General features: G+C 45.2%; 3 protein-coding genes across 7 annotated transcripts in view; 2 read left to right on the top strand and 1 right to left on the bottom strand.

The window, feature by feature from the left end:
• Nucleotides 1–15,751: 15,751 nt before the first annotated feature.
• Lig4 (DNA ligase 4) lies at nt 15,752–30,857 on the bottom strand. Of its 3 annotated transcripts, XM_048456162.3 has the most exons (4): nt 30,716–30,855; nt 27,838–27,931; nt 22,971–24,227; nt 15,752–20,542 (listed from the first exon to the last, which is right to left on the bottom strand). In XM_048456162.3, the coding sequence occupies exon 4, from the start codon at nt 20,511–20,513 to the stop codon at nt 17,778–17,780; it is 2,736 nt and encodes a 911-aa protein (XP_048312119.3). In that variant the 5' UTR covers nt 20,514–20,542; nt 22,971–24,227; nt 27,838–27,931; nt 30,716–30,855; the 3' UTR covers nt 15,752–17,777. The 3 variants fall into 3 exon arrangements, with proteins under 3 accessions (XP_048312119.3, XP_048312117.3, XP_048312118.3); XM_048456160.3 differs by lacking the exon at nt 27,838–27,931 and having other exon boundaries at nt 30,716–30,857; XM_048456161.3 differs by lacking the exon at nt 27,838–27,931 and having other exon boundaries at nt 23,034–24,227; nt 30,716–30,857.
• Nucleotides 30,858–30,902: 45 nt separating this feature from the next.
• On the top strand, nt 30,903–44,307 carry Abhd13 (abhydrolase domain containing 13). Of its 2 annotated transcripts, none has more exons than XM_085680616.2 (2): nt 30,903–31,039; nt 41,664–44,307. In XM_085680616.2, the coding sequence occupies exon 2, from the start codon at nt 41,684–41,686 to the stop codon at nt 42,695–42,697; it is 1,014 nt and encodes a 337-aa protein (XP_085536742.1). In that variant the 5' UTR covers nt 30,903–31,039; nt 41,664–41,683; the 3' UTR covers nt 42,698–44,307. The 2 variants fall into 2 exon arrangements, with proteins under 2 accessions (XP_085536742.1, XP_048312120.2); XM_048456163.3 differs by lacking the exon at nt 30,903–31,039 and adding an exon at nt 31,664–31,896.
• A 12,941-nt stretch (nt 44,308–57,248) lies between these two features.
• The window catches only part of Tnfsf13b (TNF superfamily member 13b), a 27,029-nt gene continuing 13,086 nt past the window's right edge, over nt 57,249–71,191 (top strand). The window contains exons 1-3 of one of the 2 annotated variants that reach the window (XM_048456379.3): nt 57,252–57,797; nt 57,893–57,977; nt 69,602–69,658. In XM_048456379.3, the coding sequence (XP_048312336.1) occupies nt 57,486–57,797; nt 57,893–57,977; nt 69,602–69,658 (454 nt within the window). In that variant the 5' untranslated portion in view covers nt 57,252–57,485. Of the gene's footprint in view, nt 57,798–57,892; nt 57,978–69,601; nt 69,659–71,191 lie in introns of both variants that reach the window. The other variant, XM_048456380.3, reaches the window with a different exon arrangement.

Genomic DNA, 71,191 nt, shown 5'->3' with positions numbered 1-71,191 from the left:
CTTTCAACAGAGGAATCTAAAATAGCTGAAAGACACATAAGGAAATGCTCAACACCCTTAGTCATCAGAGAAATGCAAATCAAAACAACTCTGAGATTCCATCTTACATCTGAAAGAATGGCTAAGACCAAAAATACTGATGACAACCCTTGCTGGAGAGGTTGTGGGGAAAAGGGAACACTCCTGCATTGCTGGTGGGAAGGCAAGTACAACCCCTTTGGATATCAGTATAGTGATTCAGAAAATTAGGGAACAGCCTTCCTCAAGACCCAGCAATATCACTTTTGGGTATATACCCAAAGGATGCTCAATCGTGCCACAGGGACATGTGCTCAGCTATGTTCATAGCAGCATTGTTTGTCATAGCCAGAACCTGGAAACAACCTAAATGCCCCTCGACCAAAGAATAGATAAGGAAAATGTGGTACATTCACACAATGGAGTACTACACAGCAGAAAACAATAATGACATCTTGAAATTTACAGGCAAATGGATGGATCTAGAAAACATCATTTTGAATGAGGTAACCCAGACCCAGAAAGACAATCATATCATATGTGCTAACTCATAAGTGGTTTTTAAACATAAAGAAAAGAAAACCAGCCCACAAATCACAATCCCAGAGAACCTAGACAACAATGAGGACTCTAAGAGAGACATACATGGATCTAATCTACATGGGAAGTAGAAAAATACAAGATCTCCGGAGTAAATTGGAAGCGAGCATGGGATCTTGGGAGAGGGTTGAAGAGGAGGGGAGCAGCAGGGAGGGGAGCAGAGAAAATGTTTAGCTCAATAAAATCAATTAAAGAGAGAATAGTTTTTAATTATCTCCTATTGAATAATAAGTGGTGTCAAACTCAGTGGCTTTAAGCGATAATAATTTAATTCTATTTCACACTTTCATGGGCCAGGAATTCAAGAAGGTGTTGACTGAGGGCAGCCGGCTGTCCCCCTGTGGCTGTTAGTCTGTCTGGAGTCTCTGTGGCTTCCTGTGCTCACACAAGGAGCAGCAGCTTGAAGATCCTGTCACATGGGCCTCTCTTCTAAATCCCACTAGGCCAGGGCCACCCTAGACACTCTGCACCAGACCACCAGATGTCTTACTCCATGGTTTAGATTCCAAGACCCAAGCGGAAGCTGCCGATCCTCTTACAGCATAGGTCTATGGAGCTGCTGCCTATGCAACTCCCACCATATTCTATAGTAAAGGCATGAAAGAGAGAGAGAGAGAGAGAGAGAGAGAGAGAGAGAGAGAGAAGAGAGAGAGAGAGAGAGAGAGAGAGAGAGAGAGAGAGAAAGAGAGAGAGAGAGAGAGAGAGAGAGAGAGAGAGAGAGTCTATCTTTCCATGGTTAACCAGAGTCAAAGAGCAGCACTCACACCATGGTATAGTGTGTCTCTATGCACAAGAGAGGTCAGAGCTCATCAATCTATTTCCATTTTCACTGTAGCAAAGTGTGTGCAGTGTCAGTAATTGTTAACTTTGTTACTGAATTAAGAATAAGAATTTGTGTGCCGGTCTCCCCTAGAAAACCCTATGATTCAAAATCAGTTCATCTACTATGTTGTCCCTCTGCAAAATACTTACAGTTGGTTTTTCAGTCTTCAGTATATGTAATGTTCCCAAAGCAGACCCCGTTACACAAAAGGGCACACGTGTGTATCTGTGCGTGTACACACAGACATGGCATTTACATGGGCACCCATGCATGGGGAGACACATGTGGAACTATTTACATGTTTGCATTCTGCCTTAGCTCTCTTACCACATTTTCAGAAGACTTCCTCAAAATTTAACTGCCACTTATTTAAAGACGGAGCACGTTAATTAGAGACATTCTCCCTCTCTGAAAATCTTTCAGATGTTCAGAGAAATGTCTGAGTCCACTCGATAGCCCACACTTAACTACACAACATATGGTTATAGACTCCCAGCTTAAACATTTCCAAGTTCGAAGTGCTATTGTCTGTTTAATTTCTGACCTTTATAGTTATTTTATACTTTTATATTTCCTCTTAAGGTTTGGCTAGAATTTCAAAGTATTACAGCAACAGCCAATGACACCTCTCCTATCTCTGGCCTACTCCAGAATCAAATGACGGATAAATCCGTGATAGCTGGAAGACCAGGGATAAAGGGAGACATGGAGGGTTTACATTATCATCAAGAACCATCAACAAGGAAGGCATGGGTTGCAAATGGGGATCAAACAAGCTGAGAGACAAGGGAAGACGGATCGCTTGTATGTAGAAGGAAATGGGGGAGGATGTGAGGTGTGGAGCTGGAAACCACCCAAGGGCAGAGGCGCCAGCACTTCGGAGGATGTGCAGAGGCCAGTGAGACCTGCGGCCCTGCTGGGTTTCTGCAGAGTGAAGCCACATGAGCTTTGTAAAGTGTGTGACTGGTTCACAACCAAGAGGAGTCCTGAATGAACGTGATTTCCTGTGCAGTGTGCCAAGTGGTTGCATTAGCTACTTTCCTAATTACTGAAATAAAATACCAGCTGGAAGTCACTTAATGGCAGGTTTGCTTGGCTGGGGTTTCAGAGGATGGAGTCCATCTTGATGAGGAGGTATGGAAGTTGGGAGAGCTGCGTCATGGTAGCAGAGCTACAGCTCCTTCCGTCTTGGGGGATCAGGAAGCCATGTCAGGGTCACCTTTTGCGGGGCGCATCCTGACCAGCAGGAATGAACACCACCAAAAACGAGAATTCCTTCTCTGGTCACATCTTTATTTGGAGCATTCCCTTGAGGAAAATTGGGGGAAGGGAAGATAGAGCAGGGACGAGAGAAAGCTTAGAGAGAGAGGGTTGGGCCCAGAGGCAGCTGCTTTTAAGCGGTGGAGAGGCTTGAACGCTGTCCTGATTGGTTAATGCCATTCTGCTGTTCTGAGCATGTGCAAGCAAGGGTGCAGGCAAGGGTGCTCAGCCCCACGTGGCTACCTCCAAACTGCAGGACCACCTGTGCCTCCAGGTGGCTCCCAACAACCTTTGATCCTCCTTTGCCTGTAAGTGTCCATCTCTGGTTTCACATACGCTCAAAATGGATGCCTTCTTTAATGTCCCGCCCATTATTGCCAGCTAGGACCACCAAGCCCAAAGTTTCTACAACCTCCCCCAAACAGCAGCACCAACTAGGACCGGGTATTCAAACACACAAGTTGTGTGGACGTTTTTTGTGTCACAACACATGTTAAGGACTGACTATACTTCCCTAGGATACATCGGCAGCCCCAACCCCAGAGCTAGGCAATGGTGCTTGAAAAACAGGATGAGGTCTCGGACTCCCACACGCTGAAGTCTTGACTGCACTTCACATCAGTTACGGTCATTGAGCAGACTTTGGAAAGAAAATCATTACGGTCTTTATACTTGTTTTAGACTTACAGAAAATAGGTAGTTTTCCTTTACAATTTTCAGCAATGGCACCTAGTCTTCCATAGCGTTAGTATCTTACAGGCATGTGGTGGCTGTCTTCGTCATTTTCCTCTTGCTGAATTAAACACCATGACCAAGGCCACTTCTGAAAGGAAGAGCTAACCAGGCTTGTGATTCCAGAATGTTACAATCCGCGATGGTGGGGTGAAGGCAGGGTGAAGACACGCTAACAGGGACGGCCGAGAGAGCTCACATTTGAGCCACAAACAAGAGGCAAAGAGCACACTGGGAAATGGCACTAGACTTCTCAACCCTCGGAGCCAGCACCCAGAGATACAGATTTTCCTTCCTAAACACCCCTACCAACAGTTCAACAGCAAGAATTTATAGAAAGCCAACATAAGTCATAGCTGAGGAAGAGGGGTCATACACAGGTAAGCAGGAGGCTAACATTCCCTGACAGAACCATTGAGATTGTTTAGTTAAAACAGAGGAGCATTAGATATCAAATTACGACTCAGGCCCCAGACACAGGAAGAGCTCAGAGAAGGGAATAATTAGATTGGGGTGTGTGGAGCAAGGGGGACCAGGAATGGACACCCCCTGGTATAGCCAATCCTGGTCCCACCTCTGTCAACACAGGCAGGGGATTAAGTATTAAAGCATTAAAGCATACGTGCCCACTTTTTTTTTTTTTGTATAAATGAGAGCATAAGCAAGCAGGAAACCTCATGAATGGAAAAAGAGATCTCATACTGAGAGGCTGGAGCACACCCTGAGCCTTGAAGGGAGGCGATGGTTCAGAAGGAATGGGGCAGCTTTTTTGGATCGTCCTGAACCTACAATCCTCACAGGCCTCAGGGGTGGGTATCCTGCACCATAAGACATGATCTACTTTATGACGTTGGGGAGCTTCCTGGTTTTTTCACTATGACAGAAATCACTGTGGTAAATATCATAGCATATGCTTCTGTTTATAGGGAATTTCCCTTCGGAGAGTGGTGCTGCCTGGGAAGATCATGAACACCGGAACTTCCCATTCTCGCAGCGATCGGAAAGGTGAATTTGATTAAAATCTACGTGTCATCTCCACCTCTCCCACCAGGCATTTGATGGTAACCGATACTAGCAATTGCCCATGCTGTGTTCTCATTTGTACTGATTGACAGAGTCAGGTAAGTCTGAAACACATTGTCCTGTCCAGGGAATCTTGAGTCTGGCAGCTGTCAGGACCAAGGCCGGCATTTGTGCTTGGCTCTGAATGCATTGTCTGGAGAGGTACTTGGATGATTCCCTCTGATGAACAATATAATAAAGGCCATGCCACTAAATTTCTCTGTTGAAAAGAACTTAAACTGTCTTCACGTCAGGGTTTCCCACGTTGAAGAGAATTCTTGAATGAATAAATTCATGGAAGCAGAAACAAGGACACCATGGGTAACAACTGTCTTAGGCCCTGTGGAGCAGAGGTAGCCTATGTACCTGTGTGACACTAGAGGTATCCTATGTACCTGTGTGTTCTGGTGACACTGGGCAGAGAACAGGGACACTGAGGATGGAACCGTGCCCTGTAGTGCCCTGTAGTGCTCACCGTTCATGCAGACCAGCGCCTGTGTTAGACACAGCAGAACTCACCTTTTAATTTATATTGAGAGCAGGAGGTGGATAATGGGGTATTCAGTTGTGTTTGGTGTCCCTACAACAATACAAAGGGAGAAAGCCGTGGCTCTGTTTCTATATGCTACTGATGAGATTATTTATAACATGATCTTGAAAACAAAGCCATGCCAAATACAAATGTCTGACATTGTGAGTCACCGGAAATACAAATGCCAGGCCACAGGAGCCACTGAAAACGTGATTGCCGGGCCACATGGGTCACTGGCAACACAAATGCCAGACCAAATGAGTCAATGAAAACATGGACACCAAGCCATATAAGTCACCCGAGAAACAAATGATAGGCCATAGAAAACTCCGGGAATATGAAGCTAGACCACAAGAGACGCTGGAAACACAACGACCAAACCATGTTAGTATTTATACACAGGTACCTACAATAGAGTTGGGGCAGTCCAATCTAGGCTGTTTCAACTTGATGGCATCCTTCAGTGACAACAGAATTTCACTATAAATAAATTAGCTTTTCGTGCTGTTTTCGTATAGTCAGTTTGTTTTACAGGTTTTACAATACTGAATAGCCAAATTTGACATAGTTTCTCAATAATAAGATCAATATACATGTAAAATTTTTATACCAGGTAGATAGCCACCACAGTCACCTATCCAGAAGCCATACTATTTCCTGTGTGACATTAGGCAAGCTCCAAGGGCTCTGGGGAAATGTGCTGCATGTAGTTTCCAGGCCCAGAAAAATCAGAAGCTTCGTGTCTCCCTTGTGTGTGGGTCCCAGCTCCAAAGGCTTCTGATATAGAGACAGGGAAAGAGAAGGACCTCCAGAGAGAGGAGCAGAAGTGTACTGTAGTAAAGAAAAAGAAATAGGGAAACGGGAGGAGGGAACTTTGACTCTAGAATCCCACTGCATGGTTGGCAAGGCCTCCCTCCCCCAAGAGCCAGAGTCTATCTAATGAAAATCCCAGTGCCAGACACACAGGATCTCCCTTCAACGTATTGTTCAGGGTTGTTCAAGGGACTCCCAAAACGATACAGACCATTGATGTCGTCCTTAGCTGCCTCCTAGAACTTAAGACTCTATGCTGAGGACAAGACACTGTGTACAGAGGCCTGGGGAAATAGACTATAACTGACCTGGAAGCCTCTTCCCTGAGGACAAGCCTCCATAGGATCTGAAGGTGCTATGTAAGTTTTTTAGAGAGGGAAGCCATCAATAACCCTACCCAGATGGAACAGTATGAACCACCATGACCAGCTTGGCAAAATACCCCAGCTGGTGCAAGAGCCACACTTATGTCTTATGGGTAACCAACAGCCATCACGTAGACTTACAGCCGGTTCAATAGGAGGTAATGTGTGCTTAGTGCTGTAAACCTGGCTAATGACCGGTTGCTGGGAGGCTCCAGAGGGAAATCTAGTATATCCATTCATGTGTTTTTATTTTCTAACTCTCTCCTAAATACTTATCTTCTACCAACAGCTAAGTGTAGCTTTCGCTCCTTGTTGAAGAAGTTTGGAAAGAGAACGTGAGCAAAGAAGGAAAGATCAGAGGAAACCTTCATCCCACGATGGATGGCGATACAGACGGAGACCCACATTGGAACACCGGACTGAGCCCCCCAAGGTCCAAATGAGGAGCAGAAGGAGGAAGAAAACGAAAAAGGAAATAAGGACTGCGAGGGATGCGATCACCCACTGATACAAGGGGACGGATCTAATGAGAGTTCACCAAGGCCAGTTGGACTGGGACTGAACGAGGACGCAATCCAACCAGATTCTCTGAATGTGGCCAGATTCTCTGAATGTGGCTGGCCCGGAGTCTTTCTGAAAAGCCATTGACAATGGCACTGGGACTTGTTTCCTCTGCATATACTGGATTTTGCGGATCCAGTCTGTCTGGACACTCACCTTTCTGGACCTGGAGGGAGGCGGGAGGAACTTGAACTTCCCACTGGGCAGGAAACCCTGACAGCTCTTAGGGATGGAGAGGGAAGAGGAGAGGGAGTGGGGGGAGTGGGAGGGTGTTGGGAGGAGGGGCGGAAATGGAAACTTTTATAAATTAATAAAATTACTAAAAAAAATAAAAAAATAAAAAAAGAAGTTTCTTTTTGCAGCAGATGGAAACCATTACAGAGATTCACAAGTGGTCAAAAGCAGAAAGTAAGTGATTGTAGGGATAACCAGCCTCTGCTGACACATCCAAAACACAATTCCTACACCCAAGGCTCACGGAAAATCATAAAAGATGAGGCAGAAAGACTGTAGAAGCCAGAGGTCCAAGTATTGCTGTCAGGCGGGGTCTTGTAAACATGATAAGGAAGAGGCACCTGTGAAATCTCAACAATATGGTTGCAAAACACCTTCATAATGGCACTAGTTGGTGCAGATGGGGAAATAGCACAAGTCTGCACACAGACAAGAGCTACAGGCAATTATTGGTTGCTAAGAGAGGGAGATTGTGGAGGGCCGCAACCACATTCTCCATTGCTTCAAGGGACAAAGGTAGAGATTGACCTCTGTGACCTCAAGGTGTGGTGGTACACGCCTTTAGTCCTGATGCCTAGGAGGCAGAGGCAGATTGACCTCTGTGACCTCAAGGTGTGGTAGTACACGCCTTTGGTCCCAATGCCTGGGAGGCAGAGACAGGCAGATCTCTGTGAGTTCAAGGTGTTGTAGCACACGCCTTTAATCCCAGCACATGTGCTTGGTAACTTACTACTGCTGTGTCCCTGCCTACTTCCGAGGCATCATCTGGGATAATGGGCAGTGGACCAATCCAAGAGTGACACGTCAGAAGCGAGGACTGTTTCCTTTATAAGGGCTGGGTTCCCCTCATTCTGGGTCTCCACAATGTAAGCTTATGCTCTCCCTCTCAAGACGCATTAAAGCTTTTCTGCAGAAGGATCCTAAGTGTCCCGCATCGTTCTTGCGGGCGAGATGATAGCGCAGGGCAGGAGATCAGTGTTCTCCAGGGATAAGCCCCCTAATGATGAGCCAATCCCTAGTGGTTAACCTTAAACATATACACATATGAGCAACCATAAATGGACTTATCAGATTGTGTGTGTGTGTGCACATATATGTAACAGTGCACATACACATATATATATATATATATATAAAACAGTTATAATGAAAGAAGAGGTCGTGAATTTGAGAGGGAGTCTGCGGCCACCATGGGAAGAGTTGGAGACGGAGAGGAGAGGGTGAAAATGGTGTAAGGCTGCTTTGTTTGTTTTTTTTAACATGGACAGTTATATTTGAGATAGCTGTCTATAGGTGAAACAAATCAGTCAGTGGAATACGGTCTACTGCAATGGGCCATGCATACAGATTCAGTATACAAATAGTGTCAGCACTGAGGTCACAGGTCCAGGACGCCATTCTCTGCAGGTACAGCTTGTTTTGCTCTGGGTGCAGTTCCTACCTTCTTAGTTCTCTGTTTGTCTCCCTCAGGCTTTCTGTTCCTCTGACTTACCGTGTGTGTGTGTGTGTGTGAGTGTGTGTGAGTGTGTGTGTGTGGTGTGTGTGAGTGTGTGTGTGAGTGTGTGTGTGGTGTGTGTGAGTGTGTGTGAGTGTGTGGTGTGTGTGTGTGGTGTGTGTGAGTGTGTGTGAGTGTGTGAGTGTGCGTGTGTGTGAGTGTGTGTGAGTGTGTGGTGTGTGTGAGTGTGTGTGAGTGAGTGTGTGTGAGTGTGTGAGTGTGCGTGTGTGCTATTACGTAGTTAAGTGCTCTTATTATAGAAGTTCTCCACTTAACAAAAAAAAAATCACTTCTGATATTTTATTGTAAATATCTTTCTTGTTGTCAATTTTGTACATTAAATTCACCAACCATTTTTCCTCTGTTCTGGGTTTAGTCTATTAAGGCATAAAATGCTCCCCACTGAGTGTTTATTGTCTGCATGGTTTTGAGTGCTTCTCCTTTACTTTTATTAGAAATTTATTTGCTTTGTGCTGTTAAAGAGTGTTTCTGATTCACAGTTTTCCAGATGGCCATGTCATTGTAAATGACCTGTCTCCCAACAGCAATTCTGCGGAGACCTTGTGTGAACCACTCCATCTTAGTGACTAATTTTTTTGCTGCTTTTTCCTACTCCATAATGTTTTCAAAGCTGATATGCAGTTTTTATAGTCTGAATATAATTGTCTCCCTCATTTCTCTTCCTTCTATGATAAGTATTTATACTCTTTCATAAAATGTTTACAAGAAATGTTTGATGTCTATTTTCTGTATTAAAAAAAATGACAGTTCTTAGGGTTCTCAGCCTTGTCTGGGATCACACTCCCTGTTGTGCTTGGAGAGATATAAAGCTCCGACTCCATCCATCTAGGACCTCCAGTCTAGTGTAACAAACTTAGATCAATGTAAACATATTCAGGAGACTCAATAATAAGTTTACAACCAATATGCTATATCTTTAGCAAGACCTTGGCCAAATAGCCTGCATCTGTCCATTAAGGAGAGAATGCTTCTTCTCCAATAAGTCCTTTAGGATTTGAAAACTCGCCTGGTCAGAACCCAGTGTCCCTGCTTTCTCTCCCGTAACTATTCTGTTTCTGAATTTCACAGTCAAAATAAATTACCCAGAAATAAATGTCATCATCTTACAGTCTGATAAACCAAACCATAGAGCACTGATTGTGTCTCAGTAGAGATCCCTAACCAGTTACTCCTGTGCTTACCTACACTCTGCATCCAGACCGACACTGAGTCAGAGAGCATGAGCAGAGAACTCTGGGAATTTCAGGAGGACTCCGTGTAACTGACATGTATTTCTAGGGAGTACGGCTGTGCCCTAACAGGATAATGGCAAGGTAGGATCAAGGCAAACGCCCTCTTGAAAAGTGAAATACACAGTCTTGTACAAACCCAGCTCTCCCTCGCAGAGCAAGGGTGACTACTGAGGGACCAAATACAAGGGGCCATGGGTTGCTCGAATTCGGGTTACCCCCAAATTTCAAGCTCCATTGTGGAAACAGTTTCATGAAGTTTTTCTAATAGCAGAACAGAGACTTAGACATCAAGACTTGTTTTAAATACATTGGTGGAAACATGGACATAAAGGTTAGAGCAAAGTAGACATGTGTGACTCAGTTGTCACCAGTTTTTATTCTTAGCCTTTGGGCAGGTGGCAGTTAGGGGTCTGTACATTCCAAAAGGATTTATCCAGTAGTGCCAGGGCAGATGTTAGGTGTGACTCAGAAGTGGGCAATGGATGGGTATCGATTATCCCCCAGATATCTATGTCTGCAGCATTGCAACCTCCCCATACCCATGTGTTTCTACGCTGATCAACCTTGTGGAATATTTAAAAATCGGTATGGCTTCTTTACTTGATACTTTTTTTCTGAGAACTTCAGTTCACAGCATCAGAAAAGAAAAGGAAATCTATAGGAGATGGTTTACATACAGTATCAAAAAAGAGAACAGCCCATTACTCCCAGTATCTTGGAGTTTGCTTTTGAGTTTTTACCAAGTTCTTAGTTATGTTCTTATCAAAACAGTCGGAAACACACTGTGAGCTGTGAAGCAGACAGAGGCTCTTCAGGAGAGGACGGCCGCAGTTCCAGGTGCTTCTTGTTCCATTCCCGAGCGACTGGCTTTGTGTCAGATACTAGCTGCAGCTTCCCACAATCTCAGTATTGCATTGTTGCATCACTGCAAGAAGTCTGCTCCAATGCAGGATACCACAAGCAAACCTATGGTTTTCCTTGAATCGATTTACACACATTTATGCCCTGGGGCCTAAAATTATCTTAGGCCCTAATGTTTGCCTCCCTCAATGTAAGTGTCCCAGCTTAGCAGAAATAATTCAGCATGGCCTCAGTCTCTAAGGTTGCGCTCGGGCCCAGCTAAGCTTTTCCAAACAGTGACTAATAGTGAGTGCCATTTACATAGTACTTTAGAACTTCCAAGAACACTGCATGCAGTAATTAGCAAGTACACGAAGCCTTCTAAACCGAGTAAGCAAGGATTAGCATTTCCTTTATGAATGAGAGTTGGACTAGAAACAGCACTGAATGATGTGTGGTCAGGGCTTAGTCACAGTCATGAAAGGTCTTTTCTCATTGAATTATAGAAGCTTTGGGAACAGGTGTTCTTAACCTATGGGCCACGAGCATCTGAGTTTTGACCACTACTTTTTGTGCTTGGCTGCTCTGTTCCTCATGAGATACTTAGCGGAAGTCCTCTCTCTCCTCATCACCATGCCAACAGCATCTCCATCTGCAGGAGGAGGGTGGGATTTTTCCCAGGTGTGGACATTTCCAGAGGATAAAGGGATCCCTGGCATCATGCAAGGTGCTCCTCTGTACTGTGTTTCTCTGCCCCTGCTCACCCTCCCCTGCTGTGCAGCAGCTGTGCGTGTGCCATGTGTGGAGCATCGGTTGCACGTGTGCTTTCCTTCCTTAAAGCAACTTAATAGGGTGAATGCCATAATTACATTATTTTATAAAAGACAGAATTGAGGTACATAACCAGTCTACACTGTTTCAATGCTGGGCTTTTCCCTTTCAGAGCCATGCTCTTGGACCCTGGACAGCAACACACTCTTATAATAAGGTAAACTGCTCTTGTTTTCAGAGAAAAATTTTCATCAATGTACATGATTAATTTTACAGACACTAATAAAAAGACTTCACATCACAACAGTGTGATTGTAATGCAAAGATACTTATGAAAGTTGAATAAACCTAAGGCATAGTGAGCCGTAAAAGACTCAGATGGTTAGCTCTGTACTCAAACAGACCATGAGGCAGAAAAGGACAAGGAACACAAGCATTCTAAGCCCTCGGGACACCGAGAGAAGGGATGAGGTTATCCCCTGGAAAACAGAGCGTACAACCTTCAGCTCTAGAGATGAGATTTGAAAATTTGAGGGATGCATTACAAGTGCTGAGGGAGTAACTCTTTCGGGAGAACAGAATACACACGGAGCTAGAATGGGTGACGTGTAGTGCGTACGTCCAACTGGGAGCTGGCCGAGCAGAGACTGGAGGGAAGCGTAGTCACAACAGGGTGCTCATGAATCTGTGAAGCTGAGGAGACGTGGCCTTGATCTCTAAATAATCAACATGCAACAGCAGCGGCACAGACACAAGGACTTTCCCCGCAAAGAGACAAGAACAAGGGGGAGAACTGAGGCTTTTGTCCACAGCAATTCTGACATCCGTCCAACAAATATTCAGAATGTCTCACCTGTACCCCGGAAACACTGATAAAATCCATGTGGGTCGCCAAGTTGGACTTGGTGGTCTCCTTATTTTTGTCTGTTGTTGGTTCCCAATCTCAGAGGAGTAGATGTCCGTTCACATCTTCCCTAGAAACCTGTCACATGGCTGGTCATCAGTGTAAATTTTCTTCCCTTCGACATTGCTCTGGGAACTCAGAGGCAGCTTTATCTGCTACTTTGCCTATCTGAAGACAGTACTGATGTGCTGTGTGTGAGCTCTATGTCATGGACAGTGTAGCTTCTTTTCTTTTATTAAAGTATGTTAAGACAAATTAATTTATATGTGATAAACAGTAGCTTCTCATCTGAGTAATGAGCCTGACCCTTACATCAGCAAAGGCTGTGGGGCAGAGTGATACTGTGATTCAGGGGCTGAGTCAAGAGGCCTCCTCTCAGACCTGACATTTGCAAGAATCTGTTCAGTTCAACCCAGAGGCTTTCATATTGTTCCATTTAAGGGAACATTAATTATCTGATTTATAATTGATATAAAAAGCCAATGATATTAAAAATGATTACTAACTTTAGATGAAAACATCTTTGTAAATTCTCAAGGTCCCCAAACAATCAGGGAAAAAAAATGATGCTCTTCCATAAAACCATTCACACGATTGTCTTTTTTTCACTTAAAACTCAATTGTGCGGCTCACTTCTAAAGTCCCTATAGTCTATAACAGTCTCAAGCTCATTTCAAAGTCCGAAGTCTCTTCGAAGATTCATGCAATCTCTTAACTCTAATCCACTGTAAAATCAAAACCAAAGAGCAGATTACACGCTTTCAGCATATAATGGCACAGAATCTACATTGCCATTCCAATAGCGAGGAAATCCTGCACCAAAGCAAGACTGAAAACCAGCTGGGCAAACTCCAAACTCTGCATCTCCATGTCTGATGTCAAAATGCTCTTCAGATCTCCAACTCCATTCAGCTTTGTTGACTGCAACACATTTCTTTCTCCTGGGCTGGTTCCACTCCCTGTTGGCAACTTTCCTCGGCAGGTACCCCATGACTCTGGCATCTCCAACATCTTGGGGTCTCCAAGGCAATCCAGTCTTCAACTTCACAGCTGCACACAATGGCCTCTCTGGGCGTCCATTCAGGGACACCCCTCACATATGCCAAGCCTCAGTGGCTTTCCTTAGTTGCAGAGGAATATAAACCAGAACCGCACGGCTGAAACGGCCAAGTTCTGCTGCTTACTGGGGCTGGAACAGCCCCCCCCCCCTTGTTCAATCACATCTTCACCAACTTTCTGTTTTCAATGATTAGAGCAGGGTGGCCTCAAACTCAAAGATCCTTCAGCCTCTGCCTTCTAAGTGCTGGGATTAAACATATTCGCTACCATACCCAGCTCTAAAGTTTTCTTTAATTCCTTTCCACAAATTGGAAAGATAGCTGGGTGTGATCTTGCCCTGAGGTCACCACTCCCTTTATTGCATTTCTTAATCCGTTTATTTCCTTGAATACAGAATTTAGTTTTATCTCATTTCCTGGTGCTACTTTTCCTCTCAAATATTTTTCCTTGTTCAGTTTGCTCCTTTTCATTATAAATCTTCATTAGAGCCAACACTAGTAACCATAAAACACTATACTAGGCTGTCTGGAGATCTCCTCTGCCAAAGGAGTTAATCCAAACTCTTCACATTCGCCTCAGGCAAGACTTTTCAGACAAGGGCAAAAAGCAGTCATATTTTTCACCAAACTATCCTGAGACCATCTCTGACCCACACAGTTCATCACATCAGTCAGAACCACTGTCTTCCATGCTCCTACTCATATGGCTCATTAAGCAGCTCTCAAACTGCTCAACTGTTTTCCTAATCCACAGTTCCCAGGTCCATATTCCTTCAGACAGAAACAAGGTCAGGCCTGTCACAGCAATATCCCACTCGGGGGTATGAATTGTGTCTCAGTTAGGGTTTCCATTGCTGTGAAGAGACACCATGACCGCAGCAACTCTTACAAAGGGAAACATTTCACTGAGGTGGTGGCTTACAGTTCAGGAGTCTAGTCCATTATCACCATGGCAACCTACAGGCAGACAGGGTGCTGAAGAAGGAGCTGCTACATATTGATATGTGGGCAACAGCAAGTAGACTCGGTGTCATCCCACTGAGACAAGCTTAAGCAAAAGAGACCTCAAAGCCTGCTCCCACAGTTATACGTGCTCTCCAACAAGGCCACACCTACTTCAACAAGGCCACACCTCCTAATAGTGCCACTCCTTTTGGGGGCCATTCTCTTTCAAACCACCACACAAGGAGTGACAAAATCTCATTTGCATCTTAAATAAATTCTGCGCTCTGGAGAAGGAAACACAAAGGATTAAGAGTACAAGATGGTAGCGAAGTCATGGAAGCAACCACCTTAAGTAAGGCACAGGCATCAGGTAATGGCATGGGTGGTAGAGTCACTGTCTTCCCTTTGTGGAGCCCCGTCAAGACTAGCTGTGTGCTGTAGCTAAGCAGAGGACTGCCAGTTTGACCGCTATGGTTTGAGCTTGAGACTCAGTGAGCATGGGAAAACCTAAACAAACTGGCTTGAGAAAGTAAGATTTCTAGGAGAAAGCTTGTGCAGGAGGCCTCTTGGGAGCTAGGACTGCTTTCGTATCATCTGGAGTTCTGCCATATGCAAGGCTGCCTTTGGCGGCTATTGAAACAGGGCGGTGGAGGTTTGTTACTTTTTAGATATCTATTTTCTCTTTTAAAAGGAACAGTAAGTTTGAAGAGTCCATCAGCCCGTGACCTAGAGCAGCAGAACTGAAGGATGGATACAGTAAAGGGGATTTATTGGGTTGACTTATCTGCTATGGTCTGGGGAGCCCAACAGTGGTTCTTTATTCTCCAAGACTGAAGACCAGGTAGCTGCTGTCGAGACTTGGGGCCTCCGAGGCCTCAGGATGGCACGGGAAGTCAGGAGTGTTCACAGAGAGCCATTGGTCTTTATGCTGGCTTGGAAGGATGAGGAAGGCAGGTTCTGGTGTCAGGAAAGATGGAGGAGGTGGTGGTGACGGTGGTGGGCAGCAGCCATCAAGTACTTCACCAAGAAGAGAAGGCAAGCAGGCACAGAGCAAGCACTTTTCCCTCAGACCCCCCCCCCCATAGCAGGGGTTGCCATATCTAGGGTGGATCTTCTGACTTCTAATTAACAAATCAAGGAAATCTCTCACAGGCATGCCCAGAAGCTAGGCTAATCTACACAGCCCGCCATAGGGTTTCCTAGAAGTGTGCTTCAAGACGATTCTAGATCCTGCCAAGTTGGCTATCTATGAGCTATCACAAGAGGCTGTCAGACATCATACTGGACCTGTTGTGATACTTAAAGTCAGGATACAGAGTACCCCGAGTCAATAAAATCAGAGTAGGCCTTGCTGGGAGCAACCAAGCAGCAAACACTGGGACTTGGTCAAGAAAGCATTTCACTAAGGGTTTTTCAACACTTAGAAAGTCTAGGACTCAGGGCACCACTTAGGGTTCTCTAAAGGAACAGAACAGACGAGAGAAATCCACGTATTAAAAAGAGATTTACTGGGCTGAAGTACAGGACATTTTTCAGGTTGGCAAAGGATGGCCACCTCGTACAGGAGGCTGTGAATCTAGAAGTTACTTGGTCTATGAAGCTGGATGTCTCGGCAGTCCCTGTTTGGCCCTGGGGGATTCCTGGAATGCTGGTCTTCAGCCTCCGCGAGGATCCTGAAGAAGCAGGTTCCAACACAGGCAAGGGACAGATGAGCTTGTCAGCGACAGTGAGGGAAGAACTGTGTCCACCTTCCGTGTCCTGTCATCTGGACTGCCACCAGGTGTCACCCACACTCAGGGGGAGTCTTCCTGTTTAACCCCTCACACCCCTCACAGGAGTGCCCAGCAGCCTGTGTTTCAGTTGGTCCCAGAGACAGTCAAACTGACAACCAAACTTAGAGCCATCACACAAGCACGCTGACCTCGTAACAGATCCACCGCACCGCTTGACGGGATGAGGAAAAGTGGATGGAATGAGAGGAGCTCACTCAGTGCTGGCCCAGGTTAAGACGTCCAGGAGGTGCGTCCCTTCCAGTGCTAGCCTGCAGTGAGGCGGTGAGGCAACTTTTACGGCCTGCAAATATTCTCACAACTTACTGAGGAAATAAATAAGCATAGTAAGTTTCAGCATTGCTACCTGAACAGTGGCTTCATGGCTCCTTGCCATGGACACCATAAACAAACATTACCTTTGGTAGGAAAACTATAAACCTTCAACTATACTTGCACTTTGGAATATGCCTCTATAAACATGAAGAAGTACACTCTTAAATTGTCAAAGTTCATTTGGTATGTGAAACCCAACGATTCCAGAAGGAACATGACGAAGCTAGTCTGAAAGTAAACAGACAGAGCGATGGCTCACATCTGTAATTTCAATACTTGGGAGCTTACAGTCACATTACTGTAAGTGCAAGGTCACCCTGGATACCCACCTCACACAAAGACACAAAGTATAATAGCACTATAAAATCTGAATAAAAGAACTATGAGGAAATGCTTTAAAATAAGTGAACATTAATTATTTTGGTATTACATTAAATATTTAATAATTTTATTTAAATTACCATAACCACAAACATTTATTCAATTGCTTCAAAAAGAAGTCTAATTGCTTCAGATAGCTGATACCCATTGCCTCAGGTTCCACACTTCTCCCTTGCAGGGCTGCCATGGAAGTACATTTCTGAATACAGATATAATATACAACATTGTGACTTCAATTAACTATAAAAGCCATCTCTAAAAGTCAAAGCTTTCTCTAGTGACGTCACAGCTTGCTCTCTGTATGGGCAGCTCCTCAGAGGGTCACCAACAGGAGGCAAGCTCTGTGAACTCTGTTAATGCTGGAGTGTACATTCATGAAAAGCCTTTCTCTACGAAACATGTCCCACTTCAGAAAGATTAAATCTAAGATAACTTAAAACTGCAAAGGTTTTTATTTTGTAATCAAGTCAATCAACGTCTCATGTCCGGGGTTTAGATGATTCTTCTTTTAACTTCCCCCACATTATCAAGAAATCTTATTAATTCATTTGACCATAATCATAAAAAACTGCTTATTAAAATAGTTCATGCTTCCAGGAGGCATTTGAGCTCTTGAATAAAAAGACTTACTTTCATAAGTCTAACTGTAGTAACTCGGATTTTTTGAATAATTCTTTTACTAGCTAAAAACAAGTACAATTTTTAACTCTGGAAAATTCTGTTTAGAAAGCCAGAGTCTGTGATAGTCCTAAAAGCTTCCAAACAAACTTTACTAATATCGAATCAAATTCTAGCTTCTGCATGGCTGCGGCACAAGGGCCTCCTGAAACTGTCATTGTGCTTGTGCGTCATGGCTATCAGCCAAGTTAGGAACTTTGTTTTTAGCGGTGGTCCTTTTCTTTCGTCTTTTCTACCTAAAAATTACTGTCTTCGGGTAACGAACGCGTTTGAAGTATTTGAGAGGTAAAATGAATGTCGCTGGCTGTTTCACCGTGAGTGCCAATGCGCTCCCTGGAGAGCTAGCGCTAGAGCAAATACTGACTTTCATCCTGAAGCTCGCACTTGTCTACTGAATCGGTCACCCAACGTTCTTGCAGGATCTTAAACTTTTTCTTAAGAGTCCTTCTGAAAGCTTTGAAGTCTGCAACTCGGCTCCGATCTTCCCCAACGATCACATGAGACACCCCCTCAGATAAGCAGGACACTACCCTGGCTCCATGAAACCGCAGCTCGAGCGCAGTCACACCTAATCTCGTTGCTTCGATTTTGGAGCTCAAGTCGTTGAGAACGGCGTACAAGTCCAGATACACGGTGCAGTGCCGAAACATACTGAGAGGAGAGCGATCCCAGGAATAGCGGTATTCTAGGTCGGCGATCACGGGGGCCATTTCTTCAGGAGTCTGCTGCTCCCTGGGTTTAATTCCTGAAAACACTTCTTTCAGTTGATCTAAATCTGTATCAACAAAATAGCTGTCGCCATAGCAATCATATTCACGGGCAAAGTGCTGCTTCGTTGACGGGCACATGTGAACCATGAAGCGGGGCTGCCACGGCACACACGTCTTTGTTTTCAAACACTCCAGCAGCCACTCGGGCTTGACGACATCGTGCTCGCCGGAGGAGATAATGTTCCTCACTCTGATGTTCTTGCACCCTGCGATCACACAGTACGTTTCTGGGCCTGGATTCTGCACGACGCAGCCCCCAAGTTCTGCGATTCTGTTCTCCAGGTCAGGCTTGGGGTAGCCCTCCACCCCAGTCATAACACAAAACTCAACGTCCTCAAATACGTTAGAAACCTTGCTCACGTTAGAGAGGTTAGGCGCTTTGAAGTGTTCGATGATTCCGATGGTTTTTTTCATTTTGGAGACGGGTTTCCGTCTCTTTTCTCTAGGTTCGTCATCGTCGCCCACATGAAGGTGCTTTGTGGCAAGCTTCCCAGATGCTCTCCCCCTCAGCTCTTCCAGGTCACCCAGGGTCATACACTCATGCCACTCCTTGTCATCTCTGATCTTCTCGATGCGGGGGAAGCGCAGCGTGGTGCCAGTCTTGTACATGTCACTGGGGACGATCTCTGCCGCCTTGATCTGGACAATCACGGAGTGATGAGGCTCGATGTACACTTCCGGCTTCTCGGTGCCGCATAAAATGCTACTCGGTGGAGATTTCTTATGGAAAGGCTTCCAAAATTTGGCCAATTTCAGGCCAAGATCATAGAGCTCCTTCATGGTGTATCCTGACCCAACACGGCACAGAGTATGGAACACAGACGGCCTCTCACCGTGAGGCGGCGCCTCTGCCACCGCACACAAAAAGTGAGACATCATGCCACCTCGAGAACCTTTCCCCCAGTAGCCCCCCACAATTAAGAGGTCTAATTCATCCATTAACCCAGTGACATACTCTGGTTTAATTTTCAGCCACCCTTCACCTCTCTTGTCTGGCTTGTAAATTGACAGAGGGTGTTTAACCATGATGCCCTCCTCTCTGTTATCGATGGCTTCATTTAAGGCGTCCACCACCTCATTCTTCGTGTGAGCTAGCTTCTTCTGCACGATCTCTATTCGACCCTGGATGGGTGTCAGAGTACTGCTGAGGATCTCATATCTCTTCCTCAGGGTCTCACGCCCTAGCTTCTTATTATTAACCATCAACACGTCGAAGACACAGTAACACGTCTGCAGGTCGGAATCCTCCACCATCCTTTTGATGTCAAACTTGACCCCCTTCTGCATGAACGTCTGCGTGGTCGGGTTGTAGGCCATCATCTCGCCGTCGAGAATGCACTCTTGCACATCTGTCCGGAAGGCGTCGTGGATGAAGGGGGTGAGGGAGCCCTCCTGTGGGGATGCGCCAAACTGGTCGGTGTAGTTATAGCCGTTTCTGGAGAAGTACCGATACACTTCCCCGTCTTTGTGCATCTGCATGCGCTCGCCGTCCAGCTTGGTCTCGATGTAGAAACTCTGCTGCTTCATGTCCTTTTCCACGCGCTCCACATCGGCGACGGCGGCTAGCATCGGCTTAAAGGCAGAAAAGAGGCTGATAGAGATATCACTGAGCCCTATGGAGGGGTCATGGAGTTGCTGGCAGACCTTCTCCAGATCCGTGGTGACGTTGTGCAACTCAACTGCGTCGTTATGAAAAACGTTCAGTATCGTTTGCTGGCTGACGCCAAGTTTTAAGTCTTTAATGATCATGCGAATCAGCCACTTCTGCTCTAGGGCTGAACTCTGGGATATCAACTGGAGAAGGCTCTTTTTGACTAGGTCTTTTCTTTTGCCCGAATTATTGCTGGCAACTAAGTCCAAGAGTTCATTCACCTGCTGTATGGTTAAGCTCCCTTTCTGTAAGCACCGCGGCTTCAACACGAAGTACGCAATCATCGCAAAGTCCCCAGCATCCGAGCGGGCGCCACTCGGTGTTCGGTAATTCAGGAGCTTCAGGGCGTCCTTGCCTTCTCTTGGTAAATTCAGTAATTCAATGTAAAGCTTAGCCAGCATGGTTTCTTTGATACCATACGCCATCCTCTCTCTCTCTAACTGAGGGAGAATAAGTCTCATGGCCGGGTAAAAGGAGTCCGGAACGTCCTTCTTGTTCTTATGAAGGGCATCGTGAAATTTCCTCCAAGAATCTAAAAATTCCTTGAAGTGCCTGATCTTCTCTGCACGGTCTTTACTTTTATGTATCCGTTCCAACGTGGAACATAAATCTGCAAAGGGGACGTGAGCTGCGACGGTCTGTGAAGCTTGTGAGGTGGCCATCGAAGGGGCAGCAAGTCCTCTGGTTTGAACTGATAAAGCAAAGGGAGAGTAACTTTAAGTGGCAGTTGCAATTTATAAATATTTAAAACAATGGGCTTAGAGGGGCGATTTGGATCCCAATAAACTATTCATAGTTCACTCAAGGAAAGCAGGTCAATGCAATAAATGACAGACGCACGTGCAGCGGCGTTTCCTGCTGCCCTGACCGGCATTTCCCATCCGGTCTCAACAGCTTCAAGTCCTGTAACTGAGCACCATTTATCTTACATGCTAACAACACTGGCATTCTATCGCCTAAGTAGCACAGAACACAAAAATACAATTTCTAATAATGAGATGAGGTAAACTTTATTTCCCGGTCTCTGGTCATCTTTCTTGGATAATCATACAGCACTCAAAACAAACGACTTGCTGCCAGTGTTTTTAAGGAATTACTTGCTCGTTGAACCGGAACCTGATTTCTCAGGCATTCTGAAATCCAAATCATTGCTGACAAGACAAACCAATGTCTGCATCTGTCTTCATTCCTTCACTGATGCTAAGACAGATCCTCTGCCACTCAAAACCAGCTGGAAGTCCTGTCCCCATAACAACCTCATTTTTACCTGTTTCTATCACAGTTACACAAATATCAATTCATTATTATAGTTCTTTTTGATTCTATCTTTGTGCTTGCTATTTCTCAAATGTTTGCTGATGACATACAAGCCAGACAGTATGCTATGGCCAGTACAATTCTGCTTTGAGACAGCATATGTTCTATAAGGAATAAAGGGTAAAACGAGAGAAAGCTAGTAACACCTTAAATGCTTAACCAAAAAGAAAATTAAAACCCTAACAATCACCGCTCTTTCACCAAAGACATCTAAAATCAAGGAAGTAACTGAGTAGGGTCTAGAATGATTCTTAACATGGTTACACACGTATGGAATTTGTCTGACATTTTAAATATCTCTGAAAGTTCTCTAGGGATCTATGTCGGTCACTTTAACATACTTTTTTAGTTTTTGCTTTGGGGCCTGTCCTGGAACTAGCTCTTGTAGACCAGGCTGACTTCAAACTCACAAAGATCTGCCTCCCTCTACCTCCCGAGTGCTGGCTTTAAAGGAGTGTGCCACCACCACCCGGCTTTAACATGGTTTAAATTGCATAACAGTCTAGCAAGTTTTCTAAAAGTGATTTCAAACAAAAGGTATATTCCAGGAATCACAATCATGCCTCATCACATGACTTCAGACAACAGCATCTGAGTGGGCAGTGGTGATTATGAAAGTTCCCACCCTCCACTTCTCCGCCCCACAAAGAAAAGTCTCGCATCAAGTGCTAATTTGTGCAATCCATGACGAGTATAATGCAGATTTGCTTGCGAAACTAATTCCTAAATGCTTACAAGCGATTTGTGGGAAAGCACACGGGGCGGGGACTGGGCTGGTTAAACACCGACACCAGCAAAACGGGCTGCCAGTTCGGGTCTGCCCGCACTGGCAATAATTCACAGCCAGTACTTGTGGTCCATGAAGGAAAACAACAAACCTCCCTTCTTGGTCTTATTTTTGACAGAGAAAACCCAGTTACCCAGTAGGTGAGATCAAGAGAAGCCCACTTGGGGCTGTAGCTCCTGACGTTTCTAACTGCATTTTCCTTTCATCCCCTGCTGCAGCTGGCTCACATAACTGACTGCACCACCTGCTTCTGTCAAAGGGGAGCACGATGGTGCACAATCCCAGATGCCATTCTAACTCTAACTTTTGCACAACGCACATAAAACGAAGCATATTAAGAAATACGTTCTGAATGCTCAAGTATAGGAACATTGTCTGTAGGTCTATCTGTAGAATGCATGTCATCTCAAACGTTTTCTCACCAAAACGGAGCAAGCGATTCAGGTGAGTTTATACTCACGGTGTGCTGCAGGAAACGGTGAATACACGCGCATCTTAAAATAACTATAATCGCAGATAATAGGTTGCCTATTGCTCTAAAAACACACAACTTTTACTCAATACAACTGCAAGGGAAGTTATATATTTGAATCTCTGCTTTTACCCGATCTCCAATTTTATTTTACCCCCCTTTTTTTTTGCATCCTGAGGTTTGAGATAATGCTTTCCATTTGCAATAAGAAAAAATTATGATTGTTGTAGGTAGGCTTCAGGCGCTGAAGTTCAAACGCACTCTTACACTTTCTAACACTTGATAAAATCGACTACCACAAGCTCTCGAAGGTGCTCAAACCGGACTTCAGAAAGAATGACACTTGTTACTTCAACGTCTGCTAACCTAAGCAACCTGTGCGGCTGGGGCGGGGCGGGAAAGTTGTGTGCAGAGGATCATCTATGTGCAGAAGGAAGGCAAGCAATTAGAACGAACAGGATGCCATCCCTCGGTGGCTGCCAAGTTCAGGAAGGATGCCAGCCTCAGGACCTCACCCGCCCTCCCCCTCCCAGCCAGCCATACCTCCAGCCTCTCAACGTCCCTCTCAGTACGCCCAGCTTCGCTCCGACCGGAAGCGGCCCTCACCATAGGTCTGTCCTGCGTTTCCGCCAGCTGCTTGCCGCGCAGGCGCACTGCGCCTGGCACTGCTTAAGACCGCGGGCCAGTGGGGTGCGCAGGCGCAGTGATGAGCGGGCGCGGTGCCTCAGTGACTCAGAGCGCCTGCGCAGCAGGGCCGCCAGGGCCTCGGGCTGTAGCCGAGCAAGTTCTTTTCCATGCCGCTGGGTGTCGACGTTGAGCCGAATTTTGAGCCACGGGGTTGCTGCCCGGACATGCTCGGTTCACAGCCTTCTAAGGGACGAGAGCATCCTCCCTCCCCTCCAGGGCTGCGGAAAGACTTTTGCAAAGTCATCTCTGGTTCTGTTTGTAGCGTTTTCACTGTGCAGAAACGACACACAACTGATATTCATAATTCATGGCACAGAAACATACCTTTAAGGACCACGAAATAGTCGATAGTTTTGTTGAACTCATTAACTCAATAACTACTAGATACTCAAAATAGAATATAGACTCAGTGCCCTATGTCCAAGCAACTCTTGTCTTCCACTGGAAATGTGGCTGTGACCTAACCTATTCACCAATCAGAATTCAGAAATTACGGGCAAAAGGTGAGAAAGCCTGGGATCATTGCCTTTGAAAGTGAAGCTTTGCTGCAAGGCTGAAACGCTAGAGGGTTAGGGGTTTTAGGGGTGGTCTAAGTGCAGAAACCGAATTAGACACTAATATTCTGCAGAGACGAAGGACGACACAGGACACGACAAACGAACCCACGTGGATGAGTTTATTAAGGGTGGGGGGACGTGACAGTGAGGGGAAAACAGTAAAGAAGTGGCCGGGAATGGTGCTCTCAGATTTTAAAAGAATCCCAGCGCATGCGCGTGAAAGAGGCATATCTACGTCAGACACTGGTGAGATAGATATCTATCAGCCAGCCCATAGGCTGCTGGGAAATGTAGTTCCCCGGGAGAATAACATTTCCATGCTTTTTGATTTGTTAAAAATTTGGGTGTGGGGGGTTAAGGGTCTTAATGGGTAGGGAATGGGGGCGTAGCCCGGTCTCTCATAACTGTTTCCTGCTGACTTTGTGGGCATCGAGGGGTTTGGAGTGTCTGATGCATTTTTGTCTGGTCCCATCGCTAGGGTCAATGGCTGATTGAAACTGCATCTCTTCGGGTCCTGAAGAACTGGGTCATCTGATGGCTTGAACCTCGTAAGATGCTGAAAAGACAAAAGTCATATTTAGGAGAGGAAAAAATTAAAATGGGGGGCTTAAGGATTTCTGAGAGCAAGAATGACAGAGTAAGAATTAAGTGGTGGACGGGGGTGGTGATGACAGAGAGAATTAGATGGTGGATGGGGGGGGAGGTTAGGGATCCTCAACACCAGGAATGATAAAAAAAATTTAAATGATACTTATTCCGTTCAAGTCTGGTCCGTTTAGGTGGATCAAGCTGGCCCCTGGAGCTTAAAAAGATGTCTTAAAAGAAATAAATTTTAGATATTTTAACCCTGTGTTCATGATCAGGATAATGGAGTGTATCCTGGGTATTACCTTAACGTCCAGGAGACCCTGCTGCAGTCAGTGGCGAACCTGTTATGTCAAGAAACTTGTTAAGATTTTGCTTCCCACCTGGACCTTTGGCTCCGTGTCTGATGACAATTCCTGTAACAACAGCTGAGTGGTTATTTAGAAATTTAAACATGACATGGGAGGTATTTGGATATGACAGTTTTGTACCCTTGACTCTGTGTCTGATGACGATTCCTGTAACGGCTGAGTGGTTATTTGGACATTTAAACATGACATTGGAGGTATCTGGACATAACACACATAGGGAAAGGAGAAGGGAGAGTATGTTGGCACAAGAGAGTTAAATGAAGGATGGGACCTCTATTTCCCTTGGACTGGAGTAAGGGGAGCTGAACTTGGTGTCCTCTGGAACCTAAGGGAGCAAGGTCCTGTCTGAGTCACCGCGTATGAGGAATTATCTTGAGCTGGAGGAGTAAATGGTTTAAGATGTGACAGGTGAGTCCAGTGAGAATTCCCTCGAGCTTGGCAGCTGTAGGAGTTAAAGAATTACTCTGAGGGGACCCTGCCATTTAAGGGAAAAGGGGGAGGGACGTTGACCTGGGGGAGAAAATAATACCTGATCTCCTATTTTAATCGGCGGTGGGCATGGGTTAGCACATGGTTGAGGTAATGAGTGGTCAGCGAAATACCATAGTAAAGTGCGTAAATGAGTTAGTAGTGGAGTAAGCAGGTGATCGGGAAGGGGAGAGGTTTTAGGTGAGAGGCCGGGAGTTAGAACTGGACATGAGTTCAAAGGGTGAGATGAAAAGGGGGCTTCTTGGGAGGGCCCTAAGCCTCAGGAGGGCCAGAGGTAAGAGTTTTACCCAGTCAAGGTGAAGTTCCTGCGACATTTTAACAAGGGCATCTTTTAAAGTGTGGTTACTTCGTTCTACCTTCCCTGAAGACTGAGGGTGGTATGGGATATGGAAATGCTATGGAATTTTAAGAGCCTTAGATAAGTTTTGAGAAATCTGGGAAGTGAACTCAGGGCCATTATCTGACTGAAGAGAGGTTGGAATTCCAAACCGGGGAATGATCTCTTGGAGAAGTACATCAGAGACTGTCTGGGCTCTCTTATTAGTGGTGGGAAATGCTTCAACCCACCCAGACATTGTATCCGCCAAAACCAGGAGATATTTAACTCTTTTGACTGCGGGCATATGAGTAAAATCCAGCTGCCAGTTAGTTCCTGGAAGGGAGCCCCTGGCCTGGTGGGTAGGAAAAGGGAAGTTACAGTATTTGGTCTTGGGATCTGACCTTTGACAGATCTGACAGGAGGTAGTGATAGCCTTTAGGAACCTTATGTCCTCAGCGGTGGGTTGGAGCTTTGTTATTAGGATGAAAGAGCTGATGTAGGTATGACAGGATCTGTTGGGTGTCAGGAGGTGTCTGTGAGAGTGTGGGCTGCACTGTAAGGACCCCCTGTGATGACTGAAGTAGATCTGGGCTCTGGAATGCTGCTGTCTTAGCTGCTCTCTCAGCCCGATTATTTCCCTTGGAAATAATGGAACTGTCGGACTGGTGAGACCGACAGTGAATAATTCCTATAGCTTTGGGGAGATGGGAGGCTTTTAACAGGTCCATAATATAACCTGAGTTAGTTATGGATCCTCCTTTTGTCGTAAGAAGCCCACGCTCCTTCCAGATAGCTGCGTGGGACCGGAGGATATGAAAGGCATATTTAGAGTCTGTGTAAACATTTAAAGATTGTCCCTCTGTTAACTGAAAGCACGGGTGAGAGCTATCAGCTTAGCCTGCTGGTTAGTGGTATGGGCAGGGAGTACCCATGCCTCCACTATCTCAGTATCTGATACTATGACATAGCCTGTTCTACGGTTCCCATCACATAAAAAGGAGCTGCCATCTGTGTACCAGGTATAAGTGGCCTGGGACAGTTTGCCCCCCTGTATATGTGAGGGGTGGGGCAGTAGATCCTCTAGGATCTCAATGCAAGAGTGAGATGGGGAATCATTACCATTAGGTTTAGGTAGGAGATTTGAGATGGGGGCGGGCAGCACTGGAAAGTGAGTGTGGCATCTTCTACCAGTGCCACCTGGAGGGAAAGAACTTGAGAAGGGGGTAGGGTTTGTAAGCCTTTGTGAGTTAAGAGGTTAGACAGATTATGGTGGGAGAAGACTGTGGTAGGTGCCCCCAAGGTTAGTTTCTTTGATTCACGAATAAGAAGCTCAGCAGTCGCCAGAGCACATGTGCAGGGTGCCCAGCCCCGAGTGGCGAGGTCCATCTTCTTTGACAGGTATGCTACAGGCACAAAAGAAGGTCCCAGGTGATGTCCTAAGACCCCAAGGGCATATCCCTCCTTCTCTGCTACATAAAGAGAAAAAGGGCGAGTTAGATCCGGAAGATGAAGAGCTGGAGCCTGGAGAAGGGCCCGTTGGAGTCTCTGGAAGGGTTTGGTAACCGGATGGAGAAGGGGCTCATACAGAGAGCAGAGAGCTGCTTCATATAGGGGGCGGGCGAGGAGAGAAAAGGAGGGGATCCAGGAACGCAGGAAGCCGGCCACTCCCAGGAACGATAAAACCTCTTCTTTGGTGGAAGAAAGTGCAAGATATCGAATTAGTTTTTTTCTGTCTAGAGTGATGGCCTTTTGAGTTGAGGTTATAGTTAATCCCAAGTAAGTTACCTGAGTGGTAGATAATTGAGCCTTAGAAGGTGAGACTCTAAAGCCCCTTTTGGATAAGACATTTAAAAGAGCAACAGTATCCGTCTTGCTGATCTCCAATGATGGGCTGCAAAGTAAAATGTCATCCACAAATTATATGAGCTTGGATTTAGGGAGAGACAGTGAGAGCAGATCAGAGGCCAAGGCCTGGCCGAAGAGATGTGGGCTGTCTCGGAAGCCCTGTGGGAGAACAGTCCAGGTGAGCTGTGTGGAAAATTTAGTGTCAGGGTCCGTCCAGGTGAAAGCGAAGATGTTTTGAGATTGAGGGCTGAGAGGAATGGAGAAAAAGGCATCCCTTGAGGTCTAGAACCGAGAAGTGGGAGGTTCCTGGAGGAATATTAGACAACAGGATGAGGGGGTTAGGGACGACTGGGTGAAGAGGAACAACAGCAGAGCTAATGAGCCGGAGGTCCTGGACCAGACGATAAGTCCCATTAGGTTTTTTAACAGCAAGGATAGGGGTATTGAAAGGAGAAGAGGTGGGGCGGAGCAGCTTTTTCCTTAAAAGGTCAGAAATAATAGGCTTGAGTCCCTTGAGACTCTGGGAAGAGAGAGGGTACTGAGCTTGGGTCACATACCTGTTGGGATCCTGTAACTGAATAACAACGGGGGAATGGTGTTTAGCGACGGAGGGATTTTGGGTGTCCCAGATTTGGCGGTCTACCTGGGAGGCTGGTAGGAGAAAAGACGCATTAATGTCAGAAGGTTGGGAGGCTAGGAGAAGTGGCGTCACCGGAAAATCTGGAATCAAGTGAATGGGGGGAGCGAAAGAAATGGAGGCTCCGACCTTAGTTAAAGGTCCCTCCCCATGAGAGGTACTGGACAAGTTGGCATAACTAAAAATGAATGAGTGAGATAAATGCCTCTAAACACACAATTGAGTGGTGGAGTCTGTAGAGGTAGATAAGGCTGCCCCCTACCCCGACAATAGGGGAGCTGGAAGAAGAGGTAGGTCCCAGAATTCCCTCAGAACCGATTACATTGCTCTGGTGTCCAAGAGGAAGGAAATGAGCCGTCCTGACACAGTGATAAATACCCGTGGCTCCTGATCACAGATGACAGTGGCAGTCGGGTCATTAAGGGAGCCCGGGGAACCTTCAATCATCCAAGACCAGGCCCAGTAGGTCAACTTGGGAACTGTCTGGGCCCGATGCCTCCATGCCACCATGCATACGAGGACAATCTACAGACCAGTGACCTTCCCTGTGACACCTTGGACAAGGTCCCCTGGGACTACGATGAGGATTAGGGCATCCTCGGGCCCAGTGACCCGTCTCACCACATTTGAAACACGGACCAGGCGGTTCACGCCCCCCGGGAGTCGGGGGAGCAGCACGGACAGCGCGGATGGGGTAGTCTGTCACCTGAGCTGGTCGGGCAGCCCTGGTAGCCACGCGGCAATGATTGCGGGCTTTGTCATTTCCCGCATGGTACACTTCAAAAGCGGTCTCCAGGACTTCTGCCTGTGGAGTTAAGGGGCCTTTTTCCAAACGCCTGAGCTTGGCTTTGATGTCTGAATGACACTGATTAAAAAAGTGAGCCATTAATAGCAGTCTGCCCTCGGGGGATTCTGGGTCCAGGTTTGTGAACTGTAACAGAGTCTTTGTGAGGCGTTCCAGAAATGCAGAAAGATTTTCCTTTGTATCCTGAATAATCTCTGAGAGTTTGGAATAATTTACTGGCTTGAGGGCAGCCTTACGGAGGCCTGCCAGGAGACAAGTTAAAAATCGGTCTCTGGCCAAAATCCCACCTGGACTGTTATAATCCCAGTGTGGTTCCTGGTCTGGGACTGCCTCTGCCCCTGGAGGGTGGGAGGCAATAGTCTGGTGAACCTCCTCGGCATGCTGTCTGGCCTGGTCCCAAACCCGCCTGCGCTTCTCAGGAAGCTCCTCAGGAAGTAGGTTATTAGACAGAATCATAAAAGTGTCATGGAAAGTGAGATTATAGGATTGAGTAATATATTGGAATTCCTTTATGAAAGTGGTAGGATTAGATGTATAGGACCCAAGCAATTTTGCTATACGGGAGAGTTCTGATAGGGAAAACGGAACATGAACCCTAACCAATCCGTCTGCGCCAGCCACTTCCCCCAACGGCTGGATGGCAGCAGGCTTGGCTTGGTTAGGATAAGCCTCCATGGCGGCACGTGAACGCATAAGCGGAGGAGTAAAGGTAGTTGCCAGCGTAGGCAGCCGGGTTTTGGAAGACCGGAGGGGTGGAGTAGGACGGGAGGGGGATGAATCCGGGGAACTTTTTGGGGACCTGCGGGGAGAAGAGGAGTCAGAATCTGTTGAGTGGTTTGTAGACCGCTGGGAGCGGGTGGATTTAGGTGAGCTTCGTGAAGACCTGCAGGGAGAAGTTTTAGGTGAGATATTTTTAGTCCTGGAACAAGATTTGGGGGAGATTTTTTTCGACTTGGAAGAAGCTTTAGGTGAGACTTCTGTAGACTTGAAGTGGATTTACATGGGGATTCCGGAGACCTAGAATTAGAAGGTTTAGGTGAAGTTTTGCTTGACCGGGTAGAGCGGGAGGAGGTAGATCTCCGAGGCCGGAAAGGTGGAGGTTCGTCGGCTGGAACCATAACAGGAGCGGAGGGTTCCATAGGAGGAGCAGATGGCATAGCTAGAAACATGTGCGCAGGTGAACAGTGAGCCGGGGCAGAGGGGTTGATCTTAGTGGTCATATAGAAAAAGGCCTGGATATAGGGGAGTTCTTTCCATTTGCCTGTACTCTGGCAGTATGTTGATAATTCCCGTAAAATGTCGGGATCAAAGGTGCCGTTAGGAGGCCATTTACAATTTCCCTCTAAGGTATATCGGGGCCATTTTTTTGAACAGAGACGGGTAAGTGTGGAGAGTTGTAAGGAAGGCATTAAAGCGTGGGGCTGGAGGGTGTCCAGGAGACGCCCTAGCAGGGAGGCGGGAGGGATTGGCTTAGCGGGTTTGCTTCCCATGGTTACGGCCGTGAAAAAAACCCGCAAAAAAAAAAAAAAGTGGCAGCTCAAGCCTATAACGAGAACGGCTCCCTGTTTAGGTGAGTTGCAGATGGTAGCGTCCCCGAGCCACGTGTAGGCTGTTAAGGACCTAGCTGGATCTGGGCAGATTGCTCAGAAAGCAGAGGCCGTGCTGCACCGTAGCAGTCACTGCACCGTAGCAGCCGTGAGGACGAAAAGAAGGAAAGAAAGGAATGAAAAAATAAAAGAGTAAGAACTGGAGACCCCGGGGCCCCCAGGTGTGGGTGTGCTGGGGGCTGGCCACGGCCAACCGTCCCTGGCACGGGCTTAACAGAGGAAGAAAGCCGGAATTGAATGCCAGCGAAGGGAGCAACCAAGGCCTTGAAGACCCAAGGTTGGAGTGTCTCCCCCCACACCCCCAAACACCGGGGTTTCCGCGAGCTCGACAGTCAATACCCGGGTCAAAAAGGGGCGGTTAAGCTGGCCGAAATGGGGACACTCACGATTAGAAGCTGGTATTGTTCGGAAGAGCCGCGAGAAGCAGATGGAACACGTGGGTCGCTGTCGGTCCCCAGTCCCGAGTCAGTCCCAGAAGTCGGAGCTCAGCGTCCCGGAAGGAGCCTGAAGCCGAGACCCCCGCCCGGGGTGGGCGAATCTCTCGAGTCCACGGCACTAAATCAACCAGCGCATATGCTGCTGGGAAATGTAGTTTCCCGGGAGAATAACAGACACCAACAACAGTTCAGGGCTAGTCCAAAGTGGACAGGTCAATTTCCTGTTTAGTTCATCCTGATCTCCCGCCTGTTCCCGGTGATGTAGAGCCACAGGTAGGAGGCCCCACTTGCTGGTCCAGGGAAACAGCTCTTGTGCCTGATTCCACCGCTCCTGGGCTCCAACGTCAGACACAGGCAGAACTCAGCCTGACGAGGAAAACTGGAAATCGACTCAGAGCCCTGACAATGATGTATTGTTTTAGCCACCCGGTTCATGGAAAAAAACAAATTTGATTTCTTTTGTTTTCACCCATAGAATAAAAAAGAGAGAGAGAGAGAGAGAGAAAGAGAGAGAGAGAGAGAGAGAGAGAGAGAAGGACAGGGGCTCTTCTGGGTATGGTGTAAAAGTAAGTGTAGTGTAGATAAAAGGGAGGGCCTAACCAGAGGCAGAGACGTCTGGGAGAGTTCGAAGAGACTGTAAGAGTAAGACGTCATCTGCCTTGACAGGTTCGCCTCAGTGACGGTAAAAAAAAAAAATTAAAAATGAAGTAAAATAAACAAACAAACAAAAAAAACAGGGCAGCGTTTGGCCTCTGGAATTCGAGTCCTGGCTCCCTGCAGCGGGTGCAGACGGCACGAACTGCAAACGTAGAGTCGTTATCTTGCCCCGAACAGGCCACCGTAGCGCGAGGGCAGAGCCTGGCGCCCGGCGCATGCCCAGAAGCACAGCCCGGCTTCCGACTCCGGGGAGGAAGCCGGAGAGCAGGTTATGTGGGGGGCCGGCGGGGGCATTTGCCAGCGACCCCGAGCGCGAGCCGGAAGTGCGGGAGCCCCGGGCTAGACCGTGGCGACGGCGGCCCTTAGGCGGGAGGAGGATGATGAGGAGCGGCGGGGGCGGCGCGGGGCCTCGCTGCTGCGCGGATCCGGGTTCCGAGCCCGCGGCCGACTGCGCAGTCCGCCCGCGAGCCTGAGTGAGTGCGGCGGGGACGGGCGGGCGGACGGGATGGCGGGCGGCCTCCCCGACCTTCGCACCCCGGCTCCTCGGAGCCCGAGTCCGTGTCGCCCTCGGTCCCGTCCCCTCCTTCCGGAGCAGTCGGTCACCAAAAGCCCCGGTTTGGGATTTTCTGTAACAGGTGCAGACCTGCGAACCCCGCGGCTGCAAGCCACGGGGCCTTCAGATCAAGAGTTTCTGCACGTTTGAAGTCACTTGGCCAGGGCTAGACTTGTGCCACCGTCAGTGTGAAGCTAGAAGGCGTCAGGGAGTGTGCTTGTCTGAGCTGTCAACCTTAAATTGACCCCCTTTATCTGTTTTGCACTTTTTACTAGGCAGAGTGGCCCACTGGCTTAAAGTTTGACGTTTGGTTTTGGAGGGTTTTGTTGTTGGTTTGTTTGTCGATCCACCTTGTCTTCTGGCTTGAGTTAGTACTTGCGTGTATGTGTGCGCGCGTGTGTTTGTGTTTAGACGTGTTCTTTTCTAAAGCACTGTTCTGTCTCCCTGAGAATTAGTGACGGTCCGTGTAGAGTTAATGCCTGAGACTCACCCAGCTGAGCTGTGACTGAGTTGGACTTATTCGCAGCACACCTTGGGTCTCGCTGTGCATTGAAAGTGTTCAGTGGAGTAACATAAGGTCACTGCCACCCAGGAACTCTCAGCCTGTGTCAGCAGGCTCGTCACCACATGGGTAAATACCGGCACCTAAGTTGGCACAGACTACAGCGTGGAACTGGTGGCAGGAAGGAGGAAGGTCCAAGGGAAGTGTTCTGGAGGCTCTGTAATCTGAGCTGGATTCTCACAGAAAAATGAAGCCTTACCCCAATAACTTCACCACATGCAAATGTCTAACGACCAGTGAGTCATTGCTGTGACTTAGCTGGGATTCGACATGTTTACTGAGACTTCCTTGGCTATGGCTTGTAATAAAACGCTTGAGTGGCAGCGCTTATCACCGCGTCTTAGCCGCATTTCAAGTAAATGCTTCACCCGGCCGTTGTATATTAGGAAATAGTCAAAAAGACCAAGCAAGTTGAAGACAGGCTGAGCCTACAGGTAGTGCTTGGCTTGCTGCCTTTCCCCAGAACACTGGTGGCAGCTTATCTTCTGAATGATTTCCTGGTCAGACTCTGCTGGACCGACTGCGGTGCATAGTGCAGAAACCCAGGCGCTATTGGGCTCTGCTACCTCAGGGAGATTGTTTATGTTCTCTGGTTTGTTCGTCCAGTGAGCTCCAGATACCTTTCTAATGGCTGTTGCTCTGCCTCAGGAAATCCTCAGGCCCTTAAACACCCACTTTCGAATAGATCTAGGACAAGCCCTGGTTCTTGTAATTATGATGTTTGGCAAGTGGCAAAGCTTCCGAACACCTTATACATTTTATGCCACTGAGTCTCATAAGTCTTAGATCCCAAAGCAGTGCATCCTGCTAAGTTTGTTTGTTTGGGGTGCAGGTTTTCCACAGTTTGGAGTGACCCCAGGAGCCTAGAGCCTAGGTACTTCTAGGAAGCCTGCTTCATATAAGAAAATAAATGTCAGCTTAATACCTAAAATTTGGCCTGTTTACAATAGCTTGCCATTCTACAATGTATCGTCAGTGTTTACATTTCAGGCTTGAGAGTTTCTTTTTGTTGTTTACCATTTTCTTACTTGCAGATAAAATCTCAGAACAAATTGTTACTGGCTTTCATGGTGACAATAATGTATCATCCAAGTTTTTTTCTAAGATGACTGCTTTTGCTCATCCTTGGTGTTTTCCAGGGGAAAAGCACAAAGATGATTCTAAATTCCTACCTGGTGTAATGTGGAAGTGTCTGCTTCAGGTTTGAATGCTCTCTGGACCCGACAGTCCGTCCAGCGTCTGTGTAGGCAGATCTGCTCATCTGTCCCCTAGGACTATTAGAACACACTTTCTCATTATGATGGCATGTGGGCAGCCATCAGGGACACAGCTAGCTCGTGCCGTGGTGTCTTCAGCACACCGAGAGTAGCTATTTGTGTTTGCGTGTCAGCTGTGCAGCTGGCACAGTGTCAGAACTTCCCAGCGCTTACCAGCAGACGAGAAACGTTGATACGAGAATGGAGTTCTGTGTTCCTTGAAAGGTGACTGGGATCTGTGAATTCCCCCGGAGTACTAATGAACATCTTGAGGTTGTTCCCTGGTGATGCGGTTATCAGCAGGGACCTGTGCTCACCGCTCTTAATGGTTTACAGCCAGCTAAACATTGTGATTCACAGAGGTGGTTTTCAAAGATCTCTTGATGTCGGTAGCATCAGTTAACAAGTATAAACTACACTCTTTTCCACTTTAAAATAATTAGAGTAAGTAGAGAAAGATTATATCTGTGAGGTACTTACGACCTTTATTAAAAAATATACTTGTCCGTGATAAAGAAATAGATTTGACCAGTCTAATTTATTACCACAGTGACAATTAAAACACTTTTACTCCTATAGCTGCATTTCAATTATTCTTACACTTGTTACTCTTTCAGGTGTGATGTTAGGGGTGAAGAACCTATTGCATGAAGGATTTAAATAGTATGCTGCTCCGAATTTCAGGACTCATGGGGAAGGCCATAGAGTGACTTGTCTTAAAGAGTGGCGCTCAGACTTTGATTTCAGGACCGTGCTATTTTTTAAAAATTGGTTTTTATTTTTTAACATACATGCACTCTCGTGTTTGTATGTGTGTGTACATGTACACCTAAAGCAAGTGCCCTCACAGTTCAGAGGAGAGTGTTGGATCTCCTGAGCTGTGGAGAGGTGTTCAGGTGTCCAGCCTGGGCTCCAAGAGCTGAACTCTGGTTCTCTCTAAGAGTAGTATTTCCTCTTAACCACAGAACCATCTCTCCAACCTTCAGGACCTCTTACAAATTTTGAGAAATTATTGAGGACTCAAGAAGTTTGGGTTGTATAGTATTTTATTGTGTTATAAATTAAAAGTGAGAGTTTGTGAATTAGTAATAAATCCATGACAAAATAGCAAGCGACATTTCTTGTAAACCTCCTGTACTTGCAGAAGTAGGACTATGGTACTGATTAACATTTTCAACTTCACTTTAGTATCTGCTTAGTGAGACTTCTGCATCCGAGCTCCTGTAGGTAAAGCATGCATAAGATGACACACACATGGCTGTGACTGTAGGTGAAGGAATAAAGTGTTTGCTGCTGCTGCTGCTGCTGCTGCTGCTGCTACACATTTAGGGGCAGTTTACTTAAAGGTAACTTACACTGTAGTGTTGGGAACCTGTGAAGGAAGTCTTGATGCTCAGGCAGTGAGGCCCACTGTATCTGTCTTAGGTCTGAAATGAGTGTGTCACATTACCCTCCTGACAACCTAAACTCCTGCATAGTGTCTGACCACTTAGAGTGTGTTCACTGAATTCAGCATTTCCTGCAGATGGTAACACATCTAATCACTTGCCAGAAATCACCCTTGCTAGTATCACCACCACGCAGAGTTGTCAAGTATTAGAAATTTGAACTTCATTCATTTCCCCCAAAAAAGGCCTTGTAAACACATATGTCTGCATAAATGTAATACTGACCTTGGTTTGTAAGTTGCCTATTAAAGCAAAACTGTCACTATGAGACAGCAACCAGTGTAACCTGCACTTCATGTGCGCTTCTGATACCATGCATCCCATGCAAGCTTTAAAGGTATTAGCATACAGGCGTCAGTTTTTACTGCATCTTTAGTACTGTCACATGACTCCTGCCTTTCCCCTTCCTCACCAAGCTCATGGTTGGGACGGGAGGGAAGTCTTGCCTGTTTGCTCTGCACATAGGCTCTTGCTCAGGCACGAGTCTCGACCATTGTTGCATATGCACAGCAGATGTCAAACACTGGAAAGGTGGGCAGCACCATGGTGTCGCTGTGATGTCAGACACTGGAAAGGTGGGCAGCACCATGGTGTTGCTGTGAAGACAGTGCTGATCTGTGGGCCCTGCACAGGCTCTGGAGCAGCTCCAGATGTCTGCCATCTTTCGAGAACTTGGAGCATAAAACCATGCATCTCAGCTGGGGCCTCAGCTCACAGCTCCTAGCTGCTCTAATTTTCTCTGCTGTCCTTGCCAAGTATGTATTTAGATTATTTTGAATCCTTGGTGTTTCCATGAATAATTGTGCTAAGTGATTAAAAATAAGTGGCACAGACAGCTGCTTAATGGAGAGAAAGAATTCTAGCTCTGCAAATGTGCTCTGTCCTGCTCTTAAAAGATGCTCGAGTTTTCCCTTTGTGATGACAGGCCCTGAAGGTTGACGCCTGCTTTGCTGTGTTATGGATGACTGTGATCTTTGGTTTCTTTAGTTTCCTCTGTAACTGCACGAACTTGTGTGAGGCAGGTACAGTCATGAGTGTGTCTGCCATGTGAGCAGCTCAAGGCTGTTTAAGAGGACTCAGCAGGTCACGGGCCACACAACATCAAAACTGGTGTATTGATCATATTCAAAAGTGCAGAATTTAAGCAGCAGGGGTCAGAGTCGCATCTTTGTCTGTGACATTGCCCTCGAACATTAAGTGGTGTAGCATAGTAAGATGTCTTAGCGCTGCTTAATGAGCTCGCATAGAGACAAAGCTGGGAGGCCAGCTGTTAAGGGCGAGTATTCTGATGGCTTTGACAGCGCCCCTGGGGCCTCCAGCAGTATTCTAGGGGCAGTGTAACTTTGATTCTGAACTCCATTTTTCAAACACTAGTTTATAAGGTGGTTAAATGTTCTGTCTCATATTTTATGTGCATGTGTGATCAGGTGGTTGTGAGCTGCCGTGTGGGTGTTGGGAATTGAATGAGCAGTAAGCACTCTTAACCCTGGAACCATCTCTCCAGCCCGGCTGAGGAGGTTAGGTGAGCATGACCAGTGTGCTCAGTACTTTTGAGTAGTTTTTCATCTCAGCCTCCAATTGGTTGGTGTCACATAGGAGTTAGTTTTCCTTGTGCCTCACTGAGGCCCTGTAAAGAAGAGGCAGAAATTGCATGGCAGTGGCCGAAGCCTGATGGCGGGCAGGCTACAGCACCTTTACATGGCACTCGCCAGGAAGCAAAGACTTCTTGTGCCAGAAGTGGAGCTGGGCTATAACTCTCAGGTCTGAAGGCCACACCTCTCCTAAAACAGTGCCATGAGCTGGGGGTAAGTGCTGATCCTGCACATTTAAATCCTAGCTGCGTGTATCAACCAGAGATGTAGACAGGAAACATCAGAGCACTAGAGAAGTGAAGAGATGTAATTGGGATGCAGGAGCTCGCCAAGTGAGTACCATACTTATAAAGTGCATCTTGGTTGCAATTCTGACACAGTCTAAGATGTAACTTCACATTTGTGTCTCGGGAGCAGCTCTCTTACAGGAGAACAAGTCTGTCCACCCTGACTTTGCCTGCTAACAGATCCTTGTGTTCTGTTCCTGAGACGTGCTTACTAGCAGCAGTGTGCTGCCCCAGAGCATGCGGCTCAGAAAGCATTTCTCATTCATACATAAGTCAGGCAGGTTTATTCTGTCGTGCATGGTTGGTGACATTGATACTATAATGCGTAATTCTTGCACACTGTAAGACCCCGCACTTTTCTGTGGATACCCACACCCGATCCAGGCGCGCGCCTTCCCGAACTCGGGCCCACGAGAATGAACGACTGTCCTGAGGGTTTAAAGAGACACACACAAAAAAGAGACCTTGCTCATTTACCAAGAGTAAATGGCAACTTTATTAAACTCAAGTCGGGTATTTATAGAAGTGGGCAAGCGGGATCAGAAGGGCAAGGCCTCCTCCCAACAGAAGCAGGAAGGAGAATAAAGGCCCCCGTGCCTCAGGCAGAATCAGCTGGGGGAGGCCAGGCGTGTGGAGCCCACTGCTAGAATCTTGAATACAGGTGGAATCACCATAACAAAGAGAACCAGGTACTTGCTAAGTTATCCCCTCAAGCCAGTGCTAGTGCAGAATCTCCAGGGAGCCGGAGGTCACACGGCCCTGCCCTGTGAATCGCCAGGAGAAGGGAAAAAGACCTTGGTACCTACAGCACACCATACTTTTTTGAGTATAGTTAACATAAGGAGTTAGTAGAGAAGGGTGTGTGTTTAGCTTGGGGAAGTTTGAGCTGTCAGTGAGGCATCAGGAGTTAGAGAACAGAGAGATGGGAATGTAGGTGAAGAACAGACATGCCAACAAGGACTAATTCATACAAGTATGTGCCGAGAGCTTTGAGAATGAAATCACTAAGGGAAAACAGTGCTTGCTTCCATTCCTGCAGAACAGTTTTCTTGAGAAAAATTATTGTTAAAAGGCAGAGACGTTCACTGTGCTCCTTGCTTTGTGTGTGTACAGGGCAATGCATAGTGGCAGAGTATGATTGATAGAGAAAATCCCCCCCCTTAGTGTCCTAACTTCCTAGTAGCCCATGCTTCCTGAAACTCCATGTCTTCTGAGGATTACTGGGGACAGCCAATTCTGAACTGTCCCAGCAGTGAGCAGACACTGGACAGAGCCTGCTGAGGAGTCCACTGGAGAGGAGAGGGTCTGATGGTGATGGAGTTGTTGGCAGTGGTGGCCACGGTCAGGTGGAGATGCTGGCCAGTGAGCTTTTTCTCATGTCATTCTTAGGAGTTTCCTGGCAGTGGGTAAGCCCGTATTGAGGGTTTTCAGAAACATCTGTGTAATGTCATCAAGTCATGTCTGATAACATGGTAAGGACAGGATTGAGAATCATGAAATCAGATATTAGACACAGGCTGAAACCATACAGCAATGATACGGAAGAATGGTGTGGAAGAGATTAATACTAGTGAATCTATATTCTTTGTAAACTGGTCTGCTTCTTACTGCACAACCCATCTATTGGGAAAAATCTCAACTTTGAGTAAACCCATTACTTCTGGTTGGGATGCTAAGATGTCAGTATAAAATGCATTCTGGCATGCAAAATCATTTGACAAATATTTATTCTTTTCTGTTGATAACTCATAAATATTTTGCCATATGGTACATACTTTGAGGTACAGTTGATTACCTGAGCCATGGTACATGACCAAGTCTTGGAGTTAGCTGGACATTCAGACTCGGAAGACCTAAGTGTTGCACAAGGCACCAGCCAAGCTCTGCATTGTTCAGTGGCGACTTCGCGAGAGCTATGCTGGCATCAAGTATATCTTTCCCATTGGTAGCTCAGGTATGGTGGGAAGATAGCACATGAGGGGGAGTAGGTCCCACACAGTACAGCTGTTCCCTGCTTCTCACAACCCTGTCTTGTTAACAGTCCATGGGCGTAGACTCCAACACCCAGCAGAGGACATACTGTTCCATATGGCACCCCGCTCAGAGGCGCCCTCACTGAAACTTGCCTGTAGCCCTTCACTGTTCTCAGCCATGATGGAGCTCACCAACAGCTCGCAGTGCCACACAGAAGCTCAACTGTCCAGGGAAATAGGCCTGAAGGCTAAATGCTGGTTGCTTTTTATATGCCGAAGGAGGAGCTCTTATGAACCCTTTATCTGGTTAGCAGACTAGAAACAGAGCCCTCATCCGTGCTGGTCATAGCTCTGTGCCGCTGACTCCTTTTCTTTGTCAGAGCATCTGGCCTGTATGTAGTTGATAGTGCATCTCGGTGGATAGCTCAGGGCGACTGCTTTTCTGACTGTTCGACTGAATTAGCAGACTGAAGGTCCTTCTTGAAATTACATTCGCATGTTGCCATTCCCCTTAGAGTATCTTTGAGGTGGATGGTGGAATGAGGCAAACAGACTGGGTTATGTGGTTTCTTTCTGAACCATAGTCTGTCAGTATGAAGGAAACATACATGTTTATTAATCTATTCTAAAAACTCAGGTTCAATTGGTATTCTTCAAAATGAACTCAATTATTCCTGCATTGTCATGGAATCACTCATTGTAAGTTATGTTTATTATTTTTTGTTGTCAAAATTTTATTGTCCTTTAAGGTGGCTTTGAGGATCTTTTTTTTGAAACTCCAAAGTTTATTACTTATTGCTAATCATTTACACATTCAGACAAATGGCTTAAGTACCCTCTGCTCAGAATATCCTGTTTTAGCAAGCTGATCATTTTCTTAGACATTTCGGTTCTGAATGCATAGCTTTGAGGGATACAGAATTTAGACAAGAAGAGGGGCTGGGGCTGTAGTAATGAGAATTATAGCTGTAGAGTAGTCTAAGCAGACCTAAATGTGGGTTTGAATTCCGAATGTGCTTCCTCTGTGTATGTTGGGCTTTCTAGTTCTCCTTACACGTTTTTCTTTTGTCTTTTATTTGAAAACTAAGTTACTTATCCAATTGCAGACACACTTTCCATAGCCACGGGTTTCTAGTGCGGTTTCAGCTTGCTTTTTCCTATTGAGTTAGAGTGGAGTTAGATGATAGAGTGGGAGCTGTTGAACAGAGGCGTAAGGGCAGTGTGGTTTCCATGTGATTTTGTCTAGGGAGTCACTGTGAGGAGCCTTGAGTTCCTTATTGTTGGCCACTCATCATTGACAGCTCTGTCAGATAACTAAGTGGGCTATGAAAAGAGCAATAAGGATTTTGACTTGCTTCTTAAATGATATCTTACCATATTTTGCAATGCTCCAATGTGTATGCAGGCTCAATGAGTGTATATTATTCCAAACCTTTTAAATCTGTTTTTTGGTCATAATTAAAATCATTGTCATTGTTCCTGTTACTTTGCAGAGCTGGGGATGAAATCCCAGGCTTGACACATGCTAGCAGATGTTCTCTTATTGACCTATATATGCTGCCTCCACGGCCGTTGTATTTTATGTCAAGTTGGAGCCACTTTCTTTCAGTTTTCCTTAATCCAATTAAAAAATAAGTTCAAGCTTTACATGGGAAGCTTGCATGCCATGCGCCGTCAGGGTCTGCTGCCCCAAGCGATAAAGTAGCTCTGTGTGAACTGTTGACAGGCAACAGGGAGCATGCGGTAAGCAAGCAGCGACTGCAGTGGTCTGTTGAGTGTGTCTTGACTGCATCCTACCGTTGTGCTTTAGCCACATTTAATACCTGCAGTGCTTGGGTATTTTTTTCTTTAAGTTGTGTTTTTATTTGACCTTCAGTGTTTCTTTTCCTATAACAAAACAACAATGGTGTTGTTTACTTCAGAAATTAAAGATAAAAGGGTTATGCTATTATTTATGTTCAACGTGATTGCTTTTAATAAAAATCCAAGCAAGAAGATGTGGGGGCTGGGGGCATGATTTCAATTGCCTAGCATGCTGGAACCCCTGGTTTAGCTTCCAGCATCATATAAAACTGAACATAATGGTGTAACGCTGTAATCCTAGCACTGGAGATGCGGAGGCAGGAGGATCAGAAGTTGCTCAAAGTTGTCTGTATATAGAATTGACTGTTTATAGAATCTTTAAGGAAAAAAAGCTGAGTGTAGCAACAGATGAAGCAATAGTAAAAGAAACTCCTTTATGAAATAACTGACTCTTGACCAATGTATAAGGGTTGAAAGAAGTGAGGGAAAGAGGGGCTCTAAGAAGCGTGCTGCCTCATGAATTATTGTAGAGCTAGAACTGCAGCCAGACCCACGTCTCCATCTCCTTGTGGACAAAAATGGAAATGGTCTTAAAATTTTGTTTTAAGCGCCTTTTCACGGTGTGACTGCGGGCTGGGAAGACAGAGTGTAGAGCTAGTAAGGAATTGTGAGGACAGAGTCCTAGAGTACTGAGCACTTTTCATGGTAGGTCTTACCTCTGAAGTCAGGGTGCTGCTGAGTCACTGGTTCTCTCTGTGTCTCCTAGGATACCTACGTGGAGCTACCATGGAAAAATCCTGGATGCTGTGGAACTTTATTGAAAGATGGCTCCTAGCCTTGGCATCCTGGTCTTGGGCTCTCTGCCGCATCTCGCTTTTGCCTTTGATAGTGACTTTTCATCTGTACGGAGGCATTGTCTTACTTCTGCTGATATTCGTGTCCATCGCAGGGATCCTGTATAAGTTCCAGGATGTCTTGCTCTACTTTCCAGAACAGCCGTCCTCTTCCCGCCTCTATGTTCCCATGCCCACGGGGATTCCACATGAGAATATTTTCATCAGAACCAAAGATGGAGTGCGCCTGAATCTGATCTTGGTGAGATACACTGGAGACAATTCCCCCTACTCCCCAACTATAATTTATTTTCACGGGAATGCGGGCAACATAGGCCACAGATTACCAAACGCACTGCTTATGCTGGTGAACCTCAAAGTGAATCTCGTGCTGGTTGACTATCGGGGGTATGGGAAAAGCGAAGGAGAAGCCAGTGAAGAAGGACTGTATTTGGATTCTGAAGCTGTGCTAGACTATGTGATGACTAGACCTGACCTCGATAAAACAAAGGTTTTCCTTTTTGGCCGCTCCCTAGGAGGAGCGGTGGCCATTCACTTGGCTTCCGAGAATTCTCACAGGATTTCAGCCATCATGGTGGAGAACACATTCCTAAGCATCCCACACATGGCCAGCACACTATTTTCCTTCTTCCCAATGCGGTATCTTCCTCTATGGTGCTATAAAAATAAGTTTCTGTCCTACAGGAAGATCTCCCAGTGCAGGATGCCTTCTCTCTTCATCTCTGGCCTCTCTGACCAGTTGATTCCGCCCGTGATGATGAAGCAGCTCTACGAGCTGTCCCCGTCCCGGACTAAGAGACTGGCCATTTTCCCAGACGGGACGCACAACGACACGTGGCAGTGCCAGGGCTACTTCACTGCGCTCGAGCAGTTCATCAAGGAAGTGGTCAAGAGTCCTTCTCCTGAGGGAATGACGAAAACATCATCCAACGTCACCATCATCTAATGCCACCCTCTCGATGGATGCCTTGGGTTTCGGTTTGTGTAGAGTGACGTCCACTCTGGGTGTGTGTTCACGGGGTCTGCACAGCGACTGAGCGTTGACGGGCCTCAGCACTCCGTCCTATAACTCTCCGTATTTTCAGAACTGTTCTTGAGATCTTTCATTGTCCCACCAGAACTTCTAGCCTGGTTAACACCCTTGTCTTTAGTTTAAGATGCTGGTGTGCTAGAGCTCATCCAAAAGTTTCCTGTTGGTAAAGTGGTAAACTCTATGTTGTAATCAGATGGAGACGCAAACAAGAAACCTTCAGATGTCATTCCTTTAGTAAATATTGGGACAATCACGGTAAGCAAGCCTAGTGCTACTGCGTTGTCACCTTAAACATTAAGATGAAGTGCATGGTGGTGTTTTATTCTTGACTTATGCAATGCGATATTTTTAATGTAAATAACTCTGGTCACATGCCAATGTATATGGTTTCCTGGGTTATATCTATTTTTATGTAAACTCTATTTTGTTTGTGGTGAGGAATGAGTGTGAGGCCTGTGAGCAGATTCTCTGCTCTGCTGCTGAGATCCGGCTTTTTCCTAATAATAAACAGGACCATTTTCCAATGTAGATGTACTGTGTTTCTGTGAGGTACTGTCTGCATCATGGCTCGTGGCTAGGAAGTTAGCATTGTACTGTAGCTTTCTTTGCACATTGAACTTTGTAACATTCGTGATTTTAGTTAAACAGAATTTTAGCCTCTGCCAGTTTATGAATCTCCAGCTAAAACAGTAACAGCCGCAGCAAGGGCTAGAACTAGCCAATAGTTGAGGTAGATTGTCTCAACCAGTGTGTGCACACAGCCTTATGCAATGTCCATCTGACTGAAGTCGCAGTACCTGGGATGTGTCTGTCCTGATAGAGACAAGCATCATTTATGTACTTTGTGCAAGTAAATTACATCATGAAAGAAAACCGCAAAAGCAAATAACCAAGTATGACTTAATATTTCAGTTGTGTGTAACGGGGCTCTATAGAAAGTGACAGTTGTAGACAGTCTGTCCGTGCTCCAGCTGGGTCTGAAAGGTCCCAAAGCTTTGGCCAGCCTGTCACACAGGTAGCGTTAAGGAGTTGAGGGCAGGAGGTTGTGCTTGACAAAGTAGCAAGCCTCTGAAGCCTGTGAACGTGTGCTAGCATGCAGCCATGACGTCAGACCTGCCAAGCCCTTCCCCGCAGTCCTCACTATCACCAGATAGATGCGCTTGAGCCCTGCGCATTAGGTCAGCGCGCCTACACGACTGCAGATCACTTAGCTATATTTATTGACCTTCCACAAGCAGCTAGAGCAGAGTAATAATCAGTCAATAATCTTGACCTTAATTTAAAACTTTCCATGAACATAGGGCTAGAAATACTTTTGCCAAGTAGCATTCTTAGCCTTCATTCTATGCCAATGTTTAGAAAATAATAATGTATAGCGAGTATAATTTCTAAAGAATAATGATTTTCTATAAATTATTAATTGTAAAGAGTCTTGTTTTTTAAAGAGTTGGTACTCATCATGGAGGGTGTATTTTGTATGTGTAAATTCACTACACAATTAAAGGCTGCTTTTCATCCTGTCAGTCTTTGCTGTGTAGAACAACTGTCCCGAATGTTCATCTGCTGGAAGGACCGAAAAAGTAACAGGCGGAATGTACTTTCTGCAGAAATGAACTCTCATGCATACTTGGTCACTTCTGACGCTTACAGAGTGCTGCATCTGTGGTCACTTGGTCTGGAGGGGTGAGTGACCAGCCAGCTTGGGTTGTACATGTTCTCCAGATGAAATAGGACAGCAACCCCTTCCCCTTCCCGGCTGTTTTCCCTGCTGCTCCTTCTGTTCAGATTCGCGGGCTGGGACTTGAGGGCTGGAAGAACACTCTACCACACCTACCACCTTTGCCCTCTTCAAGGAACCGTCTCTTAGGCAGCAAAGACAGAGCTGTGTTTAGAGTTGTAGGGCATCTCCTGTTACCAGCTTTGTGTGTGATGCAGTTTCTTTGATGAGTAGGGATAGAAAACAAAGTCATACATTCAGGGGCCGTGACACGCCCCGGCATCAGCTTTAATACTTTCTCACTTGGTCTCAGTGAAACATGACTACACCTCAATCAGTCATCTTTAGGGGGAATGGTCATGGTCTGTCGATTTCTAGCACATTGTTCAATAGCAGTGAGAGAAATGGATAATCTTAAATTATTCAGCTACTATGAATTTGTAAACACTAAAATTATCCTAAACCTGTCAAGATCGGTTTACTTGGAAAAAAATCTAAAATTCCTTGTTTTCAAGAATAATAGAGAAAACCAGATTTTTTTTAAAAAAAAAAAGAGGATCGTACAGAGAATACGGCAAACAAGGAAGAAAGTATTTGTTACAGACAAAAGGTGTCAATAGACTAGAAACCACTTGACAGCAGTTGGTGACTCCACTCTTAAACAGAGAGGTGGGGATACTTAATTGCTGAGATGAATAGCAGAGAATTGCAGAATCCCGTTTTCAGTCAACGTCCTAGTACAACATGGCCCTGTGTTTCACAACATTTATTTGACCATGATGACACCCATTAAATGTTGCAGTAAAATGAGTCGGTCACACAACAGCTTAAATCACAGGTGGGCTGGAAACACTTGAAATGAGACAGGTCATGGCACTGTTGACATCATAGGTGATGGCATGTGTGTAGCTGAGGGTTCGTGCCTGCTGTGCTTGCCCTCCCGTTCAATTTGGCTTGGGTGGGAATAGGTCAGGTAGAGATGATTAAATAATATGTAAACTACCGTGGAAGCCGATCTTATTAGTGGTTTGTATTAGCGTGCCTTTCTTCCTGAGGATCAGGAGTCAGTAAGGTGATCCACTGAAGGAAGTCACCATTTCATCTAGGCCAGTGGTTCCCAACCGTGGGTCACAAACCCTTTGGATCAAATGACGCTTTCACAGGGGTCGCCTAAAGCCATCCGAAGACACTGATAATTACATTATGGTTCATAACAGTAGCAAATTACAGTTATGAAGTAACCACAAAAATAATGTTATAGTTGAGGATCACCACAACATGAGGGACTGTGCTAAAGGGTCACAGCATTAGGAAGGTTGAGAACCACGAATCGAGGCCATCGTTGCCATATTTGAGTCCTTTGGTCATCCCCTGGGCCTTTTTTCCATCATGTTTGATAATTATCTATTTTTTAAAAACTGAAAGGAAAAGAATTAGTCATAAGTACCTCCTTTGGATGTTGACTTGAGCTTAGGTGTCTTCATGTGACTCAGGTAGATTAGAGTTGGCAGTGGAGCACTTGTTCAGCTGGCTGGCTAGAAAATGCAGAGCCCTTGGTGTTCTCAGTGCGCATGCACCTCCTCTCCCCAGTCAACGCTGGCCAAGGGCACAGATATACCTCCGTTTATATTTTGTAGTATGAAAGTGTAGATTAAAGACAGGACTGTATAACCCATACTTTTTGACATAAAGTGCAATATATACGTATATCACGGGTGTGTGTGCAGCATAATTTATACAGAGTTTCTGTCAGTACAGTGTATGCTGAAGTTTCAGCTTCCACAGTGAGGTGCATTCAGTATGAAGTAAGTTAGTTCAGTTTCATAATCTGAGCCATAATTCTTGTTATTGCCATATTTCCTTTGAAATAGTAATAAAGTTTTATAGCTCAAATTTGAATGTCCTCATACCTGGGCACTAACCATGGCAAGGAAAGTGAGTTTTATTTTTAATTTGGTTTTGTTTTTTACATTTCTTTTAAGGTATACTTTTTATTTTTCTGTACTGACATGCAATAAATTGATACATGAACAATTTGATTAATGTTAGATAGTTTGTATTCAGTCTTTTTAAAAATTCTATTCATGTATTGTAGGACATTAAAGTAACTAATTGTTCAATAAAACTGTTTCACTGAAAGCAATGAATCTTACTCTAATGGTGTGGAAGAACATGCTTGCATTTCCTTTTCCCGAGAACATGACAGTCATCCTGTGTGCACATAATTTAGGCTGTATCAGCAATATTTCCTACATATGAACTACTGTTGAGTGCCTAAGCCCCAGACATCTCTTCGGTCTCATGGATGCTGTCAACTGTTTGCCATTGTCTCCTTGTCTTCAGATTTCATAAAGTACCTTCTTAAGAAGTCTTCATGGTTTCTTTTCCTCCCATTTGTGTTTAGTTATGACTCCAGCTGATTAAAGTCTTAGAGTTGGTCTTTATGGGTCTGTAACTTGCTTTCCCTGAAAAGACACTTCTGTATTGAGTAGTGCCCACCCAAGGAGGATGACTGGAAGTGTGTGGCTTGCCTTAAAGCATCTGGAAGAAGCCTTCTGGTCAGTCTCTGTTGCAGACTGTCTGCTGCAGAGGATGTGCTGGGAAGCAGGCACTCGGGTGCTCTAAGACCCCCAGCCGGGGTTCAAACCGCAGATGACTTCAACTCTTCCTTAACTTCCCGCAACGTTCTAGAAAGTAACGAAGTTTGACCTGGTAGAACTGATTTACTGAAGGATGGGCATGGAGGAGGTGCAAGGCCTGGGAGTTAATGGGTTTGTGACACTAAGTCACCAAGTCTCCATCTCTAATTTCTGTAACAGGTGAGTAATGTGGCCGAAGGATGCCCTTCCCCCACCTCTCAGTCTGATTCTAGAATACATTTTCTAATTTTACTCAGTGAACGAGCTTGAAAAATGATTTCCATCTTGAAATAGATTAGAATTGCTGCAATTGGAATCCAAGGTAGACTCACTGGGGATCACTCCCGAGGAATTGCCAAGAACTGGAACTTAGAAGTGTATGACAAACTGTATGTACTTGTAAATAGTTACATGTTTGTGGTCTTGCAGAGGCTCAGCACACTTGGTTCACCTCATTCTCTCCTAAGCCTCTCAGCTGGAGGACTGGCTGGGAAGTGCTAAGGCTGGAAATCAACTTGCTGTTTCCTGCTCCTCACAGTGCTGCCGTTCCCATGCTGAAATCATGACAGTCGACAGTATTTATTGAGACCTTATGATCAGCATTTCTCTCCATTTTTGTCATTTATAAAAAGATTTGTTTTTATTTTACATGATTGGGTATTTTACCTGCAAGTGTCTATGGGCCCTTGTATGTGTAGTGTCTTCAGAGGCCAGAAGAGGGCATCCAATCCCTCGGAACTAGAGTTAGAGATGTTTGTGAGCTGCCATGTGGATGCTGGGAGTCAAATCTGGATCCTCCAGATGAGCCACAAGTGTCCCTACCCTGTGTTTTCTCATTCGTATAACTGAAGGGTCTGCCAATCCTATCTTAACCTTGAAGGTTGCCCCCCCACACACACACAGTGGGAGTTGAGTAGCTGCCTAGCAGGTTTCTATTGCATACTCTTGTTTTCCTTTCCTCCCGCAACAGCAAGGCCTGACAGAATTGTTTTCTGTTGCATGGCGTTTAATGGAGTCCTAGACACCTTGTCCTCATGAGTTACTAAACCCGCCCCCAGGGAAGGAAACACAGAGAAACAGTTACTATAAAAACGGGTTTCATGGGGTTGAACCCAGAACCACAACTAACAGATCTAGAACTTAAATGCAAGTCTTCCGTAAATTTAAAAAATGCTTGGAATAACTCATGATTAAATTTTCAGGAAACACTGAGTAGAGGAAAAGAAAAGTGGAGTATCAAGGAAAAAGCAGCGTTTGAGGATTGGACACTGGTCACTGCGTGTCAATAAGGCAAGTGAGAGACTCACAAAGGAGGGCACACTTAGGGAAAGTTGTAGAAGGAAGAGAGCTGGTGGGCTGGACTGTCCGCCTAATAATACTGATCAACAGACCAGAAGTGCCCACCAGGATTAGACAATAGGAATTTTTTTCTTTTTTGGAGGGATTGGCGGGTAGTCATGTCCCATCTTTGATTTTTTTCCCCCACACACTGTCTCTTAAAATTATCACCATTAGTCTTAAATACAAGTAAATGTTACTGACATTTACTCATGTTTCTTGAGGTGAGTTTGGCCATAGCATTATAAAAACGAGAAGAACAAGCAACAATGCACCAGCAAATACGGGGATGGGGCTTTGCAATCTCCAGAGACAGGGCTGGCACACCCTGCATGTTGGGCTTTCCTGTGTATTGTCAACTCAGTTTCCAGTAGGTGCTGTTGGAGAGGGGCTATAGGAGGTAGGTAGTCATGGAGGAGGGCCACAGCCAGCTTGGCATGCAAGGAAAGGAGAGAGAGCTGGCTAGACGGCTCTCTGCCTTCTGCAAATTGAAAAAGGATGGCCAGCTGTCTCCAGCCTCTACAGATGAGCTGCTGGTGCCTTGGTCTCGGCTTTCCAGGCTTCCAGAATGGTGAGAAATAGAATGTTCTTTCCTTAGCCTCCAGGTTTGTGGGATTCTATTCCTGCAGCCTAAATGGAATACGTAAACAATTGGAATTACTGAGCAGACCTAGAGATAAGAACTAACTTCCCAATGAAGGCCCTGTCTGTCTCAACCCTCTGTACCATAACATTTGGATATCCAGTGACTTAGTCACTTGCGTCTTGAGTTACAGACATCAACTGTATATATATATTTGGTTCAGAAAAACCTATAAAGTTTATGAATTTGGAAACAATTTTCTTTCTTCAAATATGTAACTAGGTTTCCATAAACAATGAATGAAAAGTCCCTCATATGTGGGCAGTGCCCCCACTGCATGGATCAGCCATAGGAGATGTGAATACCTGTATCTCCCAATCACATTCTCTCCGGGGGCAAAGTTCTCAAACTCAAAGTGGTCTTTGAGTCACCATCTTGTGTCAAAGCTCATGAATGCTATAATATGCAGGTCAGAGCTAGTCAGGGTATTAGAGTTAAGATGATCATAAAGATCATAGCCTAGTGTAAATGATAATTAGTCTCATTAAAGCAGAGTCATTCAAATAAACATAAGTTTTTAAATAAATAAATCACTAGTGCTGGTTTACATAACAATTTTACTAGAATACAAGATGGGTAGTGGCTACTGCGCTCTATACTTTGAATGGAAAAGCCTAAATGAGATTCAGACTTCCTATGCCAATTTACCCATTTGCATAAATAGCATATATTATGTGTTGTATCTTCTAAGGGGAGTAGATAAAGCCATTTCTGCTGTGATAGCATCATTTTTCTCCTCTTAGTATGATTATTATTGTATCTTCAAACTTGAGAAAATAGGTCACTGGGCAACTTACTGCCTCTTGTCATGTGACAGAGACTGGAAGGGGAGACTGGAAACCTACCCAGTACTCGAGAACCCATCTACCAGGTTCATAAGAAGCTGATGTTAGCAAACAAAGTGTGCTCTACTAAAAGGCAAATGAGAGCCAGGAAATAAAATGTTGGAAGGTGAGTCTGTCATGTAGAGCTTTGTGGATTTCCCTTCCTGCTAGAGCCTCAGATCTTCTGGCTGTGTGGGGAGTTCATAGGTCCTGTCCCCTTATACTTCTTATTCTCTACAACACTTATTACTGTGTCCTCCCTTCCTTTTTTGGGGGGGGGGGGAGTGGACGGTGGGAGGAAGCATGAACTTATAGAAAAGTAGCATGTGTTAATTTCTATTTCCTTGATAAAGTGGAGAGAAACCATTCTAGGAGTGAACAGTTTGCTTCAAGAGGTCTCTGCCCATGGTTGCTCACCTTACAGCCCTGGCAAACAGCTTTAAAGTGTTCTGGGACAAGAATGACCCTAAACGCACATGCCTCTACTAGGCCTTGCCCCCTGATGGCCATTTCACCTCTGAGGTCAATGAGTTACCCTTTCGTGAGGTTGGCATCCTCACAGTCCATCACCTCTCAACAGTACCAACAAGCCTTCCACAGATGATCCTTTCTGCAAGACTCTGCAAACCACAACAAACAAAATGATAGCAGCCACTGGAAGCCAGAAGCAAGGAGCAGACTCAGCATAGGCTGTGGCCCCACTGACGCTTAACCAAGGTGACAGAGATGGAATTCTGTTATTCTCTAGCAGAGAACTCATTTGGGTTTTGGTTCAAGGAAGGAGGGTATTACTCCCTGGAATTCTTAAATATACAAGTGTAATTGTAGAATTGGACCATAGATAGAGGAAATTTTAGAGTTCTTCTATAGAAAGTTGAGACTACTTTGATGAGACTTGGTAGAAACATCCTCATGAGGGTGCTTCTGGTGGAATCAGAAGGAACTGAGTGTCTTGGAGAAAGCCTGCTTCAGATTACCCATATGGAGAGAGCTAGACCTCTGGTGATCATAGTGACAGTGTGTTGTTATATGGAGACTGCTTATTTCTTTCCCAGCCTCTCAAACCTGAAAAAACCACACAGAAACTGTGTTAATTGAATCACTGCTTGACCTATTAGCTATAGCTTATTATTGGCTATCTCTTACATCTTAATTTAACCCATCTCTATTAATCTGTGTATCACCATGAGTCTGTGGCCTGCTGGCAAAGTTTCAGCATGTCTGTCTCTGGCAGCGGCTCCATGGCTTCTCCTGACTCCATCTTCTTCCTCCCAGCCTACATACATTTATCCAACACTGTGACCCATTTAGAGGTCTTTTTCATCTGAATCTGTCTTTATTGTGTATCTGTAATTTTCTGACCAGAAGCGCTTCTCGACATGCTAAGTACTTCTTAAGAGCCTAAGCGGCAGCCTTGCTGGAGCAAACATGGCCCTGCCCGCATGCTCTGCCCAGTCCAACGTGGTGAAAGTCTGTCCATGCCCGCATGCTCTGCCCAGTCCTACATGGTGAGAGTCTGTCCACTGTCTCTGAGACTGCCAGGTGGGAGCTGTCCTCACCACCTCAACTCTGATAACAAGTTGGTACATGCTGCCACCAAGTAACTTGCAGCACACTGTCCACAAACCCCATTTAAATGCTCAGCCTCCTGAAAGACCCATAGTTTGCACTGGGAGCACAGCCCAGAAAGCTGCCGTTTCAAAGCTGTGCTGCTTTTTTTCTGCAACCATTGAATCAGGAAAACTACTCTTAAAGGAGCCATAGCATTAAGCCATGCTTAACTCTGTTTTTTGGGGGTTTTGTTGTTGTGGTGAGTTTGTGTGTGTGTGTGTGTGTGTGTGTGTGTGCCTAGAATTTCTTTCCAAACTCTCTCAGGTTTTAAGTTGATTTTAGTTGACCACGTTGGTGCCAATTTGCTTAGTTGGTAGAGCATAAGAGACTCTTAATCTCGGGGTTGTGGGTTCGATCACCACATTGGGCACCAGATGATGGTGGAAGATACAAAATAATCCCACACTAGTCCAGAATTACATATAATAAGGAGTTATTTATTTAGGGGAGACTCACAGATCACTGTCCTAGATCACAGTCCTCTGCAAGAACGAGGAACAGGAGCAGAGTCTAGCGTCTAGCATCTGGAAGCGAGAGAGCGAACACATGCTTTGCAACCACACTTATAGTATTACAGACCATGCCCAAGTGGGCTCGTCTCTTAAAGGCTATTGACCAAAGGAGCTTCCACGGCAGTGTGTGGTCCCTGTGCAGTGTCTCTCGTGCATCTCACATCTAATCAAAGGAGAAGAGAGGTAAGACCAGAACTGTTTTAGGACATCAGTGAACACACAAAGTTGAAGAACTTCTGAGCTACTCTCCATTGTTTCTCCTGTTGAATTAGAGATTAGTGAGGAGAGAAGCTGTCTTTTCCAAAGATACTATTTTTAATTATGTGTGTATCTCTGTGGGTGTATGCACATGAGACATCAGAATGCCTTAGGACTGTATACTGTGGTTGCAGGAAACTGAGCTCAGTCCATTGCAAGAGCAGCAAACACTCCTGCTCTCCCATCCCAAAGGAAATTATATAAAGGTTTCTGTCCATCTGTAAGAGTTGTTAATGTAGTGATTAATTTCAAAATACTGAAGACAGAATACTAGAAATCTTTCCACAAGTATGGCACATTTCTGTCAAATGTTTGTTTCCTATGGGAAAATGTTTTACTCCATAAAACATTTTTATGAACAACCATATTGACATACTATTGGAAGTTTGTTTTTACAATTTGAATTTTTCATAACTTGTAGGTAGTCAGGAGGCATCTGGTCACACTGCAGTGCAGTCAGAGACAGAGAGGCAGATGCACTACAGCAGGGGCATGAGGCAGCTGGTCACACTGCAGTACAGTCAGTCAGGAGGCATCTGGTCACACTGCAGTGCATTCAGGAGGCAGCTGGTCACACTGCAGTGCAGTCAGGAGGCATCTGGTCACACTGCAGTGCAGTCAGGAGGCAGCTGGTCACACTGCAGTGCAGTCAGGAGGCAGCTGGTCACACTGCAGTGCAGTCAGAGGCAGCTGGTCACACTGCAGTGCAGTCAGAGGCAGAGAGGCAGATGCTGATGCTCAGCATTTTTCTCCCCTAGTCCAGGACCTCAGCCCCTAGGGTGGTGAGTCCTCTGTCCCCAGCAATCCCCTCTGGAAATCCTCTCATGACACACCATGATATGGGCCTATTGATTTTAAGCTGACAACTAAATATAATCATAGCTGTCAAAACCATAGGCTGTAAAATACAAGAATGATTTCATAAGTACATTTCTTACTCAATCTTTATATTTGTTGCCAAATAAAGGGATGAGCACATCACTTTTTAAGAAAATGTCAATATTTACGCCGCTTCGGCTCAAATGTCTAGCATCTGTTTTCAGTGTTGCTGAGCAAACCTCCTGTGGATTTGTGCAGAAATCAGACTCTGCAGCACAGGAAACACCTACACAGTGGCCAACACCATGGATAGTTTGCTGTAAAAAAAACAAATCCCAGTCTTTTCTCCTCAAATAGAAAACCACAAAAATGGCAGGGATTGGTTAATGAGTCGGACAGAAATTCTAGCGTGGAAATATCTAACATAAACATTCAGCGCAATCTGAAGCACGCAGAGAAGGAAGAACGTGAATGGAGATTCAGAGCTGTTGGCATCTAAGCACAATGGAAGTGCCAGGGAAGAAAGTGGGAACAAAAATAAATCCAAAGAAGCAATGGCTGAAAACATCAAACAGTTGATGACAAATACTAATATCCATATTTAAGATGAAAGAACCCCAAACAGCGTGAATACATTTAGTAGAAACCCTGAGAGGAAAAGTTAAGAGAGCGTCAGAAGAAACCAGTCAGTCGTGTCAAGGAATCTCCTGTGAGACGGAGAGCACACTGATCATCAGGAATCCTGGAGCACAGGACATGGGTGAGGGCCTGCGGGGCTCACGTGCTAACAACAGCTGCTATGGGGTGGTGCGGGAGAATTATCTGTATTCTGTCAATCATGTATTTTAATAAAACGCTGATTGGCCGGGCAGAAAGTATAGGCGGGTCAACCAGACAGGAAGTAGAGGCGGAATAATGAGAATAGGATAAGGCTAGGGAGGAGAGAAGTTCCTCAGCCATTCCTGCGCAGACCACCGAAGAGGCAGCATGTAAGCTGTCACACTGAGAAAGGTACTGAGCCCATGTGGCTAACATAGATAAGGATAATGGGGTAACATAAGTTATAAGAGCTAATAAGTAGCCTGACCTAATGGACCAATCAGCTTTATAACTTATAGAGATCTCTGTGTGATTGGTTTTCTTTGGGGTTTGCCGACTTGTTGGGGTGCCGGGCGGGATAGATACCCCAACAAGCCGGCCCTCATGTTATAATGGGGAGCACGTGCAATTGGGGAAACTCAGAAACGAAAAGGGAGAGCTGAGAATATTGCTATTGGACCCACTTCTCAGGAAATGCAGGATGTTGTTTGCACTGGCAGGAAGTAATGTACAATGATTCAAATCAGATTGATGCGTGCATGAACACAGAGCACTGGTATTAAGAACCGTAGTTAGTAAAATGTATCGGCCATCTCCTGTCTTCACTTAAGACACACAAAAAGCCACTGAAGAGAACATCAACGTGTCTCTATACGTCTGTCTTCTGCCAGTGCCACACTTGTTCAAAGCAAGCTTTTGGGGGACACATTCAGGTTCCAGTGGATAATGACAGCTTCTGGAACCTTCCTTTATATTGTTACAACAGAATTCCAAGGCTATATGGTTTTATAGTTTGTGAAGGAATGAAGTCTAGTTTGCCTCAACACAACAATTAAAAGAGGCTTGCATTAAAGCAAGCCTTAACTATTCAGAGACATGCCTTATAGGAAAGACACACACGAACTGTCTAAGGATGGAACTGTCAAGCAAGCAGATACACTAGCACTGTGAGTTAGTCAAGAAGTAAGAAGGCAGTCTTTATTTAGTAAAGTTCTGATTAAATCATCATCTGACCATTTCCTCTGCAGGAAATAGACCTTTGAGTTACAGAGAGATAGCTTTGTCTTATTCATCTCTTAAGAATGTAACAGTCTTTACAACTGTCTTTGTGTGACCTCTGTGGAGTGGTGCCTGCTGGCCAGATGCTCTCTGGTAACCTGTATTGAAAGAGGCAGCAGCCATCAAAGCACAATGACACCGCTCCATGAGCCAACATTGGGTACTTATTCTAAAATGACCTGGACTCAGATTGGCCTGGGCTTTGTCTTGAGGAGCTTGGCTATGACGTTCTTTGCCCAGCAGAGCAGAGAAGGCAAAGGATGTGTTTTAGCCCAGTGAGAGAGGACGTGGAGAAGGGGCTGTCTCGGGCTCTTGGGCTCGTCCGCATCCTTTCATTTCTGTGTGCAATTAGGTAATGCTAGCACATGATTGAAATACGTGCTTGATTTTGAAACAGTATTTTACTACGAAGCCAAGGCTAACCTTGAACTCACAATGCTCCTGCATTGTCCTATCATGTGATGGAATTACAATCCTACCATTAAGTCTCAAGATTGAATCTCAAGCTCTTGTAGTATGGAGGTCTTTAGAAAAGCCACACTTTATACCAGGGGTCGTTACCCACAATGCTTTGCTCAGTGACCTAGAACACGGGAACACAAGCCTTATTTGATGCCAGAACTGAAAATAGTTCATACCCATACTCAATATTCTACTTCCACCTGGGAGATTAAAGAGCTCATTTGGGAGTAAAGAGGGCAGCAGCTGGTGTCAGGTTCTGCAGAACTCGCAGAAGCAAATGGAAGAAAAGATCCCACCCCCAGTGAGAAAGACCCATAGCATCTCTTGGGGGTGAGGCAGGACATGGCCACTCGATGGGGAAAGTGTGTCTCTTGGTGGGGAAGCCCCTGCAGATATTACCCATACAAAAATGCCAATTTCAGAACTGACTATAAGTTTTGTAAACAGAAACGGCTCGTTCATTTCCCGGCTGCCCAGGCCCGAATAATCACACAGTTTGGCCGATGTCTCAGGCATATTTCTAGCTAGCTCTTACATCTTACATTAACCAACCTATTTCAATTATTTTATATTTTACCATGAGGCTCGTGGTTTGTTACCTCTTGCCTCTTGGGCAGCTTCATGGCATCTCTTTGGCTCTGCCTACTCTCTCTCTATATCTCTGTTTGGATTTCCCACCTGGCTTTATTATGCCCTGCCATAGGCCGAAGCAGCTTCTTTATTAACCCATGGTAATTAAGCATATTCAGGGGATACAGAGGGGAATCCCCCATCATATGAGAACATTCCATCTGTGCTTTGAAAATGAATAAGACATGGAAGCATGGTGAATGTGATCACTTTCTACCCTCTACCCTTTAGCTGCCCCAGGGATGCGCACTGGCCTCACTCAGTGTCTCACCGGAAGAAGCTGGTTCTGTGACTGACATAGGCAAGACTGGCGCCTGGGAAGCCTACCTCTGGAGTGTGCGCCTGTGCTTTTCTGTGTCTGGGACTCTCTTCCTAAGGTTCCCAGGGAAGGGAGCATGAGACTCAGTGGTCAGGTTGGGGTGAATGGTGGTGACTGTGTGGTTAAGTAAGTGCGCAGTGGTCTATGCTGCAAGATGAACTGACATCGAGGTATTTGGTCCCCCAGCCAACTTGCCAGACCAGTGACCACGTGTCACCAAGTCCAGCCGTGGAACCAGGACATTCTGTGTCTACACTTGCGGAACTAGTACCATCAATGCGGAGATTGCAGATTGCGCATCGGCTCCTAGACACCGTTTATGGAGGGAAACTGAGGCCAGTGGCTCTCAAACACTGAGCCTCAGAAGGCAAAAGGGGAGCCACGCTTCCCTGTAATTCACCCCGCATTTAAAGAGCCCCCAGTATGCCTTAAATAGATCACTGGCAGGCTCTTTATTGCGCTGTCAAAATGAGAGCGGAGAAGTTCGAGCGGAGTTCAGTGTGCTCTACGGCACTTCATTTCCTCTCCCACTGGGGAGCTGTTAACTTCGCTGTCCTGCAGCCAAGTGCAGTTCCCTGCTCAAGCACCAAGCTTATCTGACTTGCACATTAATTATCTTTTATTGCACCAGTGGGCCTTTGGTGTCCTTTTGCCTTTCCCTAGAACCATGTGGTCCGAGCAGACAGAGTTCTCAAGGGTATGCAGAAGGGAAAGCACCTTCAAAAATCTCTTGTTAAAAGTTCTGTCTGGAGTGAGTCAGTCTAAACCCCAAGTTCCCCCCACCCAGCCATGCCAGAGGCCCCACATCACCCGCAGCAGGAGGTGGCATGAAAAATCTTACAAAAACTGAAAGTGAAATCAGGAAGGCAGATTGAGCAATCCATGGAAGGACAGAGCCAGAGAACCTACTTCAGGATAGGGAAAGATGGAGAACAGAGAAAGTCAGGAGAGCGCTCCTAGGGGAGCCTCCACAGACACAGATGACAGGAAATGACCCACCCCTGTGGTCACTTACTCCAAAGGCACAGACCTTCAAAGTGCTCGTCGTGGAATGGATGAGTCTGCAGAGACCCAGCCACCGCGCCCTTCGTTTTGCCCTGAGAAAGGAGAAGAAATGAAAGTGGGGGGTGTCTCCATCACTCCACAGAAGGAGTGTGCCTGGGTTGGGATCTGGAGAGATGGAAGGCTGCTGACTGCAACTCTCCTGCTGGCCCTGTTGTCCAGCAGCCTCACGGTGATATCCTTGTACCGGTTTGCTGCCCTGCAAGCCGACCTGATGAGCCTGCGCGCGGAACTGCAGCGCTACCGGGCTGCAGCAGCACCGGCCGCCCCAGGGGCTCCAGGGGCCCCCGCAGGAGCCAAAGTGAGTTCACCCCTTCTCTGCTGGGCAGGGAGCCCCAGGCGCGCTGCTGCTCTCCCCTGCACGTCCAATAACCGGGTGGGTGTCTCTCTTCTTAGCTCCTGGCACCCGCAGCTGCGCGAGCTCATAACTCCAGCTTCGGCCACAGGAACAGACGCGCTTTCGAGAGTCCGGAGGAAACAGGTATGGCTGGGGTGTAGCAATTAGGAGCTGGGCTGTGCACACCTGCAGCCGCTGCATGGAGTGCCTGCCTGGCCCTCCAATGAGCAGGGTGTGTGGACAGCAGGACGTCTGTGCCGTGCCATGTGGGAGATGACGGAGGATGAGGGTGCACGGATAGATACTGTGCCCAGCCGCAACGGAAGAGCTCTTTCCGTCCCGGCAGAGTGACGTGTACACCTGCATCCCAGTCAAGCAGCCTTTCCCAAGGGTGTGCACAACACGGAGACAGCAAAGAGTCTTTAACACACACCCTTCCGTCGGCAGTATAATTTCCGTGCAATCACTCCGTAGTGACTTCAGTGATTCTCCGGCCACTCCCTAGCATTTCGAGTTGGGAGTTTACTAAAAAAGATTCTCATTGCTTCAGGAGGGAAACAGCAACAATCCATTTTGTTAACAGCACAGTTTAACACACCCTTGCTGTTATCGCCTTTTATTCAGATGAAAATATTTTACCTGATAGCCAGAGTTAAACATAACTAAAGTCATATAAACAACAAAAATTATCGAACTGCTAACTAACATGCCAAAGAGTATGCGAATATTACATCACACTCAAAAATCTTGCACAAATTTGAATTTTACTGTATGTAGCACAAGCTACCTTCATTTTTTTCTGAAATAATTACAACATATATACTGCAGTGTGTATAATAGTAACACATATGCCACGGTACATGTAAGTTCAGTACATAGACCACAAGGCATGGGATAACAGCAGGTAAATACAGAGCATATGATAGCCTCTCATATATCATGGTGTATGCAATAATATCACATAATCAGGAATGGCTGTACTATGGGGAAGCAGCAGCAGGATGGACACGCTGCTGTATTGGGTTTATTTTAGATGATCTCACCAATTTTAATTATTACTATGATACTTGATGCATAATTTTTGTGTATCTCTTGTTTCTGTTGAATTATACGTCTGATAGAATCGTACATTCATTGTTCAGGGTACTCTGAGGTCTTTGGGATGGCAGGTTTCTGCACATCTTCATCTTTACATCTTCATCTTGATACTTTCATGGCTTCAAATAGCTTCTCAAATTTATTTGGATGCGGACCCTGTTTGCTAATTACAAATATTTTCCATGTTTTTGTTTTTATCTTCTTTATTTTCAGTTTTATATTTGCTAATTTTTATCAATTGTTATCCTAATTATTTTACAATTTTGGCATCGATGTAAAAATTTCCACGGAATCTTGTGTTTCCTTCAAATCTGTACAGAAATGTTGCACATATATCAACACGATTTTTGTTTCCTCTGGCTTATCTAGTTAAAGTGCATTTGCCCGGGCTCCGTACGTAGCCAGTGGCTTTTGTCAGGACTCCAGTTAGCTCATCAATCCTCTGCCTTCTGTTGTGTAAATTCCTCTCGCGTTGCTATCACTTCCCCCTTTCTTCATTTCCCGGACAGACTGTTTTCTCAAGCAAACGTTTACAACCCTCCTCCATAACTCTTGTGCTGGTGAACCTGTCCCGTGGGATTCTGCATACGTGACTGAGTTCATCTGAGATTGTTTTATCACTAGCTTTTTGTTTTGTGTACATGCTGTGGATGGACTAAGTAGTTTTACATTTTAATGAACATCAATGTGTATTCAAGTCAGGATGCCACCGTGGTCTCTCTGCTATCCTTCCTGGCTTCTAGAGACTGGTTTTGAAAACAAACCACAACTTCACCATTCTAAAGAGGACACAGTCTCATTTCAAGAGCTTTAAGAATAAAAGAATAGCAGAGAATTGTGATACATGTTTTTAATCCCAAGACAGGCAGATCTTTGTGAGGTCAAGACCAGCCTGATCTATTTAGAAAGCTCCAGAGAAACAAGGGATACAAAGAAGAGAGAGAGAGAGAGAGACACTAGGGTTCTGTAATGTTTTATTTTACAAATGTGTGATTTACGCATCCAAATATTTCAGATTGATACAATTAGGGGAGGGCAATTAATTAAAATATGTACAATTCAGAGAATAATATATTGTTAATGTATTTTATAAACACACACATACATAAATCTATCATATTTTGTTCATATGTATTTTTCTTACATTCATAAATCTAAGGTTGCATATATGAGTCTCAGGAGGGAAATGCCTAACAACTAAAGTATCAACTTTGTTTTGTATTATCCTTTTGAAGAGGAAAACTTTACTTTGTTATCAGCTACCAGGATGCTTGCCCACACATATGTGAAGGCTATCTGAAACACAAGGATTTTCAGCTGGTATTTAGTAGAGCTCCTGTCTTTTTCTTTTTAATTGAGAAAATTCTATACACATTCTTGTTTTGACTTGTTTTCTGTAGGACTTAATAACCTTGGGGTGCTCCTTTGCTTTCAAAGTGTGTGCCAAGGCTCTCGCTTGTGAACTGCTGTGCCTGTTTCTAAGCTGCCTGGCAGAGGAGGGAAGGGCAGCCCTGACCTTCAGTCGGATTGCCAACCCTCCTAGTCCTCCAGGGGCAAATATTACATTGACTTAATCTTAAAACTTAGTGTCTTGGGATGAATTTAGTTTTTATCAGTTATTTTGAATCTCAAATTACATTTTATTAATCTTAATGTATTTTATAAGGTCATTTTTATTATAGTATAATAAACAGATATGTGGGGAAATCCAGGATTTATAAATTGCCAAATACTTTATCATGGTCAACAATTTGCTTTTAATCCCTTAAATGTGTTTGGAAAGATTCTGAATTTTAGAAAAAAATCTAAGGCAATACGATTGGAAAACGTTACATAATCCGCTTCCTTACTCCTGGTGTCACAGTGGCCTGGGCTCTGAGCCCTCACAGTCTGTGATTTCTATCCATCCCACAATCCAAACAAAATCATCTTTAGCGCCTAAGGAAGGTGAATTCTTTCAAACAGCTTGCTGCCAAACAAAACACTTGGTGAGCAGGGCTTGTGGCATGGGGCTGACCTCCTAGCTACTCTGGAGCCAAGGAAGGAGGATCAGAAATTCCAGGCTGGCTTGGGCTGCCCAGTGAGTTCTGACCCAGCATTCAGCAGCTTAGTGAAAATGATGGGGGTGGGGGATGGGGGTGTGGGTAGTTCCTTGATACAGCACAGTACCCCAGATTTAATTCCCTGTGAGGGAAATAATTTATTTTAGATTCTAGAAAGACAAAATTCTTTAAAAAGTTACTGCGTTGATTATTTTGTGGGTAACACTTATCAAACCTGCTTCAATGGCAGAAGCAAAATAGTGGTGGAAACACGAACGTCTCAGAGACCTAAGCCAGGGTGCAAGCACCACAAGGCTCTAAAGATCATGGGAGTGCAAAAACCACAATGGCTCAGCATTCACAACCGTATCTCCAAATAATTACCGGACAGCTTGGGCCAATCTACTTTGTTTTGTTGTTTTGTTTTAATCATTTTTATATGGATTTCTCAGTTTCAGATTGACTTTGAATTATACAGGTTTGCAAAAATATTTCAGAGTCTTGGGGAATACCTCTAACCATCTCCACTTAATTATGTGGCACCAGGCCCCAAGAAGAAACCCAGGCTAATCCTCACCTGGGAATTCAACACCAGATGTGACTTGGGAGCTCAGGGTCCATCCAGCATGCTGCACTGCATTTAACAATCCTAAAATTTAGAAATTTGAGGACAACACAAACGCAACACCCAATATTGTAACATGAGAGTTTCCTTGGATAAAGGGTCTATATTAAAAATAAAAAGTGCCAAAACTCTTTTTGAGTGACCTTTCTTGATCTCCATAATCCCATCCAAGTGACGGAAAGTTGTGATATCTGCTACATTGGAAATGTCCGGTGTTGGCTGATCCTTTCTGGCATAGCCGTGGCCTGCAGGCTGCACGGTGCCTGCGAAGGAATGCAGTGTAGAATGTCCTCCACCAGTTAGGTGAACTTGAACCTTCTACTGGGCAAGGGTGGGCTCCTTCCTAGAACAGTTGGCTGCTGCTAGGTGATCTTTGACCCAGTCTTTTAATTTTTTTTTCCTCCTCTCCTCTGCTTCATGGCTAAGACTCCCCTTACCACCCCCGACCCTGTGAGAGGGTGTTGCAAGAACTGGAATCTGTTCAATTTCCAAAACTCTCTTTAAAATTAAGATTACAGATCTGATAACCAAATCTCTGAACCATGTTCTGATTGAACCCAAAGTTTTGGGAAATAAGAGCCAAGAAGCCAAGGCAGTCAGCGCAGCCAAATACAGCATTGTGTGTGTGTTCTCCAGAGTCATTCATGGTGGTGAAATATACAGATAAAATGAATGAATCATACATGCAATCTGTTGTTATAATACTGGAAATGGTCAGTATGTTGAAAAACTAGATAAGACAACTTTCTGAGTATCAGATCCATGCAGGATGCTGGAGGAAGGCTTTCTACCTCCATTGAACAATCAATATCTCTTCATGGTTTTAACTTTTGCACTTTTCAGGTGTGAATAATTGCTTTCAGGTTTCAACAATTGCTTTCATAATTTCAAATGGTATGTTGTTTGTATTAATAACTCTAGATGGCTGACATGTAGGTTAGTTGTGACGGTCAGATTGACGCGACCTGGAATCACGTGAGGAGAGAGACTTTGAGGAATGGGCTAAGGCAGGCTGGCCTGTGGGACTGTCTCTGTGTGGGACTGTCTGTCTCTGGGAGAGGGTCTCGGCTGTTCATTTATGTAGGAGATCCAGACTACTCTGAGTAGCACCATCCCTGGCCCGGGGGGTGGTGGTGGTGGTGGTGGTGGTGGTGGTGGTGGTGGTGGTGGTGGTGGTGGTGGTGGTTCTGAACTGGGGAGAATGAAGAAAGCTAGAACAAGCAAGTGAGCGAGGACGTGTGTGTGTGTGTGTGTGTGTGTGTGTGTGTGTGTGTGTGTGTGTGTGTTCTCTCTGCTCTTGACTGTGGGTATGGTGTAGGAGCTTCATGAGTTCCCACCAGGCTTCCCTCTGAACAATGTCGTGTAACATAGAACTGTAAGCCAAATCAACCCTCTCCTCCCTGGCTTTGCTCATTGCCAGAGTGTTGGTCATGGCACTGGCAGTGAACCTACGACAGCTGGGAATATTTAATTGTTTCTTATAGGTGAGCTCCTACTTAAAAGAGCCCCTTTGGGCAGGTGCAAGTTCACCCCAGTGTTGGCACCTTTTAAAGGACATGCCTGTTTCTAAAGAGCTAATAGGCGGCTGACCAATTGTTTGTGTGCCATTGTATAGTCTCTCTCAAAAGGAAAAGACAAGAGGAGAGGGAGGAACCAGCATGGCAGAATGTGTCCCCCCATGAAACTGGTATCCTTTACCCAGCAAGAAACTTTGTGTTCATTAGGCAAAAACATATTTTTATTGGAAATTAAGAATTAATGTCTATTAACTAAAGTCACAGGTCTCATTACAATAGTTTCATAGAGTATATCATATAATTTGACCCTACACATATCTCCCCCAGCTCCCCTTTTACCATTCTTTCCATGTGTTGTGAAACAGTTTCCTCTGAGCTTGGAGCATTTCCATCCTACAGGAAGCTACTTAACGGGAAGGTAGACACTCAAAATAATTTCAGGAAGTCCCTGAGACTGACCAGACTCAGTAAGCCCCTCCCTACCAGAGTAAGCAATGAAAGCTCAGAGTCCCCCTTAGAGGGAAGGAAGCAAGATAAGCTAGCTGGAAGACTCCAGGCAAGACCCACTGCCCGGAAGAGGTTTAACCAACTGAGTCACTTGGAAAGGACATGTGCCGACATGTTCAGCTACCTGCAGACTGTGCAGTGTGCTCCAGGTCCCCAGCTTTGTGAGCTATCGCCCATGCTAGGGTGCACTTTGGAGATGCAGCTGTCTTTGAGTCATGTCTGTTCCTCTAAATAACCACAATTTAAAAAAAAACCTCACGGTTCAGCAAGTTGGACTTCGATGGCACCCACACTGTGGTCTGTCACGAGTTCGTTATCTGGGGTGCGTAGACATGCAAAAATGTGTGTTGTATCTCCCCAGCAAACATTTTGCCACGCAACACTGTGTGGGTTCTTTCTGCTCTCCAACTAATCCCCCATTTTCTTTTGTGTTATGTGTGTTTGTGTGATCTCGTGTTATAATGTCATATATGTGTTGTACACATCATGCCATATGTAAAAATGTCGATTCCAAATCTGTGAGCAAACATGCATGCCTACCTTCCTCATTCTGTCAGGTTTCATTTTATTTAACGATCTGCAGCCCAATCATTTTCCTGAAAATTACATGATTTGCCTTATGCCTGAATAAAACTTCCTTGTATATACATACATACCTCATTTTTAATGTTCGTTTTTGGATGAACAGTCAGGCTGACTTCTACGGTTTTGTTGTTATGAGTAGCTGTACAATAAACATGAGTATACACACTTCTGTGCAGTCTGCTGCACTGGATTGCTTTGTGAATATTCCCAGGAGAGCTAACACATTTTAGAGGAGTCGAGTAGAGCCCAGGATCGGTTGGAGGAACTGAACAGAGTTAGCACAAAGTCTAAAATAATAAGTTAGCAATCAAATAAATGAGCTCCTTACATCTACTACAAACCACCTGCAAGTTTCAATATAATTTGGTTTTGGTAACACTACAAGCTACATGTCAGGTCAGTGATAGAACGAGTGTCTGAGCTCATTAGCTATTGGTTGTGCGTTCTGCTCTCTCAGTTACAGAAGCTGTGTGATCTCCACAACTGACAGTGTGCTCTGATTCTACCACGTGATGTCTGTCTCCTTGGCAATAACAAAAACAACAAGACCAGTTAGTTATTTGAGGACTCAGTAATTATTTTCAAATATAGACTTTTACTTCGCAAGCAGGAATAGACAGCTTCTGCAATTGTCCCAGCCATGGCCAAGAATAGTTCAGTCGGGATTGATGATTGTATAGACTTGGAAAAATGTACTCAACCATCCAACTTAAGGGAACTAAATGAAATAGGATGCAGGAAAATGTCCTGAGTTGTTCATCTGTCACCGTGGTTTTTTTTTTCCTTCAAGTCTGGCTTTCCTCTGTGCTTCCTGTGATTGCCTAAGTATTGTCAAGACATACTGAATAATTTGTGTTGCAGGACAAAAGCTCTACGTGTGACATTTTTCACTTGAACCAGCCATAACCATCCACAGTGACGTTACTTACTTTGCTTATATTAGACTTCGCGTTGTTGAAGTAACACACAGCCAACCAGGTTCAGCTCTAAGGGGTTTGATTCCGACACAGAGAACAGCAGCGGGCATTAGTGACTGCCTTCATTTTTCAAATCACGAGTTCCAAATTCTCTCAACTAAAAAGCGTGTATATGTTATAATGCCAATGGGAGGTTTTATCCAGAGAGACAGGCTTTCCCTATGAGGCCTGTTTAAGAGTCCCGACTTGAAGAGTGTCGGCGCTCCTTGCACCGATACTAAGTGGGGGCAGTTGTGTTCATCCTTCGGGAATTTTGTTTGTAAACTATTTTCTTCACTAGTGCGCTTTGTCTTTTAGAAATATTATGAGTAAGTACTCTTGAGACCTAAATTGTAATCTGAGGGTCAGTTATCCTGGTTTTGTATATCCTGGTGACAGAACTGCCGGAAGCCGACCATGAGAAATCTCTTCTTGTGGCTCAGAGACTTTAATGAGTAACGTCAGCTGAGAAAGAAACTAGGCTAAGCTTCTTATATAATTTCGGTTGTATGAGAGGAAAAGGTATGTGTTGAACCCACGAAGTGCGGAGACCATGACGAACATAGTACAGCACTATCAATGAGCTTTAGTTGTTACCAATATCTGTTCTTTTCACTCGACCGTGTGTCTTTAAAATGCTGTGGCTTGGTCTCTGCACTGCTGGGAAACACAACAGTTGTCTGAGTGTGGCTCCCTGTGTAGCAAGTATTTTGCCGTATAACTCAAGATGTTTTCAAATAAGGGCTGTATTGAATGACTCTCATAAAAGAATTGGAAAAGCTGTAATGATAGATTTCAAATTTCTTAAAATAAAACAAATGTATTCAAAAGGCCCAAAGACTCACCGCTGATGAAGCCATGCGCTTGGGTGGAGGTAGCTGAGGAGCTGTTACTGAATCGCCAACTTGGGAACCTATTTTCCTCTCTGAGGAGCAGTTCTTGAAATAAATTTTTCCTTCAAAAAGCATTTTCTTCTAAAGGGGTTACATTTCGCATGCTGCCGAATAAACTTTTTTCAATGTGTAGGCTATAGCTGAGTTGTATCTAGGTTTGGCTAGAATTAAATGATGATCTTTTCCTACCAGGTTGGTGGTAGGTTTCAACAGATATGCTTGGCAGGAGAGAAACACTACAGACAGTCAGGGAAGAGGGATTGCAGTAGGAAGTTGACGCATCCGGCCTTCATTAGCTTCAGTAATTAGGTGATGCTCTACCAGCGGCTTTCTAGCATGTTCCGGGTTATCTGAGTGGATTCTGCTAGGATCAACAGTGCTCATGCTGCTGACAGTGTTGCTCTGTGAATGCTTTACGCAGGGTAGAAATGTAAAGATTTACAGCATTGCTTTGTTCAGGTGTCTTGCACATATGTGTGTGAGCACGCACGTATGTGCGCACGCCACCCCCCCCACCCCCCCACCCCCGCCACACACACACACACACACTCACCACCACCACCACAACGGAAAGCTTAGAAATTCGGCCTTTGCTCTTGTTTAACAGCCCCCCTTTTCCAGGGTGAGGCAAGGATGAGAGCCACATACGCTCCCTTGGCACGAGCGTGGCCCACGTGACCCGTGGTATTCCCCCTTATGAACAGCAACCTCCTAAGAACAACCTGTGGGAAAACAAACAACAAATTCAACTGTTTTGTGCAACTTGCCTGAATTCTTTGTAGTTCGGGCTCCAGGTCTGTCCTTCCCAGCTGCCCTTATTCATAGCCACTCAGTCTGCTGCCGAGGGTCTCCACATTTTCAGCTGTGCCACTGGAGCGAACCCTCTTCCCCACCCCCACCCCTGCAGGCCTGCTTACCTTCATCTCCAGCAGAGGAAAAAGACTGGAGCAAACCATTCTCTGCAGCAATTCTAGTGTGTGCATGCTGCGCTCTCAGCCCCGGCGCCTTTTGCTGTCCCTGGGGCAATCAGAGTGGTCCAAGGCCGTAAAAAGAGGCTCCCGAACTGGGCGATGCTGACCTTTAATCTGCACTCAGGAGGCAGAGGCAGGAGGATCTCTGAATTCGAGGCCAGCCTGGTCTACAGAGGGAGTTTCAGAACAGCTGGTGCTACACAGAGAAACCCTGTGTTGAAACACACACACACACACACACTTTGTGGTTATAAGGAAATTGTATTTTAATGGTGTATTTCCACTTTTAAATGCCAAAGGAAGATTTCTTAGTATACTTTCCTATATGATTGCCCTTTAACAATTTGTGCTTGACAGCCCAAGATTAGTTCGTTATTACTTTGGTCGAGTTTCAAATGTAAGAACATTTTCAATTCAACACTGAGAGGTAGCAAGCGTTCCCTACCATGACCAGTTCCTAACACGACCAGCACGTTCATCAAGAAGACGGGGGCATCAAGTACTGTTTCGATCAGACTAAAGACCTCCTCTACAGAAAATTCTAAACTACACTCTCCTTAAGCTCCGATGTATACAGGGGAGTTTTATTCAGCCACGGAGATCAGAATAGTGTCATATGCAAGAGGCAGAAATAGATTGTGCTGAGAAAACCAAGCCAGACCCCTGCAAAGATGAATGCCATATTTTCTTTTGTATGTGGAACATACAATGTTAATGCACACACACACACACACACCAGCATATGTGCATAAGCAGAATGGAGGCTAATTGGGAAGAGGAGATGGACTCACAGGAGGGGCTAGGAGAGGGTGACGAGGGCTGAATATTGTCAGAGTACATCATACATTGAAGAAAAATTACTTTATGAAAGTCAATGTACAATAAATATATTTGAATAAGAAGTTTTATTATTAGCTTTGTTTGAGAGGGTAGGTCTCACTGTGCAGCCTGGACTGACATGGAATGCACAGAGATCACGCAGCTGCTGTCTGCCAATACTTTTTTTTATGCATGCTTAGATTTAGCATTTGCACTTGCACAGGACTTTGCTGTTTCTCACTGTCCTCCTTACGCATCAGGAGAAAGGCCCTGCTTCTGTTTGGGGCCGTTTCCCTTAGTTAGCAGTGCTATTTGCTCCTTGGTCATGTATGGTTGGACCTGACGATTCCAGGGGATCTCATTGACTGTATGTGCAGCCTTATAAAACTCTTATATTGTAATTTTAAGGTGCTTTTTTATCCCTTCCATTCAAAATACTCTGCCAAAAAACTTGACTTTGGCTGTAGAGTGAAACAGACAGTCTGTCTAAATTCTGGTCCCATCCCTGGCATCCCCGGGGCTCTGGACCAGCTGTCCACACTCTCTGCTGCTAGCCTTCCGGTACCTGAGTTCTTCTTTAGAGTTCTTGCCAATAGCAAAGGACAGATGCACAACAACATTTACTACTTAAACTGCTCAGTAAATTCTGACAGTTATTTCATTTTTAGTCATGGCAAAAGTCATATTTCTGGTTGCAGGTCTCCATTTAATGTTAGAATCTTTAATGAGAATTATCTTAGAAATCCTCACAAATCTAACTTTTCAAGTACACAAAACGTACGAAAATCAAAGAACCCGCACAGGTCTGCACCAGCTCCTCAGCTTCACAGCACCCAGGTTGGTGTTTTAGGGATTCTGAGTGTGCGAGCAAGGGGGTCTCTGATTCTTGTGCCTTCTCTTGGTCTTTCATCCTTCTGTTGGTTTGACTAACTTCAACTAGATAGCTTTTGTTTTATCATATTTTATTTTGTTATATTTTTAAAAAAATGAATGTATGAATGAATGAATGAATGAAAACATAGCCACAAAGGCAAAGAATAACACTGAACTGTCACGTATCCCTGCTGGGTGAGAGAAGATCAGTTGTCTCCAATGGAGTGACATGGAGTATATCAACCACTCCAAGGCAGACCTCACGTTTGGGAGTAGTTGCCAACTCTACTCCACAGGTCTCCACAGGTCTGTGTGTGTGTGTTTTTGTTTGAAGTTTGGTGTATTTTTTGTTTGTTTTGTGGTTGTTGTTCTTTGGGTGTTGTTTCAGATTGTTTTCTTAATTTTGAAGGATTTTTTTTTATATTGGGTTTGTGTGTGTTTTGTTTTGTTTTTTTTGAGAAATTAAAGTTTGGTGGGTAGGAAGGGGAAGAAGATATGGAAGGAGTTGATCAAAATATACTTAAATTTAGAAGTTGTTTTAAATATTAAAAATATAATAAAAAGAAAACACCAATAATCTTTAATTATTAAAGATTGATATGAATAAATCTGCCTTATAAATATTCCAGAAGAGCTCAGATGGGAGGGTACAAATGGCTGTTCACTGCATTCCTAAGACATGGAAGGATCGCCTTGGGTGTCAATAACTCTGGGTGTTTAGATTCCAGCAAGGGGGCAGATTTCACCGAGACTCTTTAAGGGTGCCATTCTGTAAGCTGAGAGAAACTTAGTGCTGCTGGGGAAGCAGACGTAGCATCCCCATCTCGTTTGTGGCCTTGCTGTTTCTGCCAATGACTAAAACGCTGTGTTTTTGCTTTTCAGTCACCCAAGACTGTCTGCAACTGATTGCAGACAGTGCCACGCCGACCATACGAAAAGGTAATGACCGGCCTGCTCTGTGTCTGCTTAGGATTCAGTCCAGTGTGACTTAAGCTTGTAAGTTTCAAGTCTGACGTAGAGTTTCCACTGCAGCTCCCGTCAGCCACCCTCCAGGCTTCCTACAACATGAGCCTTTTCAAAACGATTAGGGAATGAACACATGGACAAGTGTAATAACACAGTGAACGTATGGCCTCCGAGACGCAACTATTAAACGTTAGATAAGTAGAGCAAATTGAGTTTTGCTTTTCTTGTCCGGGGCAGTGTTGGCTTCTGCAGTGACACATGACTGTCTTCATGTGTCAGTCTGTGATCCTGGCTGGGGATTTCCTTCGGAGATGGAAACGAGGCCACCATGTCCTAAAAGCTGTAGTTTTATCAATTTTTCATGTCCACCAAGTGCTTGATGATGGATTATTTACTCTTAAGAGTGGCATGCTTTCAATTTGATTTTTGCTTCCTTGAAGTTTTGCTAATTTTAATTTTAGAGAAAAACAACAACAACAACAACAACAGTATTTTCTCTACTAGTGGTCAGACACAAGAATCCACTTTTCACCCCATTTCCCAAATGGCTCCACCCACGATTTTGACTGAGAGGAAGGTCTTGGCAAAAGGGCTCTGTCGATAAACCCCTTGGAAGCAGCTTGCTGCTCCTTCCAGTATTTTGCAGACTCACAGGGCTCTTTATCACATCGCTGCTCCAGCAAAATCTTTTAGTCCCATTTATCACTGAGTCATGTGACCAGGTCACTCTTGCATGCGGCAGCAGCCTGAAAAGTAAACTATTTGGGGAACATTGGTTTGTCACAGCTTTTGAGAGTGCAAAATAATCGGTGAGCAAAAGTGTTCAAAAAAAGAAATGATATATCTGGTCTGCATGTTTTATCTATAGTTAACCTTTCATTAGGGCACGAAGAGATGAGTTCCCTTTATGGTGACTTTTACACGTGTGTGTCATGTTTGTCATGGTCCTTTGCTGTCGCCCTCCCGATTACCTGCCTTATTCCCCCTATCTTGCTTGATCTTCCTCCTCCCTTTAGCTTTCTTTCCACCTGTGTCTCTACTTGTCTTCCTCTCCCTTCCTATAGTCCTCCTCACTTGGAGTCTCATACATTTGACACACATGCATATGCACATACATGTGAACACACGACCACACACCTATGCACACATGACTGCTTATACATGCCACACACGCACACCAGAAACATGACATCTTTTGTCTTTCTGGGTCTGTGTTTTACTTAAGGCAATGACCTCCAGTTCCATCCATTTTCCTGTGACTGTAAAAATTTCATTTAACTTACAGCTGAAGAAAAATCCCATTACGTGTACCACACTGTCCACTCATCTGCTGATCGAGTTCTTCATTTTACACATACTGACGAAGAGCATACAATGACTGGAACTCTGAAGATATCAGAGTGCCTATATTGAAGAAAACACACATGCATTTAATTTTGATGATGTTTGACTACCAATGGGGAGAAAAGAAAAAAGAGGGAAGCCCCATAAATTAATAGGTAAAGA

Source organism: Myodes glareolus, chromosome 23 (assembly GCF_982192425.1).
Source record: "Myodes glareolus chromosome 23, mMyoGla1.1, whole genome shotgun sequence".
NCBI classification, from domain to species: domain Eukaryota; kingdom Metazoa; phylum Chordata; class Mammalia; order Rodentia; family Cricetidae; genus Myodes; species Myodes glareolus.
The sequence above is the reverse complement of the archived record's forward strand: the minus strand, read 5'-3'. Positions and strand labels throughout refer to the sequence as shown.

Bases quoted from the DNA above. Each gene is read 5' to 3' on its own strand.
- Lig4 (XM_048456160.3), bottom strand. From the start codon at position 20,513: ATGGCCACCTCACAAGCTTCACAGACCGTCGCAGCTCACGTCCCCTTT.
- Abhd13 (XM_085680616.2), top strand. From the start codon at position 41,684: ATGGAAAAATCCTGGATGCTGTGGAACTTTATTGAAAGATGGCTCCTA.